The sequence below is a fragment of the Panthera leo genome, chromosome B4 (genome assembly GCF_018350215.1).
Source record: "Panthera leo isolate Ple1 chromosome B4, P.leo_Ple1_pat1.1, whole genome shotgun sequence".
Taxonomy (NCBI): Eukaryota; Metazoa; Chordata; class Mammalia; order Carnivora; family Felidae; genus Panthera; species Panthera leo.
In genome coordinates, this window is record NC_056685.1 from 43684238 (window position 1) to 43756326 (window position 72089).

A 72089-nucleotide genomic window follows, 5' to 3' on the forward strand; every position below is an offset into this window, starting at 1 on the left:
TAGGCTCAGACAGACTTATTTAGAATATCAGCGATAGAAGATAAAAGCAGGGAACGTTACCCTAAGGTTTACACAGTTTCTTGCTGGGAGGAATCAAAATCAAGGGATAAGGGGAAAGAATGTTTTCTAACCTCATTTTCGAAGATGTCAACCAATGGGTATGATTCTCCAGCTCTGGCTTATAAAAGCCATCATTTAGGGGGGTGGGTACAAAACACAACGAAGACCAGGAAACAAAACCCTTAATCGTCGTTTCTGACTCAGAGTCGAAATCCATTGGAAAAAGATGGGTGCGTGGCATGGGGAATGGGTTATGCTCGCTATTGATGATCACCAAAAGAACACTAGCAAGATTTGGCAATGAATCTGTTTATATCACTCAGATAACCTTGAGAGAGCAAGGGCAGAGGTGACACTGCCACATAGCTCGCCCCCTAACATCTTTATTGTGTGCCCACAGTTGACTCTGCTTCCTCACCTTTGTGGCGTGTGATGGCTTTGATTCTGCTGACCTTGTGCGTGGGGTTAGTTATTGGGCTGGTGGCTTTGTGGATGATGTGTAAGTATTGACTCATTGGGAAGGAGTTGACCTGGCGAAAGCAACACCTGAGGGTCCGGGTGGATGCCCCTGAACCAAATTGTCACTGTCTTGTTACTATTTCAATCATCTTCTACATGGCTGCCAAGAAATTCTCAATTTCGACTTCCGACTTTTTCCTTCTGTTTATGATCACTTTGCTGATTTATTAATTACAATCCTTTTCAAGAATTTTAAACTGGTCTTGGAGATCCCGCTCGGTTTAGATCCCCACGATCTTTTCAAGTTTTTTTTCTCCCTGTCTCCCATATCCCACGCCCCGACCAACATGGGGCTTTCTCAGTTTCCCCGCCTGAGAGTTTGCTCCCTCTAGTCCCTCCTCCTAAAAGCCCTCCTTCCCATTGTGTTTAATGAATGTGTTTATTTTCAGTCAGAAACAATTTGTGTCCCACACACAAAAAATTATCATTTTTTTCTTTTTAGAAGTCTAAAAGCCCTTCTTTTTATAAATCTAAAAGCCCATGATGTAGCTGTTGCTGGTTTGTGTACCTGTTTATTTTTCATAAGATATTGTAGAATCTTTCATTTGTCGTCTTTTTTTTTTTAGAAAATGTGTAGTGTTAAAAATATTTTGAAATGTTTTATTTATTTTTGTGAAAGAGAGACAATGCGTGGGGGAGGAACAGAGAGAGAGAGGGACAGAGGATCTGAAGCAGGCTCTCTACTGACAGCAGAGTCCCACGCAAGGGGCTCGAACTCACAGACCATGAGATCATGACCGGAGCCAAAGCCTGAAGCTCAACCGATGGAGCCCCTCAAGCGCCCCTCCTGTGACATCTTTTATTCACCCGAATATCACAATATTTTGAGCACAACCAGAAATCAATAATGTATTTTTTAAATCAAAAGAGATTTTGGTATGACGTGAAAAACAAAGTAACGTGCCATCCACCTTTGAAATCTGCTTAGCAACCTGCATTCAAGCAAATCTCAAAACATGCACCTCATTTGATCAGGGCATTTTCTTACTTTGCGATGGTCTCCTTCATATAACTCAACTTCTTTTGGATGACCACCAGGTGTCAGTTTTGCGCAGTTCTTAATTTGTTCTGGGTCCCCTTCCCCCCTTTTCCCCAGACCCTTTGCAGTCCTCGTTTATTCATGTGTATCCAGTAACCACTCAGTTTGACAATTCTACTGAAAGTAGAGTTCATTGAAAGGTCTCTGCATCACCGTTATTATCCTGATGACAAATTATTACCCAATGTTTACATCCAGCTGCCACAGAGCGAAACTACCTACAAGTGGAGAACAAAAATTTCTCAGGCACTCTGCACCGGTTGGCACAGCAGTTCTGCCAGTATTTAATAAAACAATCCGAACAAAAGAGCGGCGCCAGTAAGTATGGTTTTGTAACCTCTTCCTCTCCGCACCCCCTCCGGAGTATTTCTGTGATGTTATCCGTAGGGAATCTGGAGATCTGCAAGAAACATTGAATATAGGGAAAAAGGAAAAGTAGAAAGTAAAGATTCCTATGCTGGGTTTCTCCTTAAGGCCATAAATGCAGCCCATGTGACCGAAACTGGAGATACTACGGCGATAGTTGCTATGGATTTTTCAGGCACAACTTGACGTGGGAAGAGAGTAAGCAGTACTGTGTTAACATGAACGCCACTTTGCTGAAGATCACCAGCCAGAAAGTTCTGGTAAGGAGATTCTTCTGTCAAATATTTTGGAGTCATGCAGAGCAAAATTGTAAGTGAAGCATTTGATTTTATGCACACAACGCACACACACACACACACGTTTCTCGAGTCTTACAGTTTGTACTAATCTGCGAACCTTATCAAGCCCAGTAGAAATGACCACAGCTGAGACTAAAAAGTGTGAAAATGAACTAATGAGACTTCGAATTCTGGTCTTACTCCTGTGACAAGTCATTTAAGCTTTCTCAGCTTTCTTAACTCCATTTACTAATTCACAGAAGAATCTGAAAGTATAAAGAAACTCAGCAGCTCAATATCACTGTAAAATATAAATAACAATGTCATCTCAGTAGTACATGGCTCCCCAGGTCCTGCTAAGTTGTTGAACAGTTGAACTTGAACAAACCATGATACAAACTCCACCTTTCCACAGGCTCTTCGGTAGGATGGGGAACAATCTCATTTACGAAACACACAGGATTTCAGTTGAAATTTTTCTGCAAAACGCGTTGCCTCTTCCACATTTTCCTCTTTGACAGCTTCTAACAAAGGCTCTATTTTTTTTTAATGGTTATTTATTTTTGACAGAGAGAGACAGGGCATGAGCGGGGGAGGGGCAGAGAGAGGGAGACACAGAATCGAAAGCAGGCTCCAGGCTCTGAGCTGTCAGCACAGAGCCGGACGCGGGGCTCGAACTCACAGACTGCGAGATCATGACCTGAGCCGAAGTCGGACGCTCAACTGACTGAGCCACCCCAAAGGCTCTATTTTCAAGCGAACTATGTTCACATCCACTCATGCACTCTCTCTTTATTATTTAGTATAGCTTTTCTCTTCTTCGTGAATCCTGGAAGCAAACCAGAAACCGTGCCTTAGAGTCTCCCTTCCACCAAATAATAGGTTATTTTTTTTAATTTTTAAGCAATACGTTTATTAAAACATTTTTTAATTTTTTAAAAATATTTTGAGAGAGAGAGAGAGAGAGAGATTGAAAGAGAGAGAGCTAGCAGGGGAGGGGCAGTGAGAGAGGGAGAGAGAGCGTCACCAGCAGGCTCCACTCTGTCAGTGCAGAGCCTGATGCGGGGCTCGAACACATGATCATGACCTGAGTTAAAACCAAGAGTCAGGCGCTTCACTGGCTGAGTCACCCAGGTGCCCCTGAAACGTTTTTTAAAAGGCATAAAGTATTTATGGTATCCATCCTACACCTTCTATTATGGTAAGTATCATATTCTGTATATTAAACATGACCGCAAGTATAAGTTCGAATACAAGATCAGGATTTGGGTTGTGTGCAGAGATCAAACCAAATGCAAATGCTCAAGCCAGTCATAGTCTACAAAACTGCCATAGTTGATCAGTAAAACTGACTTCTACTTTCCTGAGCTGGAGTCCACAGAACTGGACCAGACATGAGGAGAACATTCCACTGACACGCATGCTCCTTTGTGTGTGCTGCTTCATCTACTAACTCTTGTCGTGGACTGAAACTCAGAGACGGCATTTGGATAAATACATTAATTTTCTTTCCAATCTGGCAAAAGAAGAGAGTGCCCGAAAACCTCGACTTCAACAGCCAGAGATTAATTGGAGACATGGAAACATGTCTTGAATCTTGCTACCCTAAGCTGATGCCAGATTGGAGATTTACGAATGAAAGAGGAAGCAATGTCATTTTTGAGAAACAAAGAACAGTTGAACGGCAGGTGGACTATACTTGGTAGAGTGAAGTATACAATGTGGGTGTATTTTAGCGAAAAAAACAGGGGGTTAACAGAAAGGTGAGTTATGCCTGAAGCTTTAAAAAATAAGCAGTTAAAGGTGACTTTCAGACACTATCTCTTATGGAATGCCAGTCTGTGTCTCACATCTGTCAAAAAGCTCAAGTCACTTTTTATTTATCAAGAATGCATTCTCACCTGTTTTTTCTGAGAGGTATGAGCGTATATGAACATTTGACTCCTTTTAATTTTGTTACCCATAGATTGATTGATTGATTGATCCATCAATTCCACAAATATTCACTGAAACTAGTCCAGAATCTGAACCTACGCAGTTAACAAAACTTCCAGAAGTCCCTAACCTTGGGGAGCTTATATTCTAATTGGGGCAATAGGCAATGACCCATAACGTATAGTGGGTAGTGTTCATTCCTAGGCAGAGAAAGGTAAATTAGAGGGCGCCTGGATGGATCAGTTGGTTAAACATCTGATTTCGGCTCAGTTCATGGGTTCGAGCCCCGTGTTAGGCTCTGCACTGACAGCTCGAAGCCTGCTTCAGATTCTCTGTCTCCCTCTCTCTGCCCCTCCCCTGCTTGTGAGCTCTCGCAAAATAAATAAATAAACATTAAAAAAAAAAAAGAAGGCAAATTAGATAAAGCAGATGCTGTTTGTAATCCCTTTGAGAAAGACCTCATATAACTTCCTTTTACTCAATCAACTGAAACAAATTAATACTTCCATATGTAAATTTTGTAGGCTACTACAAAACTAAGCTAAGCAATGAAACCAAAGCAAGTAGAGGTTAAACCTAGGGAATAATAGTTTCGCCAGCAATATATTTCTTTTTTATGTTTCTTCTCCAGTTGTTTGCCGTTATCTTATTTAAGAGCCATATTTGGTACTCTATTTGAAGTGGTAATAATAGACTCTAGTCTTCTGTCAGTGAAAGATAAACACAGAGGAGGTTAGAATATCTGCTTTTTGTGAACATTTCTTCCCTGTATTCTACAAGCAATTTTTCTTTCTGGAACAAGCGAACTTGGCACAATTCTAAACACCAAATAAAATTAATATTAATATTGACGTGTAATCTAATTTATTGTTGTTGTTCAGGGTCTTATCAAGAAGCTTTGTCTTTACATCATTACAAGACCTGTGAAAGCATGCTGACCGTTCTATTTATTTGTGTTTGCAATAGGAATACATGAAGTCTAGGACTGGATTCATTCGTTGGGTTGGATTGTCCCGCAAGAACACTAATGAGGTCTGGAGGTGGGAAGATGGTTCAGTGCCCTCCAAAGATGTGTAAGTCACTGGACTTTTGGAATACAACTAACAAATTTTATTCCTGAGAACCTTTGCTCTCTTGATGACAAGTTACTTAAAAGTTGGGAGGTGGCTTGGGGCGCCTGGGTGGCTCAATCGCTTGAGCGTCGGACTTGGGCTCAGGTCACGATCTCGCGGTCTGCGAGTTCGAGCCCCGCATCGGGCTCTGTGCTGACAGCTCAGAGCCTGGAGCCTACTTCGGATTCCGTGACTCCGTCTCTCTCTTCCCCTGCCCCACTTGTGCCCTCTCTCTCTCTCTCTCTCAAAAATAAATAAACATTAAAAAAGTGAAAAAAAGAAAGTTGGGAGGTGGCTCTGTACCCTTCTGTGTGCTACATAAGCAGTAGCTGAGTCACTGACACCCGAGTCCTAATAAGTGACCACTGGTAATAAGACAGTTCTACCTTCCTTACTCTCCCATGCCTCTGCTCTTTATCTGTGTCACAACCAACCTCTACTTCCAATATTTTTCCCCATTCATTTCTACCCTCAAATTTACCGTTGTGATATTTGCATGTGTGTGTGTGCGTGTGAATGTATTTAACGTGATCTGATTCTCTTCACATATTTTTCGAACAAAATTATCATTATTGTTGTTTTGTGGTTGGAAGTGATTACTCTGAGGATTCTTTGGACTTTTCAGCATCATTTTACCTACTCTTTCACGCCAGGGTTCTCCAAGAATCAGGCACATCGTTTACAAGGTGGTTCCAATGTTCGTATCATAAGGCTCCATCCTTCTACAGACAAGCCAGGCAAAGGAGCCAATTGCATTAATAGTTAATATGGCTTTCCAGTTTCCAACCTCAAGATTTTTGCTCATTTTGTATGTCAAAACTCTGTCTTTCCAGTTAAAATGTAAACCATATAACTAAAACTTGTACAATCTGGTCGTTACTAAAATTTGCAATTAATTGATTCAACAGATCCTAAGTATTTACTGTGGGGATGAGCAAAGGATACTGCAGGTACAAGCAAATTTCTTCATAGGTCTTGAGCTTTAGCTCCTGTCATTTTCTGCCTCATTCCCAATACTCTAGGCAAACGGGTGAACCCTCTGTGCTTTCAACAAGCTCAACTTGTTTTGTTGTCTCAGGGCTTTTGGATTTACTGTTTTCTTCTGGAATGTTCCACCTCCAGAACTCCATGGTGGGCTCCCCCTTGTGACTCACATATCTGTTTAAACCTCACTTCCTCAATGAGGTCAACTTCAATTACTGAAACTAAATTAGCCCCACATCCACTCGAGTCTGTTATCACATCGTTTCATTTCTTTGTAACTCTTACCACTCCCTGAAATTTTTTATTTGTTGGCTTCTTACCAATATCCTCTTACATTTAATGTAAGTTCCCTGATAGAAAGGACCGTGTCCTTGTTGACTCTATCATCGGCACATAAAACAGCTTTGGCACATGGTAGGTATCCTACAGATGTTTGGCAAACCAATTAGATGTATACATTCTTTGTTCTCTTGTCACGAGCAGTGTGGCAGGGAATAAAGACAAGGTAAGGCAATCACGGTAGAGTGTGCTTAGCCTTATATCTGCTACCTTGTAACATAAATCCTCATTTAAAAAAAAAGTCTAATCAACTTCCTTTTTCTTGAGCTCCTTCCCATTTTGTGCAGCTACTTGTCCTACGGGGTTCTTCTAACTCCTCTCTGTTGCTCTAAATCCTATCCTTCCTTCAAGACAGAGCTAAAGCATGCTCTTCTATGAAAAGATGAAAAGATAAAGCCTTCTCCATAGTTTTAGATCCCATCCATATCCGTCTCTTTCTCTGGACTCTAATGGTGCTTACTGCTCACTTACTACTTAATCGATGCTGTTTGAAATCGCTACGGAGCTCCTCAGCTGTGCATACTTTATACTCCGGAGCAGAGTGAAAATTTCTCAATGATCTGAATGTGTGTTTTCATTTTTTTTTTCCACTTTGTGCCACAAAGTACTTGCATGCAGTGTTTGATCGTTGATTGTTGACATCGTTTTTCACGGGAACTCATTCTCCCTTTTCCATTCACAGGTTTGAGCTTTCTGGAAATGGAGGAGACAGTATGAATTGTGCCTATTTTTATAATGGGAAAATTTACCCCACCTTCTGTAATGACAAACATTACTTAATGTGTGAGAGGAAGGCAGGCTTGACAAAGGTGGACACACTCCTGTAATGCAAAGAGATGGGAAGGATATCACAGACAGGTGCTTGATTGTACAGTGACAGATCTGGATGAAGGACTTCCTGGACATAAAATTGTTTATTTTTTTCCCTTCATCCCCCTTGGAGTCATCTTTATATTATCTTTTCTACCAACCCCGCTTCATTCCTCCTTTATCTATCCCTTCATACTAAGGGATAACTTAATCCCTTCTTTATACCTCCGGAAGCCAGTCTGTGAGTTGATCATTTGTTCTCAGTTGTTCTGTTTCCATGGGTTTTCTTTCTTCTTGTCTTCTCCTCATAATTATGTCAACCCAGTATGATTCACTGCATCTTCAGACGCAAACAAAAAAACACTTTAAATTGGAATGAGAACGGCTAGGCTTTCATCAACCGAAGCTGTGCAAGATATCTACGTTTGAAAGACAACATAAGGTAGTGGAAAGAAAACTGAACTTGGACTCCGTAGAACAATGTAGATGATGACTTAACTAAAGTACAACCATGGACCAAATAGTAGTGTGGCCCCCTTAACGTTCATTTTCTCATACTTCAAATAGAATAGCATCCATTATCTCACGCTCGCACAACCTAAGAAAAGGTCAGGGTACTAGCTAGATCGATAACTCCATGAAGGCAAACACCATGACTTTCCTATACGCCCAGCATTAAGCACGGCTCCTTGTGGCTCACGGGAAGCAAAAAAATAGTCACTTGTCATCGCGTGAAAAGCACCACAATCTGTAAAACATCACAGAATTACAATTTGGATTCTGAGTCTGCTTTGGTCAGACTCAACCTCTGTAATTTTCTGTGCAAGGAAAATAAAAGTTTCTTTGCAAGAAGACTGATGGGGTTTAAAAATAAGAAAATGCTTCCTTAACAAGGCCCGTAGGCACGTAGACAAAACGGCAAGTAAAAATGTTTTATCTCTTCCTGACAGTTCTATGCTTGTTTTTTGCTGAATAACTCCTGAAGTATTTATAGATACGTGGGGAGGCACCCTTTCACGGGATAACAGGCAAACATTGCATTTCTTTCCCACAGCTTCCTTGAAGCCACTCTTTCTTCTCACATTGGTGGTAATAAAATTTGTGAATGGGATTCTCAAACATCTCAACTGAGAGGTTTGTTAAACCATGCAGATGTGCAAACACAAATACTCAAGCTTCTCAGTTGGAAGGCTGAGAAGACGCTGAGTCCTGTGCTTTTAAGAAGCACTCCGGCTCGATTCTGCTACAAGTAGTTTTTAATACATTGTGAGAAAAACTACATTAGAACTTCCTCCCTGTGTGGCTTTTGGTAAGTTACTCTCAGTTTCCTCATGGGTAAAATGGTTTTAATATTATTACTTTACTCACAGGTAATGGGATCATCTGATATGATATATACAACATTGAGCAGAGTACCAAACATGTAATAAATACTCAACAAATAGGTATTATTTTATACCTTTGTGCTCTAATACCCAAAGACCCTTGGATCTTTATCTTGTCTTAGACTATCGGTAAACAAGCAGATTTTGGAGAGACAGGAAAAATAACACAAATACCTCAGGTTTCGCTTCCACTTCAAATGTCTTGAAATTATGGTCTTGGGGGCAGAGTATCATTATGTTACTGTTTTTATTTGCTGATTCAGAGAAATGGAATAGGAACTAATATTTGAGAAAATCATCCAGAAATCAACCATATCTCTGGACTTTAGTGTTTTATCACCCGCAAATGGAAAAAAAAAAAACCACATATATTTATACATCACTATGGCACAAGTAAATTTCAAAGAATAATATGATATCTTAGGTCCCGGAAAAAATGCAATTAAAAAATGTAAACCAATCAAACTGTGCCTACAAATATTCTTTTTTCTGGTCCTCAAATCAAAATAATCTTATACATGAAATCAGAATAGCACAGATTTTAATAGCACAGGCTCTGTGATCAGAGCACTTAATTTCAAATACTGACTTCCACTTGGTAAATAGTTTGATTTCTCTGCGCTTCAATTTACAACGAAGTTACACTGTGCTAATGACAGTGCCTGTTTCATAGAGCTGTTCTGAGAATCAAAATAATTCACATAAAAGCCTTTTGAAACACTACTTGGAAAGTCATGAATAATCAGTAAAAGGTGGTATGATTAAAAACATCAAAAGCGATACAAGTAACCTATTAATTCTTTATCGGGAGAGCCCAGTGTTTCCCCTAAAGAAATTTATCAGAGCATATACTGTGTTACAGAAAACTAGATCTTTCTAAGCTTGATATTTAGTCCTGATAAAATGTGAGCACACCTGGAAATTAATGACAACTCATTGAACTTCCTGTTCCTGTGCTCCTGACATTAGTCTTAATGCACGTTTGGTATGCTTATGGCTTCTTCCTCTTCTTCTCTTCAAGATAGAAATCACTACATTAAAAAGGCTACAGAGTTAAGTGACATTGTTTTTCAGATCAGAATCTCAAGTCACATGAAAACCATTAGAAGTATTCAGAGAATTTGCTGGATAGTCTCCCTTTACCTCTTGAGATCCTCTCGGCCCCACCCTGTGTCTTGGGAGGCAGAACTCAAATAACCAGCATTATTTGGGGAAACTTGCCGCTGGCTTCCAGTTAATTTAGCTATTGGGAGGTCCTAGCAGTGATCAAAGGTTGAAATGAGACAGTGGTCAAGGTATTCAGTCCCTGGGTCTTCCCTACCATGACATGGTTTGGCAAAGGAAAGGCTGTAAGTTCAATATCTTAGGCCATGTCCCCTATCAAACAAGTCATGGAGTTCAAACACCCTCCCCTTAACTCCTCAGGCCTAGGGGTGATAACAGTATCCCAATGCATATCTCACCACCTTTTTTGGGTCCATTAATCCTTCCCCCAACAGTGCCCTTATTCAATGCCCTTAGATCACTCCCTGAATATGCCATTTGTTTTCTTCTGTTACAGAGACCAATGATTGACGCAGGGAGACACTGAAACAAAAGGGAACATTGCAATTTTGCAGATTGTTGAGATTTGCAAACTATACATTACTAAGACATGACCTTTGGCCATACGGACAGATGGCCAATATGTGAATGGTGATTAAAGTACCAAGTTTCTTAATACCAATGCTATAGTCACAGGATGTGACAGAAATGGCCACCTATCCACTAAATAACTCATGCTTCCCATTTAGAGTAACATTGTCATAAAAATTTCCCTGGCCAGGCAAAAATCACATTTATCAGGCCCAGCCTTTTAGATCCAAACACAAGCATTACATTAGTGGCTGTGGATGTGCTACATGTAGGTTATGGCTTTTCGAGCAGATGTAGATTTGCCATCTTCTCTTTCCCTTTCCAAAGGACTCCGGTGTCTCACGAGATAGAAGGAGCCTGGGTCCCCCTTGGAAGAAATTGACCCACTAACCAGGGTTACTCAAGCTAAATTGTTATGTGAGCAAGAAATAATCTTTAGTGTGCTTTCTGAAACTCACTTGTCACTACATTACCCTAACTACTACAGCAGGTAAATTAATTTTAGAGATGAAATCCCTCCCTAGCTTTTTTGTTTTAAGGATACACAGTGATCCACAGCTCCTTACATCCAGGTGAGCGAACCCTGGCTCTTTGCTCCCTAGGTCATCCAAATGCTTCCTACACCAAATATAAGGGTGCTGTTTGGACTTCTTTTCATCTTGACAATAACCTAGTGCTGTCACCTTCAACATCTGCTCTGCTTTTGAAACCAGAGCAATAATCTATTCTACCATCGGCCGTTTCAAGTTCAGGTTCTTTCTCATTTCCTTCTTTAACAAGTTCTACTTTGGCTTCAACTTCACAAACTTCTACTTTCTAGATGAAGATGCATCGATTCTATTCCTTAAACCTAAACATAGTTTCCCACTGGTGTGAGAAGTAGTCAATTTCAATTCTTTCACCAGCCTGCTCCTGCCACAAGAGGAGATATTTTGCCTCGGCTTCTCCTGGAGACTGCCTTACCTATCGAAGCATCTCAGACATGCAGGAAGAAGGGACATACAACTCACTCCAGTGGGATAATCCAACACCAAACCCTTACCAGAAACATCTGTCTTCCACCAAATGTTCAGGTAACCAGTTCTGATTATTTAGTCCAAGACTTTGCAGTTTACATTTTGTTTCCTGGCCTACGATGAGCCCAAGGTGATTTTTCTAATGAGATTACTCACGTATGCATCTGATAATGTGCATGATACGCTAACGTTAAAAATGAAGTGATATGGGAGAGTAAGTAAAGGTGCGAAACGAAAAGAGCAATGGCTACGACAAATACGTAACCTATGACAAAAAAGTAACCCTTTTCCCTCTCTCTCGCTGGAAAGACAACGAATTCCCAAATTTGGAAGATTCATGAAAGAAATCATATATTTTTTTATTAGTTTGGTTCCTGCATAAAATACCCTGAAAATCACCTGACAAATACTAGGAAATAAAGAGAAAACATGGGTTGAAAACCTGGCAAAATCTTATCAGTCTGGAGCTGTCTGCTCCAGTGATCAGTGCTGGTATTATTATTTAACATTTGTATTAGCTTCTTATTATTTTGATAATAGATTAACATGGACCGCAGGGTTTAATACAAGACAAATTTGTTATCTTACAGTTCTGAAGGTCAGAAGTCCAAAATTGGTTTCATTGGGCAAGGCATTGGCAAGGGTGCGTTCCTTTAAGGGGCTCTGGGGGAGAATACATCTCATTGTGTCTTCTAGTTTCTAGAGCGGCATTTCTTGCTTTCCTCGGCTCATGGCCTTTTCCTCCATTTTCAAAGCCAGTAGCATTATGTTTTCAAGTGTTTTTCTGCTTCCATTGTCATATAGCACCCCGACTCCCGACCTCCCACTTATAAAGTCCCAGATTAAACAGGATAAAGTCCCCATCCCAAGATCCTTCACTTAGTTTAAAGTCTCATTTACCACAAAAAATATTTACTGGTTCCAGAGAGTAGAACATGGGCAGTTGGGGCAGTGGCATTATTCAGCCTACCACATAATCCAAACAAAGATAACTTTTAATTCTTTCTGGCTAGTGTTAAGAATATAGCAAATCATACATTCTTCATTTTTCCTTTCTGAATAGATGCAAAATTACCTGGAAAAAAAAATGTCCCTCAGCCAAAATTTTATGTTTTAAAATTAAGGGATGCCTGGGTGGCTCATTTAGTTAAGTGTCTGACTCTTCATTTCAGCTCAGGTCACGATCTCCCGGTCCATGAGTTTGAGCCCCGTGCCAGGCTCTGTGCTGATGGCTCAGACCCTGGAGCCTGCTTGGGATTCTGTGTCTCCTTCTCTCTCCGCCCCTTCGCGATTCATGCTCCGTTTCTGTCTCTCTCTCTCTCTCAAAAATAAATACACATTAAAAAGAATTATTTTTTTATTAAAAAAAAATTTTTTTACATTTATTTACATTTGAGAGAGAGAGAGAGAGAGAGCACAAGCCAGGGAGGGGCAGAGAGAGAGAAGGAGACACAGAGTCTGAACAGGCTCCAGGCTCCGAGCTGTGAGCACAGAGCCCGACGTGGGGCTCGAACTCACAAACCGTGAGATCATGACCTGAGCCGAAGTCAGACGCTTAACCGACTGAGCCACCCAGGCGCCCCCCCGCCCCAATTTTTTTTAATAAAAGAAATATTTTTGAACCAATCTTGTTCAAGTGGCACTGGAGAGAGATGAGGATGTTTGCTTTCAAAAATGAAGGCTTACTACCCGGTTTGCTCTAAAAGATTGCTGGAAGAGAAAACTAGAAAACTAGGTAGTAAGATTGTGGCATCATATACCGTTAAGAGAAGTATGTTGTTTAACCTATTGGATTTGACATTTTTCCAAATCTAACTTGCATTTCCAAAAGTTCAGAGTGCTTTTTTCCTGTTACCACAGTCCCCAGGGCTTCAGGGATTCTCTAGTAGGAATGCAAATTCTTTCTTTCACTCGGTCTGCTCTTAGCCCATGTCTTTCGTCTACTTTCTCTAACCCAGTATCATTGGCCCTATTCCTTGCTCAGGAACATGGTGTCTTCTGGTGGTGATTTCATGTATTTTCTGCGTGGGCTCAGTAACAACCTCTGTTTTCCTGGGCATCAAGTGTAAGTACAAAAGGGTATCTTCTAAATAATCTCTCTGTATACATACTACATATACTTTACATATAATTATACATTATAAAAATACATATGTACATATATGCTGCATGTAGCTTTATAGACAATTCTATACATCATTATAAATAAATATCATAGTTTATAAATAGATAAACCAATCAATGAGAAACCTGTAAATGCATATAAGTGATGTAAAATAATGGCTTACTAATTTAAGTTATGGGGCATTTATGTAACTCTCTAACCACTGGGATGCTACTGATAACTTTTAATGCTCATCTGCACGAGTTAATTGTTTAACTCAATTCTAATGCCATAGTCTCTTTGGGGAAAATAATGCAAATAATGACTTATATTATGATTCAATTTGTGACTTTTATTAGTATGCCAAAGGATGCAATTTGAAAGATTTCAGTATAATGCTCTTTCTTTTCTAAATATGCATGTATTCTAAATTTAACTTTATGCAGATTATGTTAGTAAGAGCTTTTCACTTTACATGAGGCAAAGTACAAGATAGTAAGCTTAATGCAATCTGAACACTTTATTTGGGCCATAATTAATCACATTTCTTTAGTCCAAATTTTAAGACATGTTTTCGTATCTGGCTAGTGAAATTTTTATAAAATATAATAATTACAGAGCTGCAGATTACAAAAAACAAACAAAAAAACAACCAACAACTTGGATTATCACTCATGCTAGCACTAGGAAGTATATATAGAAGGACAGAGATAAAGTTTATTGTCCAGATAATTCCTCCTTTTCATATGCTCTGGAAAAACATTTCTCTATCTAGCAGACTATAGCTGGTGAGAATTATGAGTTCTAGAATGAAGAAGAGACAGGTTCAGATTTGCTTCCACAAAGTACAAGAAACTTGATCTTGTTCATGTTAGCCATGAACTTATTTTCCTGATTGTTCTTAGAAAATTGTTTTAAGAATTACTAGAAGTTCAATAAGTAATTGTTGCCTTGTCTATCACCTCAAAAGAAATTTCACAACAAATGGTAGCACTGCGAAAGCGTTCCTTATCTCACCGTCTACTCTCTCTGGGTATCATATAAAAACGTTATTTAAATCAAACGCAAGTCTATTTTTTTTAGGAAATTCACACTTAAATGTATATTTCTCAAACAGACACACTGGAAATAGATTGAGGAGTTGAGAGAGAACTAACAGATAAGTAAATTAACCTCTAATATTTCAGTTTCTTCTGTAAAACCTGGGCACTTTGAATGGAATATTGTCTAGCTCCATTCTGACGACAGTACAAGCATTCATGCACAGAGTGACACTGGAAGGATACAAAAGTAACTAAAAATGGGGTCAGGAAAGTAAGATAGACGGTGACAACATCAGTGATTGCTGCTTGTTGTTTTTTTAATGCCGTAATCCCATGGATGTAGTCTGTATGAAACAATTTTTTTTTTAACTCCCAAAACAAAAAATATGGGAAGAAAATACTTCCATGAGGATAAAGGAAAGCTAGCTAGAAAATAAAGTATTTAAAACTTTCAGTAATTTCTGGAAAATGCTTACAACTACAAGTTTTGGCTTTTTTTTGCATTAATAGCTACAAATACCTACTTTTAAAACTTATAAATATCACTATACAAATGTAAAATATTTTTACTAGTGGCTTTTCTTCACGTATAGTGGCTTTTATTTTTTTGCTACCAATACTGCCATTGGCCAAGATCATCTTTTACACTCTCAAAACATTCTTAGGGCTTTTATTAAGTAAAAGCCAGTTACAGAAACAAGAGTTGTGCTAAACAAGAAGTGGTTTGTTTCCTTCAGACTTTCTTAACTTATTGCTGTCCTTCCAGTTATAATCTATAACTTTTATAGCCAGTATATTTTGAGTTGTAAAAATCATGTTTAATGTCTAATAATTATCTCATCTTAATCATGTTCCACTTAATAAAGAATGTTAAATATTCTCTCCATGAAAATTTTCACTGTAAGAAAAAGGCCAATATTAATATTTAAATTATTATATAATATATAATTTAATATACATATTAGAAACAGGGACATGTTTCTGACAAAGAGTAATGAATGAAATCTATATCCTGTTTAAATATGAAGGTAATGCATGGGTTAATTACAAATTTTTTTGTATACCATTAAAAATGCATCCATATATATCTGACAGTAAAATGAGTGGTAAAATTAATCATGTACGTTAATATAAAAGGATACACTGTAGTAATTTAAAGAGGTCTTCTAGAACTGTTGCTATTAACATGGAGATATGGTTACACAATAGTTCCCATGAAATAAGCAGATTTAAAAGTCACTTATGGAAAAATACAGTTTTATAAAAATTATATGTAAAATAGATGGGGTTTTACATGCATATGTGGAAAAAAGTTTTAGTAGATATAAACTAAATGCTAACAACTGCTATTTGAATGGCGGGTTTAAATGTAAGGAGAAGCAGTTTCTTGCTTTCTTCCTACTATTTTGTATTTTCTATTTTTTTCTACCAAATGATTTATGCTAATTTCTATTTTGAAAGCTCTGTAGTGCAAAATATTTTCTAAAACATCAAATTTTTTCATTTGTTTTTACTCTTCTTTTTCATTTTCTTAATTCATCCATTAAGTATATCATACAACATCGTATAATTACAAGATACTTTTATTTGGGGGGCTTTAAAAACATTTGTCTTATATTCCCCCAAATAAATATAGTGTTTAATCTTTATTCCTCACTTGTCGCAAATTGATTACAAGCCCAACACTGTATTTTGCTTCCCATTTGGGGGGGAACAAAAGAGAAGTCTCATTTCCCTTTCTCCAGTTTTATTACAGTTTTATACAGTACAACCTTTTCAGATGGTAATAAACACAGCAGCAATAACCTCAAGAATATGGTTAATCTAGAAAGAGTTCATCGAAATTTAAACTTCTGGAATAATACTTCAAATTCCTAAAAAAATATTATTTTCAATCTCTAAACGTGCCAGATTATTGATAGAATAAAATAAGTAACATCACTGTCCTACTCCCCACTCTGGTTATATCTCGCCTTTTGCTAAGAAGGAACATAATCCAAGCCACTAGCAGCCTAGGTTACTTGAACCACCAATGGACAAGGCATAAACCATCCATTGCATATCTCCCTAGCTCTTGAGCAAAATATAGAAAAGAGGGTAAGAGTCCTAGACCATATTGAGAAAGATTAGCATATGTGTAATAATAGACCCCAAAGTAGAAGAGATAGTTCAATAAAAGTGGTATTATTTTAAGACCTACTGGATGAATGTTTTCCCAAACTGATCAGAAACATTAAGCCGCGGGTTTCAAGACATTCTATAAAAACCAGACGGCACAAAGAAAAGCAATATCCATGTGAAGAAAACTATTTAATAGACTAGGAATAGATGGGTACTTTATAATATGATTTTAAAAAAGAATTGACCTAAAAAGCCAGTCAGACTTAGAAGGAAAGAACGGCAACAAAAAATAATATAAAAGTAATGTGAAAATGGGAGAAAGGCAGGCTCTGCCGAATATTGAAACAAAATTATAAATATAAAATAATGAAGGCTGTGTGGTTCATTCCGCCGAGAAGCAGGCAGATTGAATGTAACTAAAATAATAGAAATATATTATTCCTATTATTCTATCCTTTCAGCTACAGATGGCAAGTAAAAGAGGATGGGGAGGACAGGCACGTGGGAGGCTCAATAGGTTAAGCATCTGACTTTGACTAAGATCATTATTTCATGGTTTGTGAGTTCGGGGACCCACAAGGAACTCTGTACTGATGGTGCAGAGCCTGCTTGGGATCCTCTCTTTCTCTCTCTCTCTTAGTCCCTCCCCTACTTATGCATGCAGCACTCTCTCTCTCTCTCAAAATAAATAAACTTAAAAAAAAAAAACAAGACAATGGGGAGGGGTTTCATTCAGTAAAGGATATGAGACCACACACAATGTAGCCATCTGGGGGTGAAACGCTGAAGTCATACCTTACAAATTCCAACAAAATAAATTCCAGCTACCAAATATGGAAAAATGAACTATACTTATAAAAGTATAATCTCAAGTGTAAATTTTTTACTAAAAATGACTCAAGAAACAAAACAGATGAACATAGGGGAATAGAAGGAAACAATAAGGTAAAAACAGAGAGGGAGACAAACCACAAGGGACCCTCAAATACAGGGGACAAACTGGGTGTTGGGTGGGGGGATGGGCTAAATGGGTGATGGGCATTAAGGAGGGCACTTGTTGGGATAGGCACTGACTACCAAAGGTAGATGATGAATCGCCAGATTCAACTCCTGACACCGTTGTTACCGTATATGTTAACTACCTTGGATTTAAACAAAATCAAAAATTTTAAAAAGCATCTGACATACGTGGGGCAAACTACCAAACGCAAAGTCAAAAGACACACTGGGACAGTGTAACTGCAGCTCGTATCAGGGAAAAGCTCAGTTTACCAAAGTACAAGTGCACTAGCAGAACCCGTTAAATGAGATTGATTTGCCGAAGAAGAGTCACACGGCCCAAAATGCCAGGGCTGACAAATGTACGGTTTACCATAAGAAAAGGGTACAATTTAACGACCACATTAAAGTAAGGATATGTATTACAATGAAGGATCCGGACAGGCCAGGTACGAACAGGTGTCTTGTCCTCCCTCTGTGACTATCCTTTCGGAACACAGTTCTTCTCTTCAGTCAGGAATCACCAATGTATACACAGAATACTTTGGTACCAGGGCACCTCAAATAGAGTCTTGCTTGGGAATTTTTATATTTTGCTGACCACATAGGCATACTTCTGTAAGGTAACCAGCTTCAACAGCAGACCCTGCTCAGGACCTCCTTGTAACCAGGGGCAAATCATCGGTCATATGGCATCAGTAAAGAATGCCGACAAGCTAGTATAATCTGGCCCCAACATCCTCAGACTGATGATTGCAAAGTGACACTATTAATCAGTATGTCTCATACCTCGTCCAGAGGTCGGTACCAGGCAGAAACTTTACAGACACTGTCAGGCTGATCCCAGGCCTGTTTGAATGAATTCTCAGCACAATAAGCACCTCATATAAAACAGTCAAGGAAAGAGTAGAAACTCAATGAGAAAAATTATAGTTAATTATGTATGTAATTATATATTATATATTATATATAATTATACACTTCATAGAAAAGGAAATACAAATGACATTTATATGTACGAGAAAAAGTTTCGACACCAAAGTAAAAAGGGAAATGCAAAGTCAAATGATATTGAGATACCATGTGCAACAGCATATATGGAGGGTAATTTGGAGATATGTAATACAACTTAAATGTACATAAACTTTGACCAAGCAACTTATCTTAAAAATGGGCTTGCATATGTGTGAAATTATGTATGACTAAGGTTCTTTATTACAGTATTTATTTCTGGAATGCCAAAAGATTACAAACAGTCTAAAAGTCAATAGAAAATGTCTAACATAAATCATGATATATCCAGACAATGGAATTCGATGAGAAAGCTATTTATATACTGATATGGAATTATGTCCAAAATATACTTTATGATTACCTTTCCTTAAAGTTTACTTATTTATTTTGAGACAGAGACAGCATGATTGAAGGAGTGGCAGAGAGAGAGAGAGAGAGAGAATCCCAAGCAGGCTCCTTACTGCCAACACAGAGCCCGATGCGAGGCTCAGTCTCATGAACCAGGAGATCATGACCTGAGCTGAAACCAATAGTCAGAGACTCAACTTACTGAGCCACCCAGGTGCCCCCCAAATATATTTTAAGTGGTAAAATAAAAGGTGAAAAACCATATAAACAGATTGCTACCGTCCATACAAAGGGAAGAGAGGGCATTTTATATGCATTTGCTTGTAAAATTCAAGCAAATATATGTGGAAGAGTGAAAAAGAAATTGGTAAAGCTGACTGCTCTTGGGGAGTGAAGTCAGGTGCATGAGGAGACTGGGTGATAAAGTGGCTTTTTGCTCTGTCTCCTTTGAAGTTTTTGATTCTTGAACAGTGTAAATTGTAAACAAAAACTTAATGCGAATTAAAGGCCCAAAGATCATCAGTAACTTGCAGCTGTACTTAGTCTGTATGGAAAAACTAGTTTGCAATAATTTGTTAGCATTTTTTATTAAGAATGATTGTTATTGTTTGAAGTGTTCCAGGTGTCCACTATTGCAATGAAGCAGCAAGAAAAACTCATCCATCAGGAGAGAACAATGTGGAATTTCACACGATGGCAGAAAAACCATAACCTTCAGATGAAATACTGTCAAACCTTGATGCAAAACTCCTTCATTTCAGGTAATTGATATCAAATCAGTTTCCACTGTGCAGATACAAATGCAGGCACCAATCCCTTAAAAGAAAAAGTGACATACATTTTACTCTCAGCAGAACTACAGTCAGAGCTTTAAATTAGGAGGGACATAATTTTGATCCACACTTCAGTTCAATCTTATTTATATATTTCCATAGAATGTGGAAAATACTGAGGTCCCATGAAATGCAGATTTAAAAAGCATATAGTCAAATTTCAAAGGGAAATGTGTAGGATTAGATCAGATTTTTTTTTAAGCAGCATTTGATGTTTTACCCAATCACTCCAATTTGTAAGTGCATCTTTAATTATAGTTCTAAATTCTCCAATATATTTAGTTGAGACATTGCTTTAGATTCAAATTTAGATATCCCTTTGGGCAGAAAAATCATTTTAGAAATCAGAGTATTTATCACAAAAATTATAACAATGCAGGGTTCAACTCTTTTTAAATATTCTATGAAGTTATTTCAGTTTTATCTTTTACATCTCTTACAAGCATTTCTTTTCAAATAGGCTCCACACCTAACATGCGGCTTGAACTCACAACCCTGAAATCAAGAGTCACACTCTACCGACTGAGCCAACCAAGCCGCTCCCCTCTTAAAAGCATTTAAACCTAAAACAGCCTATTTCTATTTGTTTTGTAGTTTGTCAAATATTCTATGGTTACTTAATTGGCATTAATTATCCTTGGAGTGAATACCATTTAAAGAATCACCAATGAGAGAGATCAAAAACCTACTATAGCTCCTTCTGACTAAAATGTAGTCAAATAAATGTTTACAGAATCACTGTGTGCCCCACAGTGTTTTTAAATACATCAAGCTTTTGCAAGCATGAGTCGGGCCCACATCTGAGCCACCAACCTTGAGACAATGACAATATCCATTTTGGAGACCTACAAATCTAACATGTCCTCCAGACTTTCAGCTGCTATTGTCAATGCCACTCAGACTATAACTTTAACAATAGACAAGACACTGATCAGCATAGATTCTAAATGAAGGATAATGAAAAGCTTTAAAAAACTCAACATTGGATCCATGGAAACTGATAATGAACTATTTGTGACCCTCAGTAGAAGTCCTCTGTCTAGAAACTAGAGTTCTGGAAATGCCAGTGTCTTTCCCTCTATAAAACTGTGCAAGAAACAGTCAAATTCTTGCTTTTCGGTTCCCCTTTTATACTCTTGAGCACACTTTTTTTGTGAATACATTCTTTAAGACAGGGTTCATAAAACCGATTAAACAATATGGCTTACTTGTTAGTTATATCCAAGTTCTGAAATAAGCTTATTGGTCACTTATGTTTTTCTTCAATTTTCCTCACTCACGTTTTTCTAAAATCATTCCTCAAAGTAGAATGAACTGTTTGTTCTCTCCCTTACCTACGAAACACGTTCATGTTTAACTCTCAGAATTTAAACATCAACTTGAAACTTATTACTCAGCTTGCCTAATGGTCCAGTATATTTCCAATTAGATTGGACCAGTGAGGTTAACAGACATGAAACAATAAGCAAACAAATGAAGACATAAATGATGTCAACCTAAAGAAGGGAAATATTTATAAAAATAGAATAATCAGCTCACTTATTATAGAAGAGGAACAATTTGGGGAAAGACATTCCAAAGCTGATTTTAAGTTTAAGAGAGAGAGAGAGAGAGAGAGAGAGAGAGAGAGAATCCCAAGCAGGCTCAGCACTGTCAGCTTGAAGCTTGACGTGGGGCTCAAACCCACGACCTGAGCCGAAACCAAGAGTTGGTCGCTTAACCAGCTGAGCCACCCAGGCCCCCCAAAGTTAATTTTATCTTAAACTAGTTCTTACAGACCTATTGTAGTTGGAAATAATTATATAAATCTCACTACGGTAAGTACTGCCTCATACGAACCATTTGGTTAAAAGTGCAGTTTCATTGGGGGTGAGACAAGGGGTTCCTTTGGGGAGATGTGTTACTGATATTTTTCTGATAAATTTAACAAAGTATGTTTATATTCAAAGCCCATAACTGCAGCCCTTGTCCAAACAACTGGATTCAGAATGGTGGAAGTTGTTACCATGTCTTTGAAAACTGGAAAATCTGGCACACCAGTAAAGAGGACTGTTTGAAGGAGGGCTCTAATCTTCTACAAATAGACAGTAAAGAGGAAATGGTAAACGCTATCTCGTGGTTTCCTATCATTCTGAAAATACCCTGATACGTTAAAAGAAAGGACTGATTCTAATAAGACAGGATTCCTTAATATTCTACAAAAGTAGTATATTTGTTGTACGTAATAAAGGTCTCAAAGAGACGAAGTGGGAATTGCCAAAGTTTGTTTTCCCTTTAATTAGACAAACAAAACAAAAGCAGGAAGCTATCCAGAAATCAACGAGAATATGTTAGCTGTATGTCCTTTGTTAATCAAAAAGGCGAGGCGGTAAAGGAAATACTATTTTATGACTTGTTGATCCACTCCAAGATGTACGTATATTACAGTTGTGTATGGTTCAGAGTCATCATTTTCAATGCTGTAGGGAAGTATAACAACCAATCACAACTCTGTAATTACCAAGGAAAAGCGGAAGTATAAAAAGGGAAGTGACGTCATGAAATGGAGAGGTCTATGAAAATAAGCATTTGCTAAATGAAATGTTTAGTCTGGTTCATTACCATCTTAAAACAAGTAGTGTTTCCCTGAAGTCATTTTACATATGTATGGAAATATGTATGAAGTAGAATACAGAGTTAACACATTTCTGACCTTATTAAAAATGTATGCTTGCTATATTCAACGATTAGCTAACGTTCAATTTTCCAAGAATAATGAGAGAACAATTTAACAATATGTTAAGGACACGCAGTAAACCAAGACAACTTGAACTCACTACAATTATAGGCTTCCACTATTTTTTCTGTGCAAATTTGGTGACAAAAGCTAGTCATGTTTTTTCTAACAGAATACCCCTACAGTTAAGTTGCCTCTGGAATCTTCTAAATTATTTCTCGTATTGAAGTATACTGGGAAAGAATGATCTATGTCAGGTCTATGATGTCAAGGATAGTTCTACTTTTCCTGATTAGTATCACACCTTGTTTTGACATGTATTAACTGCCAAACTCGGAATCTGTTAAGATTATTTTATTACCAGATGCTGATTTTCCTTATAGTCCTTAAGACCCCATCTATCGTACAATAAAAACAAATCTACGAAATGTATCCCTTCTTTTAAAACCATCTCTGTCTTATTCTTTCTCAATTTCCATCTAGGCAAAATGTCACACTTTATATTCCATCATAGTTTGTTGCTGTTTTCCCCCTAGCTCACTGTTGAGGTCTTGTTTCTTCTAGGACTTTATCACTGGCCACCTGAGGAAGATCAAAAGTGGCTATGATTACTGGGTGGGACTGTCTCAGGACGGTCTCAGCAGATCGTGGCTTTGGCAAGATGGCTCCGCTCCTCCCCCTGACCTGTAAGTGTCTGAGGGAATTGTTACAAGAAAAATTAGAAACCTGAGGGAATTCAGACGTTCCTTTTATTTTATACCTCAGAGTTTTTCCAGAAGACAGAACCAGCAATGATAGCTTCACAGGCTTTTTATTGGAACCAAAGCTGAGGTCATTGAAGGGTAGCTTCATGGCTTCCAAGTTTTCCTCCTTCTCAGTCCTGCTGCCATCACCCGTAGCACATTCACATCAAAATTGGAGACACTGCATGAACAACATTTATCAGTATCATGACATTTCCTGTGGATTGTTTAATGGCTAGAGTACTAAGGGAAAGACATTATGGTGATTATTAAGCGATTTCCATATTAAGGTTTTTAGATAGAACTAGGGAGATTGGTGAACAGGATTAGGTGCCTTAGTATTTTGAGAGTTAAGAGTCGGGAGAGAAATCTTAAGCTAGAGCCAACTTTTCTGTCTCTATTTCTTTTAATGTCAGGCTTTTTGCTATTGTAGTAGCATATTTTTATTGAGGGAAAACAGCTCTGTTACTGAAGAAAGAGGGTGCCATAGGAGGATACCATATTAAAACAAAACAAAGAGCTACCCACCTCACGTTAGGTACCCACAAGACCATCACAGTCAGCCCCATGCCTAAAGTCAGATTCACTGACTTTGCCTCCCCAGGTCACCAGTAAAGACATTCCAATCAACTAACCAGCTTTGCGGATATCTCAAGGACAAGTCCCTGTCTTCCGCTAACTGCAGCATTTGGAAATATTTTATCTGTGAGAAGTATGCATTATGATCCTCTACCTGAACAAAATTGCACTTGAAGAGATCTATTGCAAGAGTGTGCTGATCAGGCCATTGGAAAACCTGCCACAAAATTCCAAAGGGCAAGTGAAGTATGCCTATGTGTGGGCTATGAAACTACCTACCTGGGAGGTAGGTATCAAAACCTATCTCTGCATTTACACTTGGCAATTTCCTTCAATGCTTTCCAGACCTTCATTTGATATAGTGTAAATTGCCAAGAATAAAAGTGACTTCGAGCTACTGAGGACAAAATCCCGAAACGCTGAGAACAAACTGAAGAAAAAACATGTTCTTGTGCTTTTGTTTCCCCCTAATCTAGAGTGACTATAAACTCCACACAAAAATCTATAAGCCCCTGGGGGGATGATGCGTTTCTAGCTGGCTGATTTTTTTTATATATAAATAAATAAATGTAAGCTTTTAAAATCTCTGCCTGCCAGATCTTTCTTTGCATGTTTTCTAGGCTTCCAGGCATTCCACTATTGAATCTGCAGGAGAGTAGGACAGAGATATGGATTTTCATATTAGAAAGAAGACTGACAGCTATCTGCTGCCTGTAAGACAATACCCTTTTAGGATTGCAGAATTCTACTGGACGCTTGCATTACAAGCACTTTATATAAGTAGAAGGAGTAGTTAGGCCGTCAGTACCAGTGCATCTCCAGTAAAGGACAGCTGTGAACTTCCTTCTTTCCTCTCTCTGACTGTCTCTAGTACTCACAAATCAAAGGACTCAGGCTGGGACTCTCAAGGTTAACACTCCAGCATTTTTTTTTTATTTTTAAAATTTCAATTCCGGTATAGTTAACATACACTGTAGTATTAATTTCCGGGGTACAATGTCATGATTCACCAATTCCATACGTCACCCTGTGTTCATCATGATAAGTGCATTCCTTAATCCGCATCATCTATTTAACACCCACCCCCCCACTTCCCCTCTGGTAACCATCAGTCTCCTGTCAGTAGTTAAGAGTCTGTTTCTTGGCTTGTCTCTTTTTTTCCCCCTTTGCTCACTTGCTTTGTTTCTTAAATTCCATATATAAGTGAAATTATATAGTATTTGTCTTGCTCTGACTTTCTTATTTCACTTAGCATTATACTCTCTAGCTCCATCCATGTCATTGCAAATGACAAGATTTCATTCCTTTTAATGGCTGAATAATATTCCATTATGTGTGTGTGTGTGTGCATGTGTATGTGTACCACATCTTTATCCATTCATTAATCAATGGACACTTGGGCTGCTTCCATATCTTGTCTATTATAAATAATGCTGCTATAAGCATAGGGGTGCATGTATCCCTTTGAATTAGTGTTTTGTATTTTGGGGGTAAATACCTAGTAGCATGATTACTGGATCATAGGCTAGTTCTATTTTTAACTTTTTGAGGAACCTCCATACTGTTTTCCAAAGTGGCTGCACCAGTGTGCATTCCCACCAACAGTGCAAGAAGGTTCCTTTTGTTCCATATCCTTGCCAATATTTATTGTTTCTTGTGCTTTTGATTTAAGCCATTCTGATAGGTGTAAGGTGACATCTCATGGCAGTTTTGATTTGCATTTCCATGATGACAAGTGATGTTGAGCATCTTTTCATGTCTGCTGGCCATCTGGATGTCTTTTTTGGAGAAGTAACATTCCACTGTAACTGCATCTCTCTGTGCCTCAATTTCTTCATTGTAAAATAGTAATAGGACTTATTTCAAAATATTATTTGAGAATTAAATTATTAATGTATGTTAATTGCTGAAACTATTGCCTTTCCTAGAGTTTGACACTATATCAGTGCTCATTATTATTATCTGGAGTAAATTACTAGTCATCTGTAGGCATCAACTTTATTAATGTAGTCCAGATAAACATGACCCTTTTTCTTGCTCAGGTTACAGGAATATTGAGAAGCTAAAGTATTTTCACAAGGACTAGCTGAGCTACATTAGATTCTCATCTCTCTTTACAATAAAGATACCGCTTAAATAAAGTGAAACAAAATAAATCCACTGAGGCTAGTGGAAATAACTTCAATGAACCTAGAAGTCTATTGTAAAAGGTGACCTTTGAAGGATAAGGTCCTTTAAGGATGGGAAGAGCATGTTTTCATGTTTTGTTTTGTTTTGACTTTTTTAATGTTTATTTATTTTTTTGGGTGGGAGGAGGGACAGAGAGAGAGGGAGACAGAAGCAAGCTCCAGGCTCTAAGCCTCTCCAGGGAGAGGGAAGCAAGCTCCAGGCTCTAAGCTGTCATCACAGAGACGACGTGGGGCTTGAACTCACAAACTGTGAGATCATATCTGAGCCGAAGTTGGACTGAGCCACGCAGGCGCCCCTATTTTGTTTTTTTAATTTACCCTTGACCTGGAGTTTAAACGGTGGGCTTTTCAATAACAGGGGTTTTTGTCTAATTTTCTGCTGAACCTGGAAAAGGAAAATAGCACAGAAAACACAGTATAAGTTGAGTCCTGTGTTTGGTTTTCACAGCTGACAGCTGGCGGTTGAATATAATAACCTGGAATAAACGAGAAACAATAACAATTTGACTGTCTCAAGATTCTTCAGAGTATTGTCATGGAACTATGTTTACAGAAAGGATAGGAAGCATTTAATAACTCTGTTAAGAAAAAGTACAATGAAGCCAAAGGCAAACATCCTTCAGCTGATGTCATTCCATCAATATGTGATGCATAATTTACAAGCCAGAATCTTATCTACAGTGCAGCTGGCATAGGACCCTACAAATTTCCTCAGTGGCAATACTGCTTTGCACATAGATATTACGGGTGGAAATTTTTTTTTCTTGCAGATTGCTTTTGGCCCAGAGTATCAAGGTCTTTTTCCAGGCACTGGTAAGGGATTGGGCCTTGGCACAGAGATAACAAGTTTTATATGTTGGTCTCACCAATACTCAATTGGATATCTTTCATCCATCTCATTGAAATCCAAGTTAGCTTTAAGAAAAAGGAGGAAAGGAAACATAAAACCCTATCCTATAAATGTAAAGAAGCTTTGTTACAAGCTATGGTTAAAGTACATTAAGCGTATAAAAAGGAAAACATTAGAATAGTAATGTTGATAGAATAATAATATTACCGGATCCTAAAAACTTATTCATACAACGAGCCTTGTAAAAAAGTTATGTACACTGTAAATAAAATAACGATGGTTTTTGCATTCTGCGAAAATGACAAGAATCCCTTTACAAAGTAGTTGATTGAGGAGGGCACCTGTTGGGATGAACACTGGGTGTTGTGTGGAAACCAGTGTGACAATAAATTTCATATTAAAAATAAATAAATAAATAAATAAATAAATAAATAAATAACAAATATTAAGGCCAGACCCAAGGCAATCTACTAGAGTCTTCTACTTATTTCATAAGCGCTTATGTCTCCAATGTAAAAGCTCCCCTTACACTTCTCACTCTTCCTGCTGTTACAGGACAGGGCTCATGATCTGTTTCCTGTTGATAAGTTTTAAAAGCGGTTCAATATCCTCAGGAAAATAAATAACTCATTGTGTACCCTAGGGAACTCAGATCTACCAGGAAAGGCTATGTTCCTCATTTGACTTTTCCTGAAATTTCTTCAGAATTAACTAACCACACAAAAGCCTGGAAGAGAAAAAGTTTTCACGAGCCAAAAATTAATTCACGCGGTGCTGCTTTTTCTGATTATCCATGGAAACATGTCTTAGCAAATCACATTTTCAAGTTCACGTCATGATTATTTCCTTTTTTTTTTTTTTTTTTTTTTGAGAAAAAGAGAGAAAGAGGATTCCAAGCAGGCTCCACTCTCAGCGGGGAGCCTGATGTGGGGCTCGATCTCATTAGCCATGAGACAGTGACCTGAGCTGAAATCGAGAGTCTGATGCTTAACCAACTAAGCCACCCAAGAGCCCCTATTTCCTATTCTTAAGTATTTAAAAAATGGGGAGAAAATGTTGTGCCCTACTATATTTCTGTTCTTTCGAAATATCTGCTCATATTGTGATCAGTGTCGCAAGTTGTGTGATACAGATGATGGGACCGAGGGCAAATATGGAAAGAAATAGGGTTAAGAATAGCAAGAATGTCAAGTAAATGCTATTTTTTCCCTCTTCACTATCTAAAGTGACACTTTCCCTTAGGTTGCAGATTTGAAGGGAGAACACTTTTCAACACCCACTTTCCAGGCAGCTAGTCTCTTTAAAGCAATGGCATTTAAAGAGACACTTGTCATTCAACCCTGACCTAGACTGCAGTTATGTAGGATGCCAGGGGTCAAAACGATGTGTCCCATGTCCCTGTTTTACAACTTAGTCCACAAAATAATTTGACTTTCTCATATTAACCATGTTTTCTTCCTGTGGTCACAAAACTTAAATAACACTTAATTGCTTAACTAAAGTCCTAAACCACATTTCTTGTTATGTGCCTATTTTATTAATTGCATTCATTAAGTATCTGCACTCATCATAAAAAACATTTGGTAATCTCCACATCTTCCTAATGTAAGTGCCTCTCGATAATTTACTAAAGAATACAGATATCCAAAAAGGGTTGCTTATGCTTTTTTGTGGTCCCTTATGTAAAAAAAAAAAATAGGGGTGCCTGGATGGCTCAGTCAGTTGAGCGTCCGACTCTTGGTTTCTGCTCAGGTCATGATCTCATGGTTCATGGGATCCAGCCCTGCTGAGAGCACAAAGCCTGCTTGGGATCCTCTCCCAAGGATCCTTCCTGTCTCTCTGCATCACTCCTGCTCACAGTGTCCCTGTCAAAATAGATAAATAAACTTTAAAAGAAAACACTAAATCCTTTTTTTACGTGTTGTTAATGTCGTTTACATTTCATATTGCAATTTAGATTATAAAACTAATTTCATATTTACCCCAGTTCAGCCAACAACAGCACCACGAGAAAATTACAAACATTTCCACTTCATACTTAATGAAATAAACTTCATGAGGTAAAGTGATTTGCCCAATAATGAATCAGTATAGGGGATCTAAAACATCTCCTTTTATGGCCACAGGTGCAATTATTTTTGCACAACACAATAAATCAAGACAAAGTTTGTTCAACGCTGAAGACATTTCCTGACGAATCGACAGAAAATTGAAAAGAAAATTAACTCATAAGTAAGCAATCCACAAGCAGTGATTGCTAAGTAATGCAGTCTTATGAAAATGAATACAGAAATATTCTCTTTATCATGATTGCTAACTTAATATTTTACCATGAGATAGATGCTTACTGAAAATAAAACTAAAACACCCCAGTTTCCACTGCTGACAAATAAAGATTTATAATAGATGATCCTTTCTAGCATGAAACCCTTAGAATTGATTTTTCCATAAACCAACAGTCAGTGGTTGTGATGGTGTTATTTACCATGACTCCTGTTATGATTGTGCATATTGGCTTCCTGAGAAAGGAATGCTTACACAACAAACCAGTGATGTGTGCAAATGTCACAGTCTCTCTTCCCCTTTCCAGGACCTGATTGGATAACTCAACCTATTAAAATTTCCCTGACTTATCTTTAGCCCTGTGTTGATGACCAGCTTGCCTCAAAAGATTTCATCTCAGGAAAGTGCTAAAACCACCTTCTTGAAATCAGTGTGCCTCTCAAAGACTTATCTTCTTCCAGTGATCAAATAATCAGTACTCTTGTACAGTCTCTACAAACTCTCTGTAAGGCACAAACAACCAAAACACAGGTTGCTATCATAGTTTGAAGAACATCTCCACGCTGAAAATTTCCCCAAATCACAAATCTATTCTCAAATCACATACATTTCACATTATTTACATTTATTATTATTAAATCTTCAGTACCTGAAAGGCATAAGCATGGATCAAATGGAAGAAAATAGGAAATGATTAAAGACTCACATGATTAGATTCACATAAAGAGACTGACATTTGCTCTGGTCTTCAATCTCTCTGAAGGGAGGATTGGGGCAGTAACTGGGATACAAAACTGAGCTGAGAATATTTCTTTCTTGGAAGAAATTCCTCAGGAAAGGAGATAATTGTTGGAGTCTTAAGTGAACATGGGGAGGTATGTTCATAAGAAGTTAAGATTCTAATAAAGAGAGTTATCCCAGTGGGAAGCAAGCCCTAGACATGGCAGATGGGGGCTTTATTGAGAGAGTAGGAAGGGAAAAGTACGGACTGAAGCAAACAGAAACAGAAAGAATTAGTTCTGTATTTAAGAACGTTGTATAGAAAATGACTGCTAATTTCTCATGGTCTACTTGACCTTTGGAGTAAAGAATGTTACACACCTTTATTTCCTCTACTTCAGTAAGTTTCTCACTTCTCCAAATATTAAGGAAGACATGGAAAAAGGCAGATGATATTAGATGATGAGAAGGAAGAACGCTGGAAAGCATCTCTAGGTCAAGAAGGTAGATTACAACTTTACGAAAGTCTGCGACTGGTGGGTGGTATGCAGATAGGACTTCTTTGTGACTCATAAACATTTGCATGAACCCAAGCTCAGAAATGCTGGCAATCTTGAGCAGGAAACAGGAAAGTGTTTCTTGTACCTGTCAGAGAAACTGCCTTTCCTCCTTTTTTTCCATTTCCCAATGTCTCGAATATCCTTTGCAATGACCTTGCTTGGCTCAAACCATTTTGCTGCTTTGTTGTACAAACATGGCTCCAATAGGAGAAAAAAAGGAACTGAAACCAAATTATTACAGGTGCCCATAAAGAAATTGACTTTTGTTCTGATCTTCAATTTCCCTGAAGGGAGCTTGACATCACCTTTATGGCGGAAGAGTCAATCACCTCCACGTAATGGCTCAAAGAGGCTAATGGAGACTCTCAAGCTTCACTGCTGCAGCCTTTCTTTCACACGCACACCGCCTCAACTCTTTGCAGTCCTTTGAGAAAGCCTTCCCATTGAGGATGGTCACACAGTCCCTGCTTCTTAGGCTGGTGAAATCTATTATAATCTCCAACCTTGAAGAAAGAAAAAAAAAAAAGTTAATTGAATCATAGTTTACTTCTAAAGTGAAATGTTAAATACCCAGAGAGTACATAGGGAGTATTCTTCGCTTGACAAAATTGTAGAATAGACACGCAGAATGAATTTACTGCGAAGACGGGGTCACCAAGCTCTTACTTTCAGCCCCTCAATTTCCATACTCATTCTTAGAAGCATCCGTTCATCTAAAGCAACAAAAGGTGTTTCTAATTAAAACTAGGATGCATGCTACAATCCATCAAATTTATCATATGATTTTACCACCATCTGAGAAATCATCTGTGACTCAGTTTAATTAACTGTAAAATTAAAAAAAAAAAATGATTACACTGATTATGTCCTACCTCCTGGGAGAAGATATCCTGTACAATATAAAGAGAAGAAAGGTATCTGTCCGAATGTGGCTTTAAACTGTAATATATTTGGGGATAGGTATTACATTTACCTGTTTCAAAAGATACCATGACAATCCTATCTAAGTGCTCATATAAGTAAAAGTAATTTTTGATAATATTACTCTTACAACGTCAGCAAATCTAGTCTCAGAAACTGTACTTTTAAAGATGTGCTCCCCTGGGTGTTGTATAGAAACCCATTTGACAATAAATTTCATATTAAAAACATTAATTAATTAAATTAAATGAAAAATAAAATTAAATAAATAAATAAATATGCGCTCCCTATTACACTACCCAGAAAGCCAAGAAATCTGAGGTCTTATATTGTCTCTGGGTATTGATAACTCCAAGGGACTTCAGGCCCTGAGATAAACACTCTGAAAGCATCCAGACGGGGAACTGCCCCCACTGTTTCACTAACAGTTTGTAGGTCTCCTTCACAGGTTTATAAGCCATTGGAAAGCAAGCACTACGTTTTATTTTTGAACGTCTTGGTCCATCCTCTTACAAACCCCGCACCCAGTGCGAAGCAGATGTTCGACTAATGCTGATTGAACCCAATTGTTGGACCCTGTGACGCAAGCAAACCCTCTCTATTAAATGCTTTTCCCACAAAATGTTCTGAAGGCTTACAGTTCAGAGGAGTACGGGGTTCCATCGGTCCATAGCCACGCCTGTCCGCTGCCATTGCGGGATAGCCCTGTCCAATAAGAGTAGAAAAACTCAGAGTAGCTCTGAGGCATGGCAAACTCCTGTGAAAGGCACACAAGAAAATCTTTAGCTTTAGAGATGTTACACCCTATACACACAGAGATGTGTAGGGCCAGCCAACACTTTTAATACAAGAACAACACATGAGTCCTGCCCCACATAGGTGATAGTGCCCTTGAGAGAAAAAGTGTCTGCGGGGAGGTCAATTTGGCCAAGTTAAAGAATTGATCTTGTCTTAATAATTATGGAATGTATACTGATATTCTGAAACCATGAATCTCATCAACCAAGATTTATAAACGACCCATTATTTGCAAGTCACAAATACTAAGGTTTATATAAAAAAACGAGAGGCAGATTTACAAAGAGATGGGGAGTAATTCTGGGAAATGGAAGAATATGGAAGGACAAGTGTAAACATGGGAAAAATAACCTTTATACAGGGACTGACCCAGAAGGAGAAAAGACTAATGAATATAATTTAATGCAAAAAGATGTAAGAGAAAATCTGGAAGGATGATTTATGTCTCAGACAAGGAAGGGCAGAGAAATTTTTCCTATATGTGTGTCTATTTATATTTTTGTATAGTATTTATATATACATATATACTCATATATATAATTTCTTCCCTAATATCTATATTGAAAATTTTTTATTTTTTTTAACATTTATTTATTATTGAGAAACAGAGAGAGACAGAGCATGAGCATGGGAAGGGGCAGAGAGGGAGACACAGAATCTGAAGCAGGCTCCAGGCTCTAAGCCATCAGCACAGAGCCCAATGTGGGGCTCAAACTCACAAATCCCAAGATCATGACCTGAGCCGAAGTCAGACGCTCAACCAACTGAGCTACCCAGGCGCCCCTATACTGAAATGTTTTTAAGTTATTCACTTCCTTCTATCTAGTCTCACTCTTGATAACATAGAAATTATATAAATTTGTGATAATTATCCATTTTTATGTCCTTCTTTTCCACCATATTATGAGTTCCTTAAGGACACACACATTTTTTTATGTCTTCAACCCTTCAGTTAGTTAATGGCACATGTTTGTTCAAGAAAAGATTATTGGCAGTGTATGTGAAACTATCACTAAGTAATAGTCATCGAGTAGGCCTATCAAAAGAAGTGTAGTTGAAATACTTCCGACTTAAGAGTAGATCCCTCAAATTAAAAGTTCTGAATATAAATCACATGGAAATGATTTAAATATATACAAGGATATGAAGCATGAGAGAAAATCACTGTATAACCTCCACGATATTCCCTACCATTATATATAACGCAGTTCAATTATATACCTGAGTCCTCAGTATGTATGAGAGGTGGGGGAAACAAAGAGAATAAGAAAAATTAGATGGGCTTATGGTACGACACATTGTCTTAGTCAAATAAAGTTACCTCCCTTTCTGCCTAAATTGAGCTGTCAAGAAAGGATACAAATATTATTTTAGTGGATAAGAGACAGTGCAGAGTTCTATTCATCACAGATTTCAGAAAGTAGGTAGGAATTCGGATGTAACCAGAGGGATGTTAAGCGTTTGCATAGTGAGGTGGCCTTTTATTTCAATTAAATAATCCTTTGTGGATAAACTACTTACTCTGGGCCGAGACCTCCGCTAAAACAATGATAAATACATAACGGCCACACTGCTTGAGGGACTAAATCCAAAGGCAACGATAAATATTTTTTTAAGGTGGCGACAATTACGTGATTTTTAGAGTTTATTTTAACCGCATATACTTAATATATGTCAATTTATAATTTCACTTTCATATTTGCCTTGACCAGTCTATGTTAGGTTATAAACTTCTGGAAAGCAAGATATTTATCTGCAAACTCTAGTAATGAAGAGTTTACTTAATGAAATATTTTTAATGAAAGGCCTTGTCCCTTTATAAAAGAAGGACAGGAAGGACTATTTTCATCTTTCTGACACTGCCTCCATATTGTGCCCTTCCTGCCCACATCCAAGGAGGTGAGGCACGAAAACAGGTTTTAATTTGATTCCTGACTGGTGGAGATTTTGAAGCGCCTCCTCTCGTGGTTCTAAGGCATGGGTTTCTGTGGAGAACAGAAAATGCCTTCTTCCATAACCCAGGGAATCACTCGACACAACAGGAATAAGACTTAGGCCTTGATGGCAGTAAGTGTGAGACTCTGTGAGCATTGACTCCTTAGATTCTTCTTATACGGCGCTTTGAAAGATCTCCTTTTGCGAACAATTCACGCACCGACTAAGCCTCAGGATCTTACCAGCACTTCCTGCGTGTTTATCTTCAGCATGGTGGCGTTCTCTGCAATGCAGAAATATTCACAGCCTTGCCAACTCTTGCTGTCTCTACAGAATCGGTAGCATTTGTCCCCATGCCATTTCCATTTTTCTGGACAAGGGCTGCATCTGTGTTCTTGGAAAGAAACCAATTTTGATACGTTATTTTTCTATCCAGGTCTACCTTCTTTCCTTTCCTGAAGTTATAATAGTACGTGATGACTCAAGAGAGAATTGATGCCCTTTCTCTTATTTAGTTGCCCAGGTAATGATAACTACAAATGTTTACCGAACACTCTCTATGTGCCATGAGTTGTTACTGGTACTGAATATACAGTGCAATTTGAAAATATCCAGTGAAAATTGAAACAGGGGCGCCTGGGTGGCTCAGTCGCTTAAGCATCCAACTTCGCCTCAAGTCATGATCTCCCGGGGCCGTGAGTTCGAGCCCCGCGTTGGGCTCCGTGCTGACAGCTCAGAGCCTGGAGCTTGCCTCCGATTCTGTCTCCCTCTCTCTCTGCCCCTCCCCTGCTTGTGCTCTCTCTGTCTCTCTCTCCGTCTCCCTCTCTCGCTCTCAAAAATAAATAAACGTTAAAAAAAAAAAAAACTAAAAAAAAAAAAAAAATGAAAACAGACACTACCTGCTTTCATGGAGTTTGGAACCTAGCAATGAATGATTGGAACTTCCTTGCTTCTTGCCATATGTAACAGAGAATATTCAGTTTCATAAAGAGCTTTTCATTATGCATGGTATTTAAGAAACAACTGAAGCTTCCGTACTTTTCTTCCTCAAAATTCTCTTGAATAATTGTAAAAAAAAAAAATTTTTTTTTTCATAGAGAGAGAGCATGTGCATATGCACGTGTTCAAGCAGGAAAGGGGCAGAGGGAGGGAGACAATTCCAGTCAGGTTCCATGCCCTGCACAGAGCCCCACGAGGGGCTCAGCCTCATGACCATGAGATCATGACCTGAGCTGAAATCAAGACTCCATGCTTAACCAACTGAGCCAACCAGGCACCCAAAGGCTTTTTTTAAAATGCAATATATACCAATAAGATATGGACTCTTTTCTCATTCTAAAAAAAGTCAATAAAATTTAAGAAAAAAAAAGCATAAGTACTAAGCAAAGTATGAATTCAAAGGGTAAATCTCCCTGAAAGCCATGGTTTTAACACTGGTGAGGGTACATGGCCTTGGGCTTTTGAGAACAGATATTTGTAACCACAGTCCTTAGGGAGGTATGGGAACTCAATCATTCCATAAAAATATATCTATTTTAAAAACAACCCAGTGTCAAAATGTTAACATGTTACAATGTAAATGGTCAATATGCTAATGGGTATGATGTTATTGTTTGTATTTTTTTGTGTGTGTGTATGTGAAATATTTCTTAAGGTAAAACGAAGTTTTAAATAAGTAAATAATTTGGGAGATATTTCGTAAGTTAGTTGATATTTCTGGCCCAGACTTTATAGCAAACTACTTACTCAGCTCTCCACTTGGATATCCACATGATACTTCAAATTCAACAGGCCCAAAACAGTGTTCTTTTGGTTTCTAACCTTCCCCCTCATAACTACAGAATTCTGCCCCATCTCACTTGATCACATCTCCCCTAATTGCGTTGTCCAAAATCTCTGGAGGTATCCTTGACTCCTTTATTTCTCTCACCTCCCATTTTATTCCATCCTTCATTCATCTCCACTAATAACATCCTAGTTTGAGGAACCATCATCGCTCTCCTGGATGATTGCAAAAGCCATTTCTGATGTCATTTCTCTGTTTTCACTCTTCCTTCCTCCAGTCTATTTGCAGAGTTAGCCTTTAAAACTCATGTCAGATATATATTTCCTCGGCTGGAGATGCTGCAGTGGATCCTTATTTTGCCCAAAATAGAAGCCAAATCCCTTACCATGTCACCTAACGCCATAAATAATCACTATTAGTTCTCCACTCCCTCACTCTGCCCTAGGCACACAGGCTCCTTATTATTCCCTGAACAGGCAGTTGTATTCACTTGAGGGCTCCTGCACTTCTTGTTCTGGTTCTTTCCAGAACCTCCTTGGCTGGTTCTTTCCCCATATTATCTACATGGCTAACTCCCCCAACTCTTCAAATCTTTGCTCCGATACCCTCACCTTAATTAGGAATTTATGGTCTCCCTACTTTAATTAGCAACCCACTATCCCTAAATGCCTGATGCCTCATGCCTTATCTACTTTATTTTCCATAGGATTGATTACCTTCTTATAGATTATGTTTAGTTTGACCAACCCTTTCCTGTGTACCTGAAACCTGAGCTTTCCCAAAATGTGGGACTTTCAATACTAAAGCTGGAAAAGTTTCCAGCACACTGGAACAAGTTGATCATCTTATTTTATGTTTTTAAGTCTATTTATTACCACCACCCCAATAGAGCAAGAGGTCTATGAGGGCAGAAATCTGTGTATACGTTGCATGGCATGCATCAGTCAGTGGTCAATAAATCTTAGCTGAATGGAAGAGTGGATGGATGGATGGATAATGGGAAAGGAATGGAGAGCATCAGAATAAAACTGAGAAGGAACATCAAACCAAAGCTATATGGACATTTTCATGGCAATAAGGGATATCGTTAACAGATGGCGTGTAGATTTTATATTTAAGGGAGGCATGGTTTACTTGCATATCCAGCTTTCTGTTTGTTTTTATACAGCTAGCTGTAAATCCCAGATACCACCGGTTTCAGAGAAACTTGGATTACCTTTCGAAGGCACAGCGCCCACCGTAGAAGACAACATACAGCGGGTTGTCGGAAGCACAAGAAGAAAAAAACAAGACTCTATCAGGCGGTTAGATGCATTGATCATCTTGACTTTGAGTATGATTGCAAAAGAAAGAGAGAGAGAAAGAAAGAGAGAAAGAGAGAAAGAGAGAAAGAAAGAAAGAAAGAAAGAATAAATGAATGAATGAATGAATCCCAAGTAGGCTCTACACTGTCAGCAGAGAGCCCTATTCAGGGCTTGAACCCACTAATCATGAGATCATGACCTGAGCCGAAATCAAGAGGCTATTAACTGACTGTGCCACCCAGGTGCGGCTTTGGGAAAGAATTCTTAAGAATTGAAAGGGCCTTTGGCAGTCAGCTCCTCCAGTCACAGGAGGACAACAAAACTCACTGTTTTAAATGGGGTTAAAAAGAAAACCACAGGTCCAGAATGGAGTCACTTATGTTAAGGGCTCAGAGTCAGCAAACTAAGACTTAATAAATTAACCTGATTGCAGTTTCCTACACTGCCCCTCCTACTTTATAACTGTCAATAGGGAATTTCCTGATCAACAGCAGGAAATTTACTGATGACTTCTGTTTCTATCAGGAGGTTGACCTTGCCTAAAATGATGCATTGTTTGCTAATAATTGCCTTCTTTCTGCTCCCTCTCTGCCTTTTCTACAGTTCAACAGCATGCCTGATTCATGAATCATTTCATAAAGCCAGTTAGCTCTTCAAATTTACTGTTTAAATTTTTGTTATTTATAGTGCTCAAGGTGTAACATCCAAGTAGGCTTGGATTACCTATATATAGTGAGCCAGGGTAGTTGTAATTCTTTCTGTAATCACACAAGAAAAATGGTGTTTCCCCATTTTGCTGTTGTGGAAATTGAGGTCAAGAAAGAGTAATTAGGTGGCTTGCCCAAAGACCTGTGACTTGGAAGTGATTAGAATGTTTCAACTCAAAGCCCAGAGTTGAAGTCCCAAGTAATTTTATTATTCCACGCTGATGGTCCTTTAGTATTTGTGCCTCATCAGGCAGATATGGGTAGTAGTTCAGCTGGGAGCAAGACTGAAGGCCAGGTAGAACAATTTGGACTTCTCCTAAAACTTCAGACAGTACAAAGTTATGGTTGGTAGGCTGAGCTGTTTCTCAAAGGCATTGGTCCTGTCATGGACTGAGTTAAGTGACCCTCTTAGGCAGTGGAAATACACTAGTCGGAAATGCAAAAATACTGGGAGATTCTCTGGACTCCAGAAGATGAAACACTTCTCCGAAATATTAGTATTTTGAAAAAGTACTTTAGTGGTGAACATATTTGGATTATGCCTCCTATATTTCAACAGAAAAGTGGGATGTGGGAAAGTATCTTTGCCAAAGTATAATTTTAAAAATATAGAGGGAACATTGGTGAGAGGTTTACTTAACTCATTAATTAGGGAACTAACAGGATGGTAAGAAAGAATTTGAAAGGCTGGTTTATATCATTACTATAAAAAAGAATGCTAGAGTAGACTGCCAGGTTATATACAAAATTGGTTAATGTCTTACAGAGCAATAAAACCATAAACTCTGGAGTGTATTTTTTTTTTACCGTTATTCAAATAGTTTGCATCTCCACTGGTTGTATTTACTAAAGACCACTATATGCCAGTGAATGAGTGAGGGGAGATGATTGAGAAGATAGACATTCCTGACATCTTGGGTCCACCTTTGGTCTATCAAATTGTTACCAGAAGTTCACTTTGAGTATGATTGCATAATGTATGTGTACCTCGAACCATGACGTTATCTACTTCAAATATACACAACTACATTTGTCAACTATTCCTCAAGAAAGTTAACAAAGAAAAACAAAAGAAAGAAAATCATGACCAGTGAGGCCATGAGTCATGCGGAAAAGAGTCACTTAGAGAAATGGAAGCGTGCACGTGGGTGCCATTTACTGGCTAACCACGCAGTCTGGCTGTCTGGTTAGCGTGGGAAGTGATACCCGTATGGAGGAGGAAGACTTCAACCCAATTTAAAGTCCCTGAAAGAAAAATAAAAAGTAGACTCGAAATGTGGGTTGCTTCCTGTGCTCACACAATGAGCAGAACAGAAGAGAAGACTAACTTGAATAGAGTTAGGCATGATGAAACCCAAAAAAGACAGGAGAAAAAGCCCTGGGAATGAGATGAGGCTTCCGGTCTTATGGTCATCAAAGCGTGGCTCATCTATCACTGGCATTGTCATCATCACCACAATGCAGATTTCTGGTACCCAGGCAAGGCAGAGTGGATTTAAATGACTGTAATTTTATTCAGCCTATCAGCATTTTTTAAAATTTTTTTACTGTTTATTTATTATTGAGAGACAGAGAGAGACAGAGCATGAGCATGGGAGGGGCAGAGAGAAGGGGAGACACAGAATCTGAAGCGGGCTCCAGGCTCTGAGCCGTCAGCACAGAGCCCGACGCAGGGCTCGAACTCACAAACCATGAGATCATGACCTGAGCCGAAGTCGGACGCTTAACCGACTGAGCCACCCAGGTGCCCCGATACCGTTTATCAGCATTTTTAACCTGATGCCAGTGTGGTTCTTAAAATGGGAGAACTATAGTTACGAGCTCATTAACTTCTCAGTGAGAAAAGATTTATAAACGCATTACGAAATGTATACTACTCTCAGCTCTTTATGTGCCAAGGTAAATTAAGAAATAACTCTGTATTTTATTTACGTGCACTGTTATCTTGGTTATTCAACGTTAATTGTTTTTATTGTTTAAAATGTCTGAATTTGAGGGGTGCCTGGGTGGCTTGGTCGGTTAAGCGTCCGACTTCGGCTCAGGTCATGATCTCACGGTCCGTGAGTTCGAGCCCCGCGTCGGGCTCTGTGCCGACAGCTCAGAGCCTGGAGCCTGTTTCAGATTCTGTGTCTCCCTCTCTCTCTCTGCCCCTCCCCTGTTCATGCTCTGTCTCTCTCTGTCTCAAAAATAAATAAACGTTAAAAAAAATTTTTTTTAAATGTCTGAATTTAAAGAATCTTTTTAGTATTATAACACAGAGGTACCTGAACTAAATGATCCAGTAACTGGGGATGGGAGGCGCCCAAATTCTTTATTATGTTTGCCAGACAACAAACTGAATATTATGTGACTCCCAGGTACATGGATGGGAAAGTCAGCTCTACCATGACAGATATCCTGAGGGCGGAGGGAGCTTAGTAAACAGGACTCACCTCCAGTTTTGTTATACAGCTCACGACACAGTTTTTCAGCCACGCGCTGCAAAATTTCTGCAAGCTTCCTGTTCTTTGTCTGGAGAGACTGCAGCTGTCGGGAGAGATTCGCCAATCTTTCTTCCTTGTTAGAAATGTTGTCTTGCTGAGTGTTGGAAAGCTGGTAGAACTGGAAAACTAACCCGAGTTACCAAGTCAGACTGGACAGCTGGTTTCTTCATTTCTACTTCCCCTTTTTACATACGGGGAAGAAAAAACATTGTACTGTTTAAGATCTCATGCTTTGAGATTTCATATCGCGTGCATTCAAGTTTGAACTGCAGTACACAATAAATTGTATTGTCTCAAGCAGTTTAATATCTCAAACTCCGTCTTTTGATCTGACAATGTGGAATCATAATAACGGTTTCTAACTTCAGGACTAAAATCTTCACCCATATTCACTACTCAATAAATATTTTGTGCATACGCTTATAGCACTGCTTAACCTGAAACCACAAATCCACTCATCTAATGATTCTTATGTTGACTATGGACAATCAGCATATATTGTTATCTCATTCAGTCATTAAAGTAGTCCTATTATCATTTCCATAGTTTTATGGATTCCCACTGGGTTCAGTGAGAACAAGCAACATCCTTAATATCTCTTGTCTAGAAAATTTCAACCAACCCTTAGGCTTAAACTCCAGATTTCAGATTTCTAAATCTAAGTAGAAAAGTCCTTCATGAATCATGAAAGTTGCTTCATATCCCTAAAAGTAACGGCAGTCATGAAACAAATTATATCAAAATGAATTAAAACTTTGGAGGCCATGGTAGAAAGAGAAACATATATTTTTTTAATTTTAAAAACTTACGATGTCTTGAACCACCTTCTTCAACTGCTCAGGAAACATTACTATAGGGTCTCAATCTCATGAAGCAAATTCACCCACTTCGCTTTTTTAGTTTTTGAACTTGTCCTTCCTGGTTTGAAATTTCAAGACTTTTCCACACGCATGTTTCTTTGTTTGGTTTTCACAAGATTTTGCAAAATGATTCTATAACTTCCTGGGCTTTCTGAAAAATACTGTGGTCATTAAGGACCTAGTCTGTCCTCCTTATATTGAGGGGGTAGACATCAATGAAATCTCTTCCCTCTGTATTAGCCTGCTGAGTCATGCATACTAAGAGCAAAAAACACTGCTTCTACTCTTTTGTAGAATAAAAGAGGGTTAAATCATGCATGCATTAAAAATTGCTGATTTTAAATATCGACCTGGAAACGGACAAAACCCTGCTCGATCTCAAACGTAATGTAGAAAAGTCTAGCTGGCAAGCGATTGCTGCATCTTAATGCTTCTTTCACTACTCATCATTTACATGGGTGCTTTAGAATAAGGTACACTGAAGTACCCATGGGGTTAGGGTTAGGGTTAGAATTAAAGTAAAAAAAAAAATCATAAAAGTATTTCTCATCCCAGACAACCCTTAGAACCAAGATCCTCCCCCCAAGTCAGAGCGCAGACTTACACACAAGCCCCAGGGCCAACAGGCCAAGCAGCAGCACCAAACACAGAGTCAGCAGGGTCAGGGCCACTGGTCGCCAAACTGAGGAGGGAGGCCGGTGCCCTGCAGGGAACAAAGGAAAAGGCAGGATTTCGCTTTTTGTTCCTCTGGATCTCTGCCACCAGCAGGCAAGTGAGAAGAGCTGGTTCTGGGAAGGAACCCCTTCTGCAGGAAAACAGTAACCAGGGGCTAGATAACATGCCCTCCATCCTCAGGAATGCTGTTAAAAGGCTCACTGCCAAGCCTCACTTACACAGCGGGAATCCTTCACCGGCCCCACTGAGTTCCGCCGCCCTGCCCCCTCCCCTCCCCGCCCCCCCCCCCCCCCCCCCGTTCTACTTTGCGCTGCATCCAGCAAAGCATTGCCAGTATCTTTATAAGTTGGTTTGTGTAACCTTCTTTTTGCCAAAATCCGAGTTATGAAAGACATGGAACTGCCTCAGCGAGGAACTGTTGTTCACACCAGCAGAGAGGTGAAATTAGTGTGCTGTTACTTTCGCGACGCATCGCCCCCCCCCCCCCGCCACGTTCCGCATCGTGTTTCTTCTGAAAAGCAAATTGCGTATGAATAATGAGAAGTGATCATTTTACTGTTTGCTTTTGGGGATTTCTTTGTTGAAAGCCCCTTTCCTGTAAAGATTTTGTTCGTTCATTTCATTTATATCTCCGTCAAAATGGACCATCAAGAAACGTGATCATCAGGGGCTCAAGGATGGATCTAAGCTATCTCAATTTAGAACAGTTAAATAACAGGGGCGCCTGGGTGGCTCAGTCGGTTGAGCGCCGACTTCGGCTCAGGTCAGGATCTCGCGGTCCGTGAGTTCGAGCCCCGCATCGGGCCCCTGTGCTGACAGCTCAGAGCCCGGAGCCTGTTTCGGATTCTGTGTCTCCCTCTCTCTGACCCTCCCCCATTCATGCTCTGTCTCTCTCTGTCTCAAGGATAAATAAACGTTAAAAAAAAAAAAAAAAAAAGAACAGTTAAATAACAAATGCTGCACCCCCACAGTCGTGGTTTGTGGTAAATGCAGAGGAGCTACTGAGTCAACAGGGAACCCGTCACCTGCTGAGGCTAGCTATGGATCCGAATGACCTGTGTGGTATCCTACAAGGAAGTCGCTGCCCCCACCCCCGAACGTGTGGCATCTAGCATGGTGATTAAAATGAACAAAGAAAGAGCAAAACCCTCAATAAAACTCTGAACCCCCGAACGTGTGGCATCTAGCATGGTGATTAAAATGAACAAAGAAAGAGCAAAACCCTCAATAAAACTCTGATGCTTCCTTGAAACTGTGTTTCCCTTCATTGGGAACGTTAGGTCAGGCCCTAAAACAAAAAGGTTGAAGACATCTGAATTCATCTCCCCTTTGACACGGTCCTCCATGTCATGTACTAGGTACAGAGATTTGTGTTACACCTTATTTCCAAGTGAGGAATGATAAGTAGTAATGATGGTGTAGAAATAGCGAATGTGTGGGGCGCTGGGTGGCTCATCCAGTTAAACATCTGACTCTTGATTTCCGCTCAGGTCCTAATGTGAGCCCTGCTTCAGGCTCCGCACTAACAGGGCGGAGCCTGCTTAGGATTCTCTCTCTCTCTCTCTCTCTCTCTCTCTCTGTCTCTACCTGTCTCTCTCTCTCTCAAAAAGATATATATAATTTTTTGACATTGGTGTTGATATATTTTAAACTGTGAATCTTATTTTCTACTAACAATCACCTCCACGAAAACTTCCACTGGATTGCATTACAGTTAGAAAAAAATCCAAATTACTTTTCATAAAGACTCAGATTGCTCTTTAAAAAAAAAATTAGGGGCTCCTGGGTGGCTCAGTCGGTTAAGCATCCAACTTCAGCTCAGGTCATGATCTCCCGGTTCATGGGTTCGAGCCCCGCGTCGGGCTCTGGGCTGACAGCTCAGAGCCTGGAGCCTGTTTCAGATTCTGTGTCTCCCTCTCTCTCTGACCCTCCCCAGTTCATGCTCTGTCTCTCTCTGTCTCAAAAATAAATAAATGTTAAGAAAAAAATAATAAAAAATTTAAAAAACTAAAAAATTAAAAATTAAAAAAATTAAATTGGGTTATGTTATTTCCCCACCTAAAAGCTTCCAATAGCTTTTCTGCACTTAAAATAAAATTCTACAAGAGTCTTGTTCTTCCGGACCCTACCTAGTTCTTTCATTCTTTTTTCTGAACTACTCTCCCCTCATTCAAAGATTCTACACACAGTGGCCTCTGTTTAACCTTGAAACAAACTTGTCCTTTGTGTTAACCTGTGTTAGCTCCGCCTCTGCTCCTGCATAATTAATTGGCAGGCTACTCCCTGCTCCTCAACTTTCCATTTAAAGGATGCACCCTTGGAAGAGGTCCAGGAGTTCATTTCTTTTTTAAGTTTAGGTATTTATTTTGAGAGAGACGGAGTGTAAGCAGGGGAGGGGCAGAGAGAGAGAGAGAGAGAGAGAGAGAGAGATAATCCCAAGCAGGCTCTGCAAGGTCAGCACAGAGCCTGAGGGGGGGCTTACACTCACCAACAGGGAGATCATGACCTAAGCCAAAATCAAGAGTCAGACGCTTACTCAATTGAGCCACCCAGGCACCCTAAACATTGTTGATTTTTAAAAATCTATTGCGTTTTCAGCCATATTTCTGACAGCAGAAGGTGGACTCAGCTAAATTCATCTTCTAGCCATACTGGTTTCTATTCACTGACTTGTGTGAGATTCTGAATCACAAACAGATATTGGAGAGATGTGCTTTCTTCCCCATTTCCTTTGATTAACTGGCCTATGTGATTTGGTCTAAATTTTCCTGGAAATTGTTGGACTGTCAAGGCATTGACTTAAGAGTATCTCAAATCAACAGAACATAAAAGAACGAGATCAGAAGCCAGAATATAGCTGATGCTAAACACCCTCTCCAAACCCTAAGTCTTTTTAAAGTTCCTTATGGCCAAAAAAACCTTAAATAGGTGGATATTTCTGGATTCCAGAGGTACTAGCCCATATGTGCACCCACCACCATGATGGCTTTATTTTTCTCTATATATCTTAATACTATCAAATATATTATATATCTTACTCGTTTCTGTCGGTTTATATCTGTCTTACCCCAATAGAAAGTAAGCTCCTTTTTGAAGAAGATTATTGTCTATTTAATCACTAGAAAAACATCAGTTCTAGTACCTAGAACATCAGGTGAAATAAGCTCAATTAATGTGGAAGGAAGGAAGGAAGGAAGGAAGGAAGGAAGGAAGGAAGGTGCAGATTATATGTAAATATCTGTCATATACCTATCTACTCCTGCTGAAACCTACTTATATTAATACACTCTGAAAGGCATAAACTATTTCTTAAATGCTGTTCCTTTTTTATGACTAATATTTCCCTGGTCCAAATTATAAATAATAAGAAGGGAAAGGGAAAGAAAAACTATAGAAATCAACCAAACTATCCCTTAAGAAACCTGCTTTTCCTTGTATAATATCGGGGCCCAAGAGAGGTGTTGATCTTCTACTGAAAGAATAAAAAAGAAGAATCTTAAACCTTTACTGTAAAGCGAGGGCATGGACTTAACATATTGGAATATTATTTAATAATAATTATATCCATGTAAAGAATAAATACATGACCTTTCCTAAGATTGTCTCTAGGACAGAAGACAAAAGCAGGAGTCTATATCTTTTGCTAAGGAACAAAGTTACAAAAATTCCCTTCTAAAGAATCATCTTTCCCTGGTCATTTGGAAATTTTTCTACTCTGCCTCTCCTCTCTCTCCCTCCTTTTCTCCCTTTCTCCCTCCTTCCCTCTCTCTCCCTGCCTCCCTCTCTCAGTATTCACAATCTCTTCCTGTTTATCTCAAGACTCAGAAAAACACAACCCTAGGGAGTTTCTACAGGAGGTGTGCTCATTTCCCAGGAAACCGGGCTTCCATAATGGAAAGCCCTTGGAGTTGAAAGTTTCACTTCTTTTTTTTTTTCTTTCTTTTTTTTTTTTTATGTTATATTTCCCTCTATTTTTCTAAGTTTAATATTCCTGAGTTTTATTCCAAGTGTCTTGATCATAAAATGAGGTCTGTCTCTAGGGGCCACCTCCACCCTGAAATAAGAAAAAAAAAAAAAAACTGCCTGGGAGATGCTTCAGTTTGGCTTGGCTTTATCGTGGTTCTATTTTTTGGAAGAGAACCCTTGTGCTGTCCCCTGAGGCATGTTTAGAAAAAGGTGTGGACAGGGCAAGGAATGGTCTAAACATCCTTAGGAATAATAAGATATATATAGAAAAAAAAACCACCCCTTTCCTGTATCGTTTTACTATAACTGTATTATAAAAGACTACAGTGCTGAGGTCAAGTTTGGAAGGCAAATTCCTTTGTAATTATAAGAAACGTTGTAGATGGAGAGAGTTGGCATCCTTGACCCGTTAGTTACTCTTTCTTCATCAGGCGTCAGAAAGGAGGAGTTTCCCTTGAAAGAAAGGCTCCATTCCCAGGGCCTATAAGAAATGACACCTGTATTACCAGATGTAGTTTTTTAGTATGCCTCTGAAAGAGAAAGCATACTAAAAGCTGGAAAAGACACAGAGAATCTAAATAATCTGCACAAAGCCACATGGCAAACTAGGGCCAGAGACAGGATTACATCATCATGCTTAACAGCACACTTTGTAGACTTCTTTACCAGGACTCACAGACATAATGGAGGCGAATTAGACTGGTGGCAAGGTGCATCATCTTTCAGAAATTACTTTTAACGTTTTTTAATCATGAGATATTGCCAATTAGACATCTGACTTTCAAATTTCCAATGTTGTCTTTTTAGCAACTTCTTTTTGTTTCCTTACTCCTCCCATAGGGCACATAATAAATCTCTGGGAGAATATTTGAGGGGCCATGAGTTGAGAATATTTTTCAGTGTTCATGAAAACGCAGATTTTCATTATCTTACGATTTTATTTCAAATCCTATTTAATATTTTCATTCTCTCTAAAAGTAAATGGATGTTATTCTTCCTATCATTTCAAAAGAATATGCATCTAAAAATGTATAACCTATTTGCAGAATATCATTGAGTTTTTAACTCACTGCAATTAGAAAGTCGATTACACATATGTTTTTGAGTAAAATTTAGGTGAGTCAATTTTATATCTTAATTAAGAAGTTTCACTTATGAAACACAATTCAAAAATAACATCGCTACTCATAAAGATTGCTAACACTCCTTGAGTTACTAAGATAAATGCCTTATGCATTATCTCGTATCTTACAACCCCCTGTGAGTAGATACTCCTCATGATCCCCATTTTACAGGCGGGTAACTGAGTCCTAGAGGGGTGAGTCCCCTTACCCAAGGACACACAGCTTTTGATAATGACAACTACTGAGTGTATTATGTGGTCATATTTCATTTGACTCATCCAAAAACTACCCAAGAGGGCACTATTTTTAACCTTCCTTTGGATTTTTAAAAACTGCAGTATCTAGGAGTTGCTTAATTTGCTTAAGTTTGCACAGCTAGTAAGTGAAGGAGCAAATGAAATTTGGCTGAAATTTTTAAATCATTTTCCTAGCCTCCCAACAGATCCCACATCAATATTTGTCCTTATATGGCAGTTCCGTATGGAATTATGGAAAGACTCTAGTGTTTTACCGCTTACTACTTTTCACTTCTTTACTGTGAAACACCTCAGAAATAGCCACCTTAAATCATACCTTCTCCACTCTGCCACCAAATACAAGTTTAAGTTCTTCCCAAAGGAAAAACAAGTCTTTTTTGGTATAAAAGACCCTGTGTAGCAGGATCCCATCCAACGTTTTAGCTTCATCTGCCAAAGGTCCCTCCTCATATGCCCCTTTTCTTTGAAGACTACGTCTCAGCCCATAAATCTACCTTGTCATTGCATTTGACTCTGCGGGTGATTCCCCCAATGATCTTATCCTATCTAAATTCCCATCCAAAAGTAATACTTCACCTTTTCCCTCTGAGTTCTTGCCTTTCTTAATTTTACCCACTAATACACTGCCCCAGGCTAGCTCTTACCTACCTGCTTTTGTCCCTGCCCACGTCTTCCTCACTACTAGTGCCCATCTTGCTCTGCCAAGAGCAAACGTCACCTCATTCAAGGATATTCGCATGAGTAAACACAGTCAGGAACTTGTTCATCCCTATCTGCTCTTGTGGCCTTCTACACACCCTCAACAGCGTTACCTGCCATTTTCTTGTAATTGATTCCCATTACTCCTTCCACTTCTCCAAGCACCTAAAAATCAGCTCTCCTCATCAATGTACGGAAAACAAACGGTTGCCAGACGGGAGGCAGGTGACGGGGTGGGCAAAATGAGTAAAAGAGAGTGGGAGGTACAGGCGTCTAGTTATGGAATGAATAAGTCAAGGAACGGAAGGGACAGCATGGGAAACACAGTCAGTGCGATTGCCATAGCATCGTGTGCCGATGGATGGCAGCTACACTTGTGGGGAGCAGAGCGTGAACTTGTCAAATCACTAAGTTGCACAGCTGAAACCGATGAAACATTTTGGGTCGACGATACTTCGCTTAAATAATAATAATAATAGCCTTCCAAGCCTACCATCTTGCTTGATGTTAAATAGGTATGCCTTAAAGATTTGTTGGATCAGTGAGATGTGATTTATGCCATGGAACGTAAGTGACACTTTAGTTGAGGAAGGGAAGCTAAAAAGCTAGAAAAAATTGAGAATATTGTAATGAACGTAAGCAGCGGTAAAGTAGAACATAAATGTATCATTAAAGTGTTTTATGTTTTTTTTCTTAAACCCTAATATGTCTTCAGGTTCTTTTGATAGGTTTATAGTCTTCTGTTGGAACGTTGGCCTATCAGAGGAAGCATGATGAAAACACACAGGAGGGAAAATGCTGGGATTCTTCTTCTAGGGATGGAATACGTTCATGCAAATAAAATGCCTCACTAGACTCTTAAAAATAATAATAATAATAATAATAAATAATTTTCAAACGCACTTGCACAAAGTCATAATACCTCAGATCTGACACTTGATCTTTTCTCTTTACAGCTAACTCCTCAAAAAGAGAAAATATTTAAAAAGGAAAATGACAAATTGTTTATTTTCCTATTTAACTAGGTTCCTTCCAAAGTCCTGGTATTAAAAATTACCAATAATCTATTTTTCTTCTTATTGCTAAAACAATAAATTGTTTTTAGCCTTCCTTTTGCTTGCATTTTTCTGCAATATTTATTATTTAAAAAAATTTATTTCTGAGACAGAGAGAGAAACAGAGCATGAGTGGGGGAGGGGCAGAGAGAGGGGGGTACACAGAATCCGAAGCAGGCTCCAGACTCCGAGCCATCAGCACAGAGCCCCACGCGGGGCTCGAACTCACAAACCATGAGATCATGACCTGAGCCAAAGTCGGTCGCTCAACCGACTGAACCACCCAGGCGCCCCTATTATTTATTATTTTTAAAATTCACCATTGACTTTTCCATTTCTCTTGAAGTTATTGTTTTTTGGCTTCCTTAATGTCTCTCTCTCTCCTGGTCCACCTCTGCCACTGTTTACCGTTCATTATTAGTAGCTTTTATTGGAACGTCTCATCCATCCGGCCCCTGATTCTCTCCTCGGAACTCTATTCCTTTGGGTTTTTTTGTCTTTTCATTTTCCATTCTCCTTCTCAGTGACCTTGCTCATCCTCAGAAAGTTTAATTCTAACCAAGATGTCAACAATTCTCACATACATATGTAGCTCAGAATCCTTACTTGCAACCCACTTGCAACACATCCAAGTGTCTGGGCAACTCCAACTGCCCGGAGTCTCTACCCCAATTGTTGTCAACACCATCTACAGAACATCGGTGGAAACTAATCAACCTGTGTTCTTTCTTTCCTTGTCTTTTCCACTTGTAACCAGTCACCAACTCTTTAAACTCTATCTCCTCAGCATCTGATTCCCCCTTCTCATTCTCACACTACTTCAGTTTAGGTTCTTCTAATCTCACACTTAGCTAATGCTAACTACCTAGGTATTAGCTCGTGCAGTTTCGTACTCCTGCAATGCATCTACCTCCTTGCAGCCTAGATGGTTTTCTAAAAACACAAAACTGATTATGTTACTCCCTGTTTAAATCCTTCTGTGAGCTTGTTGTGCTGAATTGGAATGAAAATACCTCAATATGACATAATAGGCCCTTTTAAGCTTTCCATACTAGCTCTTGTCAGCTTCCCCTCTCTCCAACTCTACCCATCAGCCAGAACGCAGTGCTCATAGATTTCTGAAAACACAAAGTTACTTATGCCCTCCGTGGCTTTTCTGTCATGTGTCTGTCTGCCTATCATGCCCCTAACCCCTTAAACCCTCCCAGCTTTGTTTTCATATGATGTAGAACTTTCTTTCTTCCTTCCTTCCTTCCTTCCTTTCTCTTTCTTTTTTCTTTCTTTCTTTCTTTCTTTCTTTCTTTCTTTCTTTCTTTCTTTTCTTCCTTTCTTTCTTTCTTTCCTCAAGTTAGTTAACATACAGCTCAGTCTTGGCTTCAGAAACTGAACCCAGTGATTCATCTCTCATATATGACACCCAGTGCTCATCCCAACAAGTGCCCTCCTTAATGCCCATCACCCATTTAGCCCATCCTCCCACCTGTCACCCCTCCAGCAATCCTCAGTTTGTTCTCTGTGTTTAAAGAGTGTCTTATGGTGTGCCTCCCTCTCTCTTTTTATCTTATTTGTCCTCCCCTTCCCCTATGTTCATCTGTTGGCTTTCTCACATTCCGCATACGAGTGAAATACCTCTGTCTTTCTCTGAGTGATTTATTTTGCTTAATGTAATACCCTTCAATTCCATCCATGTCGTTGCAAATGGCAAGACTTCATTCTTTTTTGTTGCCAAGTAGCATTCCATTCTGTATATAAACCACAGCTTCTTTATCCATTCAACAGTTGATGGACATTTGGGATCTTTTCATAATTTGGCTTTTGGTCGATAGCCAATATCAACAAATTGGTTGATAGTGGTTGATAGAGCTGCTATAAATATTGAGGTGCATGCTCTCCTTCAAGTCAGCATTATTGCATCCTTCACAATTGCATCAAAGACCATAAAATACCTAGGAATAAACCTAACCAAAGAGGTAAAAGATCTGTATACTGAAAACTATAGAAAGCTTATGATAGAAATTGAAGAAGACACAAAACTTTAAGTTTCCTCATAAACAGGGATCATATTATATTTGCTATTACTTTGCAATATTGTATTTAGCATACCTTGCAATATGCCTGGCATGACATAACCTTGAACATAAGTTTTTAGAAAGAAGGTATGAGGACATTGTCTTTCACTTTTACTTTTTATCTTCTGAATTGTTTAGCATTTTTTAAGATGAACATAACTTTTATACTGAAAAAATGAAAATCGAGGAAATAAACGAGTGGACATAATTTATTTTTATTGATTTTAGAGAAAAAAATTAATTTTCTAATCATAAGAATTTAAATCTTCTGCATTGCCAAAATATTCCTGGAGTGAGTTTTGCTCTGGTATTTTTCCCCTTCTCCTCCTCCTCCTCCTCCTTTTTTTAATGTTTATTTTTGAGAGAAAGAGAAACAGAGCATGAGCTGGGGAGGGGCAGAGAGAGAGGGAGACAGAATCCAAAGCAGGCTCCAGGCTCTGAGCTGTCAGCACAGAGCCCAATGCAGGTTCGAATTCACAAGCCGCGAGATCATGACCTGAGCCGAAGTCGGATGTTTAACCAACTGAGCCACCCACATGCCCTTCCTTTGCTCTGTTATTTTTAATAGTAAAATTACATCAGATCATTTTCCTAAGAAATAATTAAACTTCAACAGTGACATCCCTTTAAATATTTGCATTAACACAAGGTAAAAACGAAGTATCATACATGAAGGGCAAGATAACTATTTTCAGAGGTTTGCCTTCAAGACACTTCTTTGTAACCTCTACTCCTACTGTTTCAGTTTCCCCTTCTAATGGAAAGGTTGCCAGATGTTTCACTGTTTTATCCTGCCCCACCTACCTCTCCACCCCCTAGCTCGGCAGAACTTATTTGTACACCCTGTTCCTGATTATGCTGATCACTAATCTTTGTGAGTTCCTGGCTCTAGTTAAAGATGAAAAATGAAGTTATACACAAGCCACTTAAAACCACAGCCCTAAAAGCTGATTCTTCACAGGATTTGTTGGAGGAAAACATATCGGATCGTGCGGCTCACAATCGGTGACTACAGAAACTGACATCCCAAAGTTGTCACTTTGCTTCACATCAAGGAGGCTAGAAGTCCCCAGTATCTTCTTACAACTTAGTAGATAGTGTAGTAGAAAGAAAACAATAAGATAAAGTCACATTAGTGAGTCTCGGTGGTGATCATTCAATGAGCAGAAACTGAATGGAAAGGTTTAATAGAGGAAAGGAAGAAAACCTCAAAGTTATTTGATAAAGGAGAAGTGGAAGGGAACGGTGAAAAAGTATGTGTCCAGATTTATAGAAGTGAAGAAAACCTGAGTGTGGCCAAACGAGAAGGACATACTACGATCCCATCACTGATTAAGAATCTTTCTGATGCAGGGGCGCCTGGGTGGCTCAGTCGGTTAAGCTTCCGACTTCGGCTCAAGTCATGATCTCACTGTCTGTGAGTTTGAGCCCCGCGTAGGGCTCTGTGCTGACAGCTCAGAGCCTGAAGCCTGTTTCAGATTCTGTGCCTCCCTCTCTCTCTGACCCTCCCCGTTCATGCTCTGTCTCTCTCTGTCTCAAAAATAAAAAAAAAAGAAAAAAAAAGAATCTCTCTGATGCAGACTAACACAAAAATGTTAAACAGAACACTTAGGAATTCTCAAGGAATGGCATACTGAAAAGAAACACACAGGTATGTCTGTGGTATGCCAAGGACTTTACATAACTTCTCAACCTTAAACCCCAGCCACTCTATAAAATAGAAGTTTCATATACACAAGTGCTTAAAATACTTTGAGGCACACAACACTCACTGTATACGTGTTTACTGTCGCTAACATTTTATAAATGAAGGAATTGAGGCCCCAGAATACTTAAGTGACTTGTCCAATACCCCAGTCTGTAAGCAGCACAGCTGCTATTGGAACCTGGCTCTGGGGCACCCAGGTGGCTCCGTCGGTTAAGCGTCCCACTTCGGCCCAGGTCATGATCCTGCCGCTTTGTGGGTTCGAGCCCCACATCGGGCTCTGTGTTGACAGCTCGGCGCCTGGAGTCTGCTTCAGATCCTGTATCTCTCTCCCTCTCTCTCTCTCTCTCTCTCTCTCTCTGCCCCTCCCCTGCTTGCACTCTGTCCCTCTGTCTCCTATAAATAAATATTAAAAAAAAAAACAAAAACAAAAAAAAAAACAAAAAAAGAACCTGTTTCTGTGTTACACTGTGAGGTCTTTCCACTAGAATTCGTCACATTCCGCCTTACATTGACTGAGTTGCCCAGGATATAAGATCCTTCTCTCTGTATATGAATTCTATGGACTGAAAAAAAATATTTTTATTGCTATGTCAGAAAGTGAGTTATTGGAAATAGAAGCATAAGGTAGAAGCTTAAATAAGGTAGAAATGTAACTAAGATTAAATATTTTTATAATTCACTTCAACCATCTCAGTAATATTCTGGTAGTAAGCAGAACAAAAGGGAAGGGAATGGGATGTTATTGCATCTGAGGCCGCTATTTAGATCATCGAATCACCGAATTAAGCTAAGGGGACCTTAGAAAGCATTTACTTTAATCCCACCTCATCTCACAGATGATAAAAACCAACACCTGAGGTTGACATGACTCTCCCGAGGCCTCACAACTTCAAGATGCAGAATTATGACAAAATACCCAGGTTGCTGTGTCTGCTGGGAAAACTCCTTCTAAAGCCACGAGTCCCAAACCAGCGAATTCCCAGATCAGATTGCAGATGGTAAATAGAACAGCATTGGATTTGGCCTTCATGGGAAGCCGGGAAAGAGAAGGAATGCTGCTTTAATTCTACATACAATCTCACCTTTGTTAAACACAATACACCCTTAACTGCAAACCACTGTGCTCACGATAGAATCTTAGAAAAATAAACATCTTTGTTCGTACTGAGCTTAGTTTTTCAGACGTTCATATACGAGGCACACAAGTTGTGGAAAGTGCACAGTGACAGGTAATTATCAATCATGGAAACGCTTTCTCTTTCCCTCATGTGGCGCATTCCCCAGAGAGAGAGCTCATCCCAGGCATCGCCCAAGGGTCTTGCCAATTTGCACTCCGGGAGGCAGAGTACCTTTGCGTCCGGCCTCTGGCTGCTGGGTTGGAGACGAGGCTCGAGAATGCACACTCACGACGGTGTCCCCATCGTCGTCCAGCATGTCCCTTGTGCTGCTGTACTTGGCCTGCATCTGGATTCCTGCAGGGATGAGGCTGGGCCGCAGTTTGATTGCACCCAAGCTGCGTGGCTTCTGCGAGCACCACAAGAACTACTGCACTGAAAGTCATTCCTGATGTTCTTCTATCCCAGCGAGTAGCAGGGGAAGCCTCTGGCTCCAGTTCCTGCCTGGAGAGGCCCAGCCCCTCTCCTGGGAACTTGTACGCGGAATGCCAAATTGCTCAGGCAGAGGGGAAATAGCATGTGTTTTTCATTTGGGCGGTCTCCGTCTGAACAATTTTCGAAGGGTTGCACTTCTCGGATCCCTTTTGTTCATTTATTTATAATTCCTGTGTAAGTACAGTGCAAAAAAAAAAGGGGGGGGGGGCAAGACCTTATAATCACACACAGATTCCTTCAGGCTCTGCAGAGTAATAATCGGCCGAAGAGATACGTATCACCTGTTTCTTATCTACCATACACTCACTGAGTCACTTAGATGAAGGTTAACTTCTGTGCCTTTACGAAAAGAGAACAGACCACAGGGCCTCCCTCTTCCGCGAGGGCATATTGTGTAGTATGAAATGTCATATACGTGGGATGTCAGCACGGAAACTATTTCCAGAACATCTCATTGATTGTGCTTTTCCATTTTACAGAAAAGGGAGATTGAAGTCCAGTGAGCTGAAGGAAGCGGTTGTTGTAAAGTCACATAGCTAGTTAGGGACAGTATTAGCTTTACAAGTGTTCCCCTATTGGACTTCTCCAGAAACAAAGGAACTGGCAGGTGCCATTTCCCTCCCCCGCCCCTCAACATAAACAGCAACCACCTGCAGGAACCAGTGCCGTGCTGACATTCCCTACCTAACTTGCTAATACACACCACCAGCCCCCACCCCCCACCCCCCCATCTTCCCATGCTGCTTCAGAAGATCTGCCCTTTCCAATTATGCTTGCCTCAGTCTTGGCACTGCAGGTCCCCTCCCCCAGAAGACCAGAGCAAACCTTGCCAACGCCCAGTCTACCGCCCCACAGGTTTTGCAGGGTCCCGGGCCAGTTTTGGCAGTCAGAGTGGTGGCAGTGGGTCCCACAGAGGACTGGCAGGCACCTTATTGAAACTGTGTGCCCTGCCCATATATGCTTTGCAGATCTGGCTTTGTAAAGGCGGTGGTGGTGGCAGGTCTCATTTTGCAAGCAGACCAGCATGCACCTTACTAAAACTGTGGATCCTACCCTGGCCAGTCCCATGTCTGTGGCAGTGGCATGCCTGCTTCCAAAAAACTCTTGAGCATAGCCCATTCAAATTGGGGCCACAAGGCTGGCAGTGTGCAAGCAGCCCCAATAGGGGCCAGCATCACTCCAAAGTGACTCCTGTCCTGGGATGAGAGGAAGATAAACACACATGCCAGTTAGAGGGCTGCCCCAGCAGTGGGCTGGGGGCACACTGCGGGTTAGATTGTAGGCTCCACTCACCAAAGAAAACTTCTTAGGGGACACTACAGGGAAAGTGCCCTGCAATTTGCTACTACTGCATCTCTGGCAAATGCCTGGTCAGACTCAGCTCGAACCCAAGGTGGCCCCAGACTGGTCCACTAACACCACAGAGACAAAACACTGCCCCAAACATGGAAAGAAAACCACTGCAGATGACTGGACTGAAAGAAAAGCAGTCAAGACTCAACAGCAAAGCCCACACAGCACACATAGGAGATACCCCTGAAGCACCAGGTTCAAGAAAAGGAGATGTAGCTGGCTTCCCTAACACACAGAAACAGACAGAGAGAATTAGACAAAGTGAGGAGACAGGAATATGTCCAAAATGAAAGAACAGGACAAAACTACAGCAAGAGATCTAAGCAAAATGGATATAAGTAATATGCCTTAGAGAGAATTTAAGTAATAATCATAACTTCATTCATAGGACTTGAGCAAAATGTGGAGGGTTTCAGTGAGACCCTTAAAGAGTTTAAAAATAACATATCAGAGATGAAGAGCATAATAAATGAAATTAAAAATAAACTAGATGGAATAAATAGCAGCCTAGAAGAAGCAGAAGAACAAATTAGAGACCTGGAGGACAGAATAATGCAGAGCGGTTGAGCTAAGCAGGTGAGAGAGGAAGGAAAACACGCAAAATGAGAATAGACGTAGGGAACTCAGCAACTCCATCAAGTGTAATAACATTTCCATTGTAGGGATCCCAGAAGAAGAAGAGAGAGAAGGTTTTACAGAAAATTTATTTGTAAAAATAATAGCTGAAAACTTCCCTAATCTGGGGAAGGAAACAGATATCAAGATCCAGGAGGCAGAGACCCCATCAAAACCAACCCAAGGAGGTCCACACCAAGATACATATATACATACATAGTAATTAAAACGGCAAAGAGTAGTGAAAAAGAATTTTAGGAGCGGAAAAAGGGGAAGCCTATAAGGCCATCAGAGGATTTTTCATCAGAAACTTTGCAGACCAGAAAGGAGTGGCATGATACATTCAAAGTGCTGAAAGAAAAAAAATCTGCAGCCAAGAATTCTCTATCCGGCAAGGATATTATTCAGAATATAAGGAGAGATAAAGAGTTTCCCACACAAACAAAGGCTAAAGGAGTTCATGATCACTAAACCTACCCTACAGGAAATGTTAAAGCAGAGTCTTTGAATAGGAAGGAAAGGCCATAAGTAACAGTTAGAAAATAGGAAGCACAGACAGTAAAAAGAAGTATATCTGTAAAATGCAGTCAAGGGAGTCACAAAATAAAGATATAAAGTATGACACTATACACCTAAAACGTGGGGAGGAAAGGAGTAAAGAATGGGTTCAAAGTTAAGTGACCATCAACTTAACATAGACTGCCATATACAGAAGGTGTTATATACAAGCCTAATGATAAGCACAAATAAAAAACCAGTAATAGATAAGCAAAAAATAAAGAGAAAGGAATCTGAGTATACCACTAAAGAAAATGAGCAAACTGTGTGAGAAGAGAGCAAGAGGATAAAGAATCAGAGAGCTACAAAAATAACCGCAAAACAAGTAACAAAATGGCAATAAATATATACGTATCAAGAATTAATGGGGCACCTGGGTGGCTCAGTTTGTTAAGCATCGGACTTCAGCTTAGGTTATCATCTCATGGTTCATCAGTTTGAACCCCGCATCAGGCTCTGTGCTGACAGCTCAGAGCCTGGAGCCTGCTTTGGATTCTATGTCTCCCTCTGTCTGTGCCACTCCCCTGCTCGCACTCTGTCTATCAAAAATAAATAAGCATTTAAAAATTAAAAAAAAAATTACGTTGAATGTAAATGGACCAAACATTCCAATCAAGAGACATAGGGTGATAGAATGGATTAAAAAAAAAAAAAAAAAAAAGTACCCATCTATATGCTGCCTACAAGACACTCATTTCAGACCTAAAGACAACATGCAGATTGAAAGTGAGAGGATGGGGAAATATTTATCATGGAAGTGTATCATGGAAGAAAGCCAAGGTAGCAATATTTATATCAGACAAAATAGACTTTAAAACAGAGGCTTTAACAAGAAACAAAGAAGGACACTATGTGATTATTAAGGGGACAATCCAACAGGAAGATATAACAACTGTTTTGCATACAAAATAGTTTTGCATACAAAAGGGGAGCACCCAAAGATATAAAAGACATAATAATCAGGGCTCCTGGGGGACTCAGTTAAGAATCTGACTCTTGATTTCCACTCAAGTCATGAGATGAAGCCCCGTGTCAAGCTCCACACTGGGCGTGGAACTTGCTTGAGATTCTCTCTCCCTCTTCTTCTGCTCCTCTCCCACTCATGCTCTCTCTCTCTCTCTCAAAAAAAAAATACAAGTTAATAAATATTAATAACGCTAAATAAATAAATAAATAAATAACAGTTAAGAACAAGCAGAACTAATCGATAGCAATACAATAATTGTAGGGGACTTTAAGACCCCTCACTTACATTAATAGATCATCTAAACAGAAAATCAACTAGGAAACAGTGGCTCTGAATGGCACACTGGGCCATATGGATTTAACAGATATATGAGAACATTCCATCCTAAAACAACAGAATACACATTCTTTACAAATGCACATAGAGCCTTCTCCAGAATAGATCACATATTAGACAATAACACAAGTCTCAGCAAATTCCAAGTGATCAAAATCATACTATGTATCTTTTCTGACCAGAATGTAATGAAACTAGAAATCAATCAAAGAAAAATATGGAAAAACCACATATACATGGAGGTTAAATAACATACTACTAAACAATGAAGGGGTCAACAGCAAAAAAGGAAATTAAAAATTACATGCAGAGGGGGTGCCTAGGTGGCTTAGTTGGTTAAATGCCTACTTTGGCTCAGGTCACGATCTCGTGGTTCGTGAGTTCAAGCTCTGTGTCAGGCTCCGTGCTGACAGCTGGGAGCCTAGAGCCTGTTTTAGATTCTGTGTCTCCCTCTCTGTCCCCCTGCTACTCCCTCACTCATGCTCTGTGTGTGTATCTCTCTCTCAAAAATACAATAAAAATTAAAAAATAATTACATGGAGCAAAATGAAATGAAAACACAGTCTAAAATCTTTGGGATGCAGCAAAACCGGTCCTAAGAGGAAAGTTTAGAGCAATACAGGCCTACATCAAGAAGCAAGAAAAATTCAAATAAACAACATAACACAAACTTATACCTAAAGGAACTAGAGAAAGGAGACTACACAAAACCCAAAAACAGCAGAAAGAAAGAAACAATAAAGATTAGAGCAGAAATGAATGATATAGTAACTAAAAACAAAACAAAATAGAACAGATCAATGAAAGCAGGAGCTGATTCTTTGAAAAGATCAATATAATTGATACTCCTCTAGAGAGGGGACTCAAACAAAATCCAAAATCAAAGAAGATGGGGGCACCTGGGTGGCTCAGTTGGTTAAGCCTCCATCTTCAGCTCAGGTCATGATCTCACAGTTCAAGCATTTTGATAGATGTAGAAAAAACATTTGATAAAGTACAACATCCATTCATGATAAAAACCCTCAACAAAGTAGGTTGAGAGGGAACATACCTCAACCTAATAAAGGTCTTATGTGAAAAAGCCACAACACACATCACACTCAATGGTGAAAAAGGGAATTTTTCCCCTAAGGTCAGGAACAAAACAAGGATGTTCATGCTCACCACTTTTATTCAACATATTACTGCAAGCCCTAGCCATAGCAATCACACAACAAAAAGAAATAAAAGGCATCCAAATTGCTGAGGAAGAAATAAAACGTTTACTATTTGCACATTATATATATATATATAATTATATATATATATATATATATACGTATATATATATGTGTGTATATATATAGTGCCTAAAACATATATATATATATATATATATATATATATATATATATGACCCTAAAGACTCCAGCAAAAAATTACTAGAAATGATAAATGAATTCAGTCATTGCAGGATACAAAATCAATGTACAAATATCTGTTGCATCTCTATACACTAAATGAAGTAGCAGAAAGAGAAATTAAGAAAACAATTGCATTTACAATTTCACCAAAAATAATAAAATCCCTAGGAATAAACTTAACCAGAGGTGAAAGACCTGTACTCTGAAAATTATAAAACCCTGATGAAAGAAATAAAACACAATATAACAAATGGAAAGACATTCCATGCTCATGGATTAGAAGAACAAATATCATTAAAATGCCTATACTACCCAAAGCAATTTATAGATTTATTTCAATTCCTATCAAAATGCCAACAGTTTTTTCATAGAACTAGAACAAGCGTTCCTAAAATTTTTATGGAGCCCAAAAGACTCAATTAGCCAATGCAAACTTGAAAAAGAAGAAAAAACTAGAGGTATGACAATTTTAGGCTTCAAGATATATTACAAAGCTATAGAGATCAAAACAATATGGTACTGACACAAAAATAGACACATAGATCAGTGGAACAGAATAGAAAGCCCAGAAAATAACATATAATTATATGGTCAATTAATCTTTGACAAAGGAGGCAAGAAAAAGCAATGGGGAAAAGACAGTTTCTTCAACAAATGGTTTTGGAAAAACTGTACAGCTACATGAAAAAGAACAAAACTGGACCACTTTCTTAAACTTTGCAAAAAAAATAATCTCAGAATAGTTTAAAGACCTAAATGTGAAACTTGAAACAGTAAAAATCCTAGAAGAGATCGTAGGCAGAAATTTCTCTGACATTGGCCATAACGATGTTTTTCTAGATATGTCTCTTGAGGCAAAGGAAACAAAAGCAAAATTAAACTACTTGGACTACATCAAATTAAAAGGCTTCTGTCCAGCAAAGGAAACAACCAACAAAACTAAAAGACAGCCTACTGAATGGGAGAAGATATTTGCAAATGACATATCCAACAAAGGGTTAGTATCCAAAACATAGAAAGAAATTATACAACTCAACACCCAAAAACCAATTAAAAAATGGGCGGAAGACATGAAGAGACATTTCTCCAAGGAAAACATACGGATGACCAAGAGACACATGAAAAGATGCTCAACATCATTCATCATTAGGGAAATGCAAATCAAAACCACACTGAGATAACACTTCATACCTGTCAGAATAACTAAAATCAAAAACTCAAGAAACAACAAGTGTGGTTGAGGATGTGGAGAAAAAGGAACCCTTGTGCACTGTTGGGGAATGAATTGGTGCAGCCACTGTGAGAGAGTCTGGAGGTTCCTCAGAATATTAAAAACAGAACTAATCTAGGATCCAGTAATCACACTACTGGGTATTTACCCAAAGAATATGAAAACACTAAATTGAAGGGACATATACACACCTATGTTTTCTGCAGCATTATTTACAAAGCCAAATTATGGAAGCTGTCAAATTTAGAATAAGTTTAGATAAATGGAAAAATATATATATATATATATATATATATATATACACACACATACATATACATATATATGTACACATATATATGTATATGTATATACATATGTATATATGTATATGTACATACATATATATGTATGTATGTATGTATATATATGTACATACATATATATGTATATATATGTGTGTGTATATATTATATATTATATATTATATATATAGATATATATATCTATAATATTATATATTATAATATATATGTATGTATATATATGTACATACATATATATGTATATATATGTGTGTGTATATATTATATATTATATATTATATATTATATATATATATCTATAATATTATATATTATATATTATATATATAGAATATATAGAATATATAGAATATATACACACACATATATATACACACACACATATATATACATACACACACACACACACACAATGGAATATTATTCAAGCATAAAAAAAGAATGAAATCTTGCCATTTACAACAACATGGATGGATCTAGAGGTATAATGCTAAGTGAGATAAGCCAGTCAGAGAAAGGCAAATACCATATGATTTTACTCACATGTGGAATTTAAGAAACACAACAAACGAACAAAGGGGGAAGAAGAGACAAACCATAAGACTCTTAACTACAGAGAACAAATGGTTACCAGACGGGAGGTGGGTAGGGGGATGGGTGATAGGTGAAGGGGATTAACAGTAAATTTATCTGATAAGCACTGAGTAATGTATAGAATTGACGAATCACCGTAATGTACACCTGAAATTAATGTAACACTGTATGTTACCACACTGAATTGTTTTAAGCGTTTTTCGGTGGGTAACTAGGTGGCTCAGTCAGTCAAGCATTCAACTCTTGATTTTGGCTCAGGTCATGATCTCATGGTTTGTGGGATCGGGCCCCATGTGGGCTCTGTCAGTGCAGAACCTGTTTGGGATTCTCTTTCTGCCTCTCTGCTCCTTCCTTGCTCATGTGCATGCTCTCTCTCTCTCTTTCTCTCCCAAAATAATTAAACATTAAAAAAAATGTTCTGTTGTCAATTCAATCATCTTTTTTTCTCACAGTATATGAGCTCAGTTTAACATTTTATAGCATATTTGGTACACCACGATCATGAACAATCACACATTTAGCTGGAAGTCAGGACTTCTGCAATTATTGCTAACTACATGTGATTTTATATGTGACTCCAGGAAGCCGGGTAATAATTTTTGCCTAAATTTCCTAACCTGAGAAGACTGTTTTAGATAATGTCCAAAAATCCTTTCTGAACCAGTACAATATAATTATATTATTCTACCAATACTTTTCTGTATTTTAGTTGACATCTTGGCTAAATCAAGCATACTAAATATAAAAAAGTGGAGAAGATGCTTGGGTGGGGTCAGGCAGGCCCTATGAGGGCAGGATTAGGAAGCACACATTCTAGATTTATCATGTGTCTCAAACTGTGTATTGTTCATCAAGTTATTCTAGATAAAACGAACGTAAAGACATTTTCTCTTGCCTTATGCCTTGTAAAAAGTAGTAAACCCAAATTAATTTGGTCATTTGCATTGGATTGATGTATTAGAAAATGGTATAGGAGCTAAGGCAGTAAAAAAGTTTGAAGTGAAGGGCATCAGGGTGGCTCAGTAGGTTAAACATCCAACTCTTGATTTTGGCTCAGCTCATGATCTCACAGTTCATGGGATTGAGCCCTGCATTGGACACTGCTGACAGTGAAGATCCTACTTGGGATTCTCTCTCTCTCTCTCTCTCTCTCTCTCTCTCTCTCTCTCCCTCTCTCTCCGCCCCTTCCTTGCTCATGCTCTCTCTCTCTCAAAATAAATAAATGGATAAACTTTCTAAATAATTTAATTTAATTTAATTTAAGTAAAACTTGAAAGGAGAGGTAAGTGAAGCACACAGTAGAAAGAAGCAGGAAGATCAAATACTAGAAACTACAACAGCTGGGGCCTGAAAAAAATAAAGTTAGAAGGTGTTAATAATTATGATTTTCCTGAAATATCAATTAAAACTCTTCTCCATTCACTGATTCAAGTAGATTCTTGATACTTTTTGCCACAAAACCTACATTACCATTTCTCCTACCTGTCCTTAAACATTTACTTTTTTTCAACAATGACAAAAATATCTTTTGAACACCTACTTTAATTCAGGTGCTAGTCTCAGATTCTAGTTTTGTAAAAAAAAAAAAAAAAAAATGCTCTGCCCTTTGGAGCCTATGTTCTAGGAGGAAGGCAGAGGATATACAAGAAAGACAGTAAGCAAATAATAGAGTATATTAGACTAGGACAAGACTTATGAAAATATGTTGGAAGGTAAGGGAGACTGAGAATATACAAAAAGGAGGGTTGATAATTTTATTTCTTTCTTTATTTATTTATGTATTTATTTATTTGAGAGAGAGAGGGAGAGAGAATCCCTAGCAGGCTCTGCTCTGTCAGCACAGAGCCCGATGTGGGGCTCGATCTCACAAACCACGAGATCATGACCTGAGCTGAGATCAAGAGTCAGATGCTTAACCCAACAGAGTCACCCAGGCTCCCGGAGGGTTGGTAATTTTAAATTAGGCAGTTGACGTCAGCCTCATTAAGAAAGTGATATTTGTGCAGAGCCTTGAAAGAAGTGAAAGAGTACATCCTGCAGATTATCTAGGGTAAGAATCATTCAGGTTAAGGGAACAGAAAGCTCGAAGCATGCCAGTTATTATGAAACAAGAGAGAAACCAGTGTCCTGGATGGAATAAATGAAGAGGAGAAAGGTAGATTAGGTCAAAGAAGTAAAGTGGCCCACGGTAATTGTCTCACAGACCATTGAAAAGGTCTTTTCTTTTTTGTTTTGATTTACCTATATTTATTTTTACTCTGAGATATGTGGGAAGTGAGGTGAATTTTAGCAGAGGCTTGACATGATTTGTTTTCAATTTAGAAGAATCACTCTGCCATGTTGGCAAAAGACCTTAGAAGGGCAAGGGTGGACACTGGGAGATTACTCCGAAAATTACTGCAATGGCTCAGGCCAGAGAAGATGGTGGTCATCGAACAGGAAAGTGTTTCCTGTAGCATGATCATTACCCACCTTGAATTTACCCTCTGGAACTAAGTTCAGTTAGCAGCCATCCTCCCTTTTCTGTCTCTTGCAACAGGTGCATGTTTTCTGTTCATTCCAACGTCCGTGTCCATGTAAACTGTGGTATAACCATGTATTGACGAGTCAGGTATAGTGTGCTTTGGAAAGCCTAGAGCCCTCTTACTGTATGCCAAAGTTGTGTCACAGTCACACTTTTATCTTTAAATCACAGCTTATCATTGCCTAACCTGTCTGCTCTAAGTACAGCTGGGCATTCAGCATCTGGAATTATTTTTCTTGATGATTATGATTTCTTCAAATCATTCACTCTGTCCTTGAGGCTCAGGAGGCTCGGATCAAGCCAAAAGCAAAACTAAAATACATGGTATCTCTTCAAAATCTCACCTTCTGCCTTAATTTAACTCTCAACCTGAATTAACTTTGCCCTTGACACATTTCTTTTGGTATGTGTGACAATGCACAAGCTTGCATATTAAAAGGCACGAGGAGGGGCGCCTGGCTGGCTCAGTCATTAAGTGTCCGACCGTGGGCTCAGGTCATGATCTGGCGGTTGGTGGGTTCCAACCCCGCGTCGGGCTCTGTGCTGATGGCTCAGAGCCTGGAGCCTGCTTTGGATTCTGTGTCTCCCTCTCTCTCTGCCCCTCCCTTATTCACACTCTGTCTCTGTCTCAAAAATAAATAAACATTGAAAAAAAATTAGAAATAAAATAAAACGCATGAGGAAATTTCACCAAAAATCTCTATCATCTTCTCTTAGGTTTTTAAATACTTGAGAACCCAAATTTATTCTTCAATCTAAAATGACTATACTACCTTCTCCCCAGTGCGAGAATCATTATCATTTTCTGGTGGGGAGAGGGCGTATTGCGATAGTGTTTATTACACACAGCATTTGGAGGCCAGAAGTTTCTTTAACATTTTTGATTACAGTGATTCACATAACATACAATTACACATTTTAAAGTGAAAAATCCAGTAACTTGGCATGATTTCTGTTCACTTGTTAATAACCATGGGAAGGTTGCAACTCCCTCTCCACTAATAAAAGGAAGACCCTTTTGGGAATAAAAATAGCACCAGTGGGAAAATTTAAGAGAAAAAAAAAAGAGACAAATCCTCATAGGAGGAAACATGTTCCAATAATACCTTTTTACAGGCATTATTGAGAAAGTGCTAAAAACTTCCAAATGTTAATCATCAAAAATAGTACGACACGTTTTGCCTTCCAGAATGTTAATACCGCAGCAATGGGATTGTTTTTTTCTATATTCATTACCAGATCCTTTTTGTTTTGTTTTTTTTTTTTTGTTTTTTTTTTTTTTTTAATTTTTTTTCAACGTTTTTTTTATTTATTTTGGGGACAGAGAGAGACAGAGCATGAACGGGGGAGGGGCAGAGAGAGAGGGAGACACAGAATCGGAAACAGGCTCCAGGCTCCGAGCCATCAGCCCAGAGCCTGACGCGGGGCTCGAACTCACAGACCGCGAGATCGTGACCTGGCTGAAGTCGGACGCTTAACCGACTGCGCCACCCAGGCGCCCCTACCAGATCCTTTTTGATTGATAGTATTTAAAAAGGAGAAAGCTTTCTTGTAAGAGCAATTCCCATACAACTTCACATTATACAAAATCTTATTAGTCAGAAATGTGGCAGACGTACTCTCTGAGCTATTTATACGAAAAAATAAATAAATAAAAAGATGGAGTTGCTGCTTTTTCATGATACTTTTTTTAAACAATTTTTTTTGTTACATTTTTATTTACTTTTGAGAGAGGAGACAGAGCACAAGTGGGGGAGGAGCAGAAAGAGAAGGAGACACAGAATTCAAAGCAGGCTCCAGGCTCTGAGCTGTCAGCACAGAGCCCAACGTGGGACTCGAACTCATGAGCTGTGAGATCATGCCCTGAGCTGAAGTCGGATGCTTAACCAACTGAGCCACCCATGTGCCCCAGAGACAGAGAAAAATTTTTTAAAGGATTTTTTTAAATGTTTATTTATTTTTGAGAGAGAGAGAGACATAGCGTGAGTAGGAGAGGCGCCGATAGAAAGGGAGACACAGGATCCAAAGCAGGCTCCAAGCTCTGAGATGTCAGCACAGAGCCTGACATGGGGCTTGAACCCACCAACTGTGAGATCATGACCTGAGCTGCAGTTGGTCGCTCAACCGACTGATCCACCCAGGCGCCCCTCATGATGCTTTTGATCATAACCGTGACCACATCGATGAACAAGATGATGGAATAGCTCTGTAGTGAAGACGTTCTTTCTCATTTCTTCATTCAGCTGTTCAGAAATACATTTTGCCTTCCACTTGTGTCTGGTAAACTGCTAGAAGTGGAAGAAAGCATCATGGGAACACACCACATGTACTCCAGGGGCACCTTTTAAGGACAGAAAAATGAGTGTGGCCGGCCCAGAAATAAAGAGCCTTTTGAAACACCACGGATATGTGGTTAACTCCAGGTTAATGCTAAGTCAATGGTAGAATGGACCTAGAAGTTCAGCTGTCCCTACTCCACATGTAGGGCTCTGTTAACTAGAATGTAAGGCTGGTCTGCCAAAACAGTTGAAAAGTACAGCATCACAGACTCTCCATACCGTTTCTCAGTTAAGACTGAAGCTGGCTAAGCTCTCTTGATTATTTTTAGCATTTATTCTGACCTCCAGTGTCTTTCTTTCCTGTTTTGTTTTTTGCCCTTCTGGCTGTTACATACTTCTCTCTGTTCTTTACATCAACAGCCTCGTCATTTTATTGACAACTTCTTCTCACAAATACTGTATGAAGGCAAACTACAAAGTTGGTCATAAATTATTGATAGGTGAATCCACACGCAATCGTGAGATGAGTTTTCTTGAATTTCTGTGCTTCTGATCTGAAACCTGTTAAAATACAAAGAGGTGATTAGAAAGAACATAAGAAACACTGTCTACTGTCTATACAATGCTGAAAGAAATTGGCAAGGATATTGTGAAAAGAGTTTCTGAAGTGTCCATGTTATTGGAAAAGGAAATTTGAATTTACATTGCATTAGTTTTCAAATGGTAACAGGATAGGCTTTATTATTAACGCATACAAATGACTCAAAAAATTTTTTAAGAAAAACACTGCTACATAAAATGAAATAAAGCTCCTGACAAATAAGAAAAATCGCTCCGTATTCCATAGAAAGTGCTTTGTTGATCTTTCAACCTCTCACCTAGAAATATATTTATCAAATGAAACAACAGGCTAGTGAAATTATCTTTGGGTGTATTTAGTGAACAGACCAATCAGAGGAGCTATTATTGAGAAATACCTAGCACTAATGAAGAATCATAGATATCGAGCCCATTTAAAGGCAGGGAAAACAGCATTATGTATTTTAATTCATTCTGAAGACAGAGTTGTATTACAATACCATGATAGACAATTATGATAATTATCATGGTAAGTGGGTGTATGGCCCTGTTCTCTTTGCTGAAGTAGAACAGTTCTCCTGAAAAGGCGGCGTTTATCAGTCAAGCTTGAAGGGCATCACTGAGCCTCACCATAACAGCTACAGACTGGCACTCTTCATCTTGTGTATCTATCTCTTCTTGGCCCTGAGGCTGGAGGATTGAGAGAATTCTTTTGTAGAAATGACTAGGCTAAAGCAGGAAACAGCCTTGATTTAGGCCTCGTGGAAGAAAGCCAGGAATTGTAAATAGTGACAGATTAGATGTGAGAAAGAACCAAACTGAAACCATAGAACTGAGAAATTTACGACACAAAATTAAAAATTTAATGGAGGTTTTTAACACCAGATTAGTCATAGATGGGAAAAAAAACTAGTGAACTCAAAGATATATGAGAAGTAAATATCTAAAGAAAAAAAAAGGCTGAAAGATTCAGGAAGAAGCAGAGAAGACATACAGAATATTGAGAATGGGTCTATAATGTATATAACTGGAATCCCAGAGGAAGGGAAGAAGCAACATTTCAAGCAAGTATGGCTGAGAATTTTCCAAAGCTGAGAAGACATCAGATTTTAAACATGTTAACCTTCAAATAGATGACCTTTCAAAACACCAAACCAAAAAAAAAAAAAAAAAAAAAAGAAAAGAAAAGAAAAACATGGCAATATCTTTGAATGGCCAAGACAAACAAACAACAAATTTTCAATTTTATGCTCAAAGAAAATATTTTTTAGAAAAATTGAAATAGAAACAGGTTTAGACAAACACAGAGAATTAAACTCTCAAATTTCCACTCTAAAAGGAATCAGGGAGTATTCTTCAGGGTAAGAAAAATGGTTGGTAGGAGAGGCAGAAGAAAATAAAAAGCATTACAAACCATAAATATGTGGAAAAATCTAGAGGAGATGACTATATAAATCTACTGTTTGTTAAGGCTGTATTTTTTATTGAGTCCAAGAGGGTCATCAATTGTTGATAGGCCATTTATTGACCTAATACTGTGAAATAAATCCATCCAAGATGGGAATTTAATAGAAAACCCTGCAGAAACTGGAAAACAAAGGACTAATTCGGTGCAGAAGTCAATGAAAATTAAAATACCGCACAGAAAAGACTGTCAGAAGTGCATGTCTCAGTCTCGCCACCAGGTGGAAGATGGGAAGAAAAAATTATATTCCCCAAGAAGTTGCCCCAGAAGTAACTGCCACTTACATAGTTCTATCTGAATCCGTAATACCAGTGTAGTTTAAAACAAAACAAAACAAAACAAAACAAAACGAAAAACCAAGTAGAGTGTTTGAGTAATCTCACGTTTGTGGTGCCTCTCTCTGACTGGCAGAAACAAATGCTAATCCTTGACAGACTTCAACTTCAGCTGAGACTTACAGTGATTATAAAAGGACAGCAGTTGTAAGACAGGTGCCAATTGCAGAGATATTAAAATGTGGAAAATTTAATGTGAGAGCATTAAATAAACTCCACAAAAATAATAGCATGTAAATTGAGGAGAGAGTACACAGAGTAAAGTAATATTCTAATATTTTTTATATTCCCAGGAAGAACATTAAAAAACAATTAAGATTTGGGGCACCTGGGTGGCTCAAGTCGGTTGAGCTTCTGACTCTTGATTTTGCCTCAGGTCATGATCTCAGGGTCATGGGATAGAGCCCCGTGTCAGGGTCTGTGCTGATGGCATGGAGCCTGCTTGGAATTCTCTCTTTCTCTCTGCCCCTCACCCCTGCTTACTCTCAATCTCTCTCTCTCTCTCTCTGTCACTCTCTCTCTCTCTCTCTCTCTCTCTCTCACACACACACACACACACACAAACATTTAAAATAAACCAAACAATTAATATTAGACTTTGATGAGTGAAGGATATTTGTTGTAATCTTTAGACCAACTACTAAAAAATTAGTGAAAGAGTAAATTCTAAATTATTATAAGAAAAAATGGGGTAGGGTATGCCTGGCTGGCTTAGTGGTTGAGCCTCTGACTTTGACCCTGACTTTGGATCCATGGTCATGATCTCACCGTGCATGAGTTTGAACCCTACATCAGGCTTGCCTGTGTCAGCACAGAGCTGTTTTGGACCCTCTGGCCCCCTCCTCTCACTGACCTCCCCTGCTCATGGTCTCTCTCTCTCTCGCTCTCTCAAAAACAAATAAACATTTTTAAAAAATCAAAGAAAAATGGAGTAATAAAAATATTAAACAATTCAAAAAGAGGAGAGAAAGAAAAGAAAAAATTCATAGGATGGACCATACACCTGTACAGTATAAAAATTCTAAATTTAAATGTGCCTAATAATACAGCTTCGGCACATCAACTAAAATGGTTACAGAATGGTAAGTAGAATCACAATGAGAGACTTTAATATACTTCTCTCTGTAGGGAAAGAAGATAAAAGATAAAAACCAGAGAATTGCAATCACACAGAGTATGTTCTCTGACCATAATGGAATTAAGCTGCAACCCAAAGCAAAGGGATAATTATAGAAACACACAGGTATTTATAAATTAAGAAATGCATTTCTAAGTCTACGGACCTATGGACCTATGGACTCGGCATGCAAATTAGAAAGTATTTGAACTAAATGACAATAAAATACATTAAATTATAGCCTTGAATGCACATATTTGAGAAAAAGAAAGGAATTTCATAAGTCAAGCATTCATATGAGAAATTAGAGACAGAAGAGCAAATTCAACACAAAGAAATTGAATGGAAAGAAATGGTAACGATGAGAACTGAAATTAATAAAAGAAATTTTTTTAGGGGCGCCTGGGTGGCTCAGTCGGTTAAGCGGTCGACTTCGGCTCAGGTCATGATCTCGTGGTTTGTGGGTTCGAGCCCCGTGTCGGGCTCTGTGCTGACAGCTCAGAGCCTGGAGCCTGCTTCAGATTCTGTGTCTCCCTCTCTCTGACCCTCCCCCGTTCATGCTCTGTCTCTCTCTGTCTCAAAAATAAATAAACGTAAAAAAAAATTTAAAAAAATTTAAAAAAAGAAAATTTTTTAAAGGCACGGAGGAATCAACAAAGCCGAAATTTCTTTCTTTGAAAAGAGAAATTGAATTGGAAAAGACACCTGAAAATAGTGGGAAAACAAACAGGCTTGCTCTCTCTCTCTCTCTTATACACACACACACACACACACATACACACTAATAATAGAAACTGAAAAGGAAAATATAATTCCATATTCTTCAGATATGACAAAGAAACTAATTGACAATTACAGTGAAGAAGACCTCAGCACTTTGTGATAGTTAATTTTTTGCATTAACTTGACTGGCCACAGCCAAATTAACATTTCTAATTATATCTGTGAAAGTGGTTCTGGGTGAAATTAGCGTTTGAATCCGTGGATACATGAAAGCAGATCGCAGACCCCAATATGGGTGGGCATCATCCAATCCACTGAGGGCTGAAATAGAACAAAGAAGCCTACAGAAGAGTTTGCCTTTTCTTGCCTCACCGTGTGAACCGAGACATCTCAGGGTAGCTCGTCTCTACCCGAGTACTAGGTTTTATACATCAGCTCCCCTTGTTAGCACCCCTCCATACCTGAACTGAATTTATGACCACAGGCTCTCCTGGACCTCCCGCTTGCAGATGGCAGACTGTGGGACTTCTCGGTCTCCCTAATCACATGAGCCAATTCCTGATAGTAAATCTCCACGGATAAATTATTCCTCAATGTCACGTGTATCAGTCAGGGTTCTTCAGAACCAACAGGCGATCTACATAGATCTTTTTCTAAAGAATTCTGACTGATACACACACAACAAGGAAGAACTTATAACTAAGCAAATGTAAACTATGTGTCAAAGAACTCTGTAAAATGTAAAATGTGTTTCTTTTACAATTAAGGATAACAGCATGCGGCACACGTATTTACTAGGCATGGGACACTGTGCTAAGTGATGTTACTTTTATCTCCTTTCTTTACCTTAAAAGCCCACCAGGTAGGTACTATTTTCATTCTCATAGATGAGGAGGAAGGGGCTCAGGTGGGTTAAGCAACTTACCTAATTTCACACAGTGAGCAGACCAAGCGTTGGCTCAAGCTGAGAGCCAACTCCAAAACCCATGCTCGTAGCCAGAGTTTTATACTAACAGTGACAGCTCCCCCTAACTGGACAACTGCCAACATGTGCAAATGCCCTCCTCATAAGAAAGCTGAGGCACGTTTGTGTTAGTAACACTAGATGACCACTCAACTCTTTTTGACTGTAAAGTCCTCCTCTACCTACCGTCTTCTTTTCTTTTTT

General features: G+C 38.8%; 4 protein-coding genes across 12 annotated transcripts in view; 2 read left to right on the forward strand and 2 right to left on the reverse strand.

Moving 5' to 3' along the window:
* Positions 1-7673, forward strand: part of CLEC1B (C-type lectin domain family 1 member B) — an 8009-nt gene extending 336 nt beyond the window's left edge. The window contains 5 exon segments of the mRNA XM_042945785.1: positions 461-559; positions 1817-1936; positions 2093-2244; positions 5164-5270; positions 7315-7673. Of these exon segments, the coding sequence (XP_042801719.1) occupies positions 461-559; positions 1817-1936; positions 2093-2244; positions 5164-5270; positions 7315-7459 (623 nt within the window). The 3' untranslated portion in view covers positions 7460-7673.
* A 3699-nt stretch (positions 7674-11372) lies between these two features.
* Positions 11373-25069, forward strand: CLEC9A (C-type lectin domain containing 9A). The gene is made up of 6 exons (XM_042945788.1): positions 11373-11535; positions 13463-13543; positions 19722-19868; positions 21890-22041; positions 23221-23342; positions 24004-25069. Exons 1-6 carry the CDS (start codon positions 11445-11447, stop codon positions 24122-24124), a joined length of 714 nt encoding a protein of 237 aa, XP_042801722.1. The 5' UTR covers positions 11373-11444; the 3' UTR covers positions 24125-25069.
* CLEC1A (C-type lectin domain family 1 member A) lies at positions 19303-54684 on the reverse strand. Of its 5 annotated transcripts, none has more exons than XR_006204688.1 (8): positions 54277-54684; positions 41979-42077; positions 40464-40640; positions 34477-34628; positions 32140-32258; positions 30886-31083; positions 23417-23580; positions 19303-19923 (listed from the first exon to the last, which is right to left on the reverse strand). XR_006204688.1 is itself a non-coding variant. In XM_042945786.1 (6 exons), exons 1-6 carry the CDS (start codon positions 54389-54391, stop codon positions 30933-30935), a joined length of 813 nt encoding a protein of 270 aa, XP_042801720.1. In that variant the 5' UTR covers positions 54392-54684; the 3' UTR covers positions 28798-30932. The 5 variants fall into 5 exon arrangements, 2 of the variants coding, with proteins under 2 accessions (XP_042801720.1, XP_042801721.1); XR_006204686.1 differs by having other exon boundaries at positions 30402-31083; XR_006204687.1 differs by lacking the exons at positions 19303-19923; positions 23417-23580 and adding an exon at positions 26422-26552 and having other exon boundaries at positions 30402-31083.
* Positions 54685-66500: 11816 nt separating this feature from the next.
* Positions 66501-72089, reverse strand: part of CLEC7A (C-type lectin domain containing 7A) — a 13123-nt gene continuing 7534 nt past the window's right edge. For 2 of the 5 annotated variants that reach the window (XM_042945792.1, XM_042945790.1), the window contains one exon: positions 66501-67263. In XM_042945792.1, coding sequence (XP_042801726.1) covers positions 67128-67263 — 136 coding nt within the window. In that variant the 3' untranslated portion in view covers positions 66501-67127. Of the gene's footprint in view, positions 67264-68528; positions 69201-72089 lie in introns of those variants that run through there. The other 3 variants (XM_042945794.1, XM_042945793.1, XM_042945791.1) reach the window with 2 other exon arrangements.

Excerpts from the sequence above, each read along its gene's own strand:
- CLEC9A (XM_042945788.1), top strand. The coding sequence starts at position 11,445 with ATGCAGGAAGAAGGGACATACAACTCACTCCAGTGGGATAATCCAACA. Across the intron at positions 11,536-13,462 it reads GTCTTCCACCAAATGTTCAG|GAACATGGTGTCTTCTGGTG; the intron begins GTAACCAGTTCT and ends TTCCTTGCTCAG. Across the intron at positions 22,042-23,220 it reads TAGACAGTAAAGAGGAAATG|GACTTTATCACTGGCCACCT; the intron begins GTAAACGCTATC and ends TGTTTCTTCTAG.
- CLEC1A (XM_042945786.1), bottom strand. The coding sequence starts at position 54,391 with ATGCAGGCCAAGTACAGCAGCACAAGGGACATGCTGGACGACGATGGG. Across the intron at positions 32,259-34,476 it reads TAAACACGCAGGAAGTGCTG|GAGTTTGCCATGCCTCAGAG; the intron begins GTAAGATCCTGA and ends TGCCTTTCACAG. Across the intron at positions 31,084-32,139 it reads ACCCCGTACTCCTCTGAACT|GTTGGAGATTATAATAGATT; the intron begins GTAAGCCTTCAG and ends TCTTTCTTCAAG.